The sequence below is a fragment of the Canis lupus genome, unplaced genomic scaffold (genome assembly GCF_011100685.1).
Source record: "Canis lupus familiaris isolate Mischka breed German Shepherd unplaced genomic scaffold, alternate assembly UU_Cfam_GSD_1.0 chrUn_S2035H2234, whole genome shotgun sequence".
NCBI lineage: Eukaryota > Metazoa > Chordata > Mammalia > Carnivora > Canidae > Canis > Canis lupus.
Genome location: NW_023330911.1, coordinates 1 through 56,594, shown reverse-complemented (window position 1 = coordinate 56,594; position 56,594 = coordinate 1). Strand labels below are relative to the sequence as shown.

The window sequence follows — 56,594 nt, the reverse complement described above, 5'->3', positions numbered from 1 at the left end:
TGATTGGAATCGACTCGAAAACAATCTAATTGAATTGAAAGGAATCGAATCAAATTTAATGAATCGACAAGAATCGTATCAAATCAAAAAGATCGATACTTACCTGGCAGGGGAGATACCATGATCACGAAGGTGGTTTTCCCAGGGCGAGGCTTATCCATTGCACTCCGGATGTGCTGACCCCTGCGATTTCCCCAAATGTGGAAACTCGACTGCATAATTTGTGGTAGTGGGGGACTGCGTTCGCGCTTTCCCCTGGTGATTCTGGTGGCTAAGATCAGACCTCGTTTCTGGCTGCGTGCGCCTCGGAGGCCTCGTGAGCTATTCTTTGACTTTTTGTGGTTACGCTTGGCCTTCGGGCTTTTCGCGTGTCATCCGTCCCCGTGTCGTCCTTATGACCGCTCACGTCGGTGCTCACTTTCGGTTGTATCTGTATGTGGCGAGGAGTTTCCTTACTTGGGACGCCTCGGTGCTTGAGCGGTGACCGGTCTCTCAGCAATAAGAAATAATATCCTTTAAAAAAAAAAAAAAAAAAAGATCGAATCGAAATGAATCAATTCGAAAAGAATCAAATCGAATCGAATCGAAAAGAATCGAATCGAAAAGAATTGAATTGAAAAGAATCGAATTGAATCGAATTGAAAAGACTCGAATCGAATTAAAAGAATCGAATCGAATCGAAAAGAATCGAATCGAATCGGAAAGAATTGAATTGGAATGAATCGATTTGAATCGAATTGAAAAGAATCGAATCGAAAAAATCGAATCGAAAAGAACTGAGTTGAGTTGAATCGAATCGAAAAGATTCGAATCGAATCGTGTCGAATCAAAAAGATGGAATCGAAACGAATCGAATCGAAAAGAATCGAATAGATAGCAAAGAATCAAATCGAATAGAAAAGAATTTGAATCGAATTGAAACGATTCGAAAACATCGAAACTCATCGAATCATCGAATGGAAAAGAATCGAATCGAATCAAAAAGAATCGAAACGAACTGAATCGAAAGAATCGAATCGAACAGAATCGAAAAGAATTGAATCGTGATGTAACAAATCGAATCCAAATGATCGAATCAAGCCAAGTCGAAAAGAATTGAATCGAAAAGAATCGAATCAAAATGAAAAGAATCGAATAGAATCGAATTGAAAATAATCGAATTGAACCGAATCAAATAGAATAGAATCGAACAGAATTGAATCGAATGAAAAGAATCTTATCGAATCGATTCGAAAAGAATTGAATCGAATCGAATGGAGAATCAAATCAAATGGAATCGAAAGAATCGAATCAAAGAGAATCTAATCGAAACGAAAGAATCAATCGAATCGAAAAGAATCGAATCGAAACGAAAAGTGTCGAATCGAATCGAATCGAAAAGAATCGAATCGAACCGAAAAGAATCAAATCGAATCGAAAAGAATCGAATTGAATTGAATCGTAATGAAAGAATCGAATCGAATCGAAAGAATCAAATCGAATCGAAACAATTGAATCGAATGCAATCAAATCGAAAAATCGAATCGAATTGAAAAGAATCAAATCGAATTGATTGAATCGAAAAGAATCGAATCGAATCGCATCGAATCGAAAATAATAGAATTGAATAAAAATCGAATCGAATTGAGAATAATTGGAATTGAATTGAATCGATAATCGAATCGAAACTAATCGAATCGAATCAAATCGATTCGAAAAAATCGAATCAGATTGCAACGAATCGAATCATATTGAATTGATTTGAATTGAAATGAATCGAATCTAATCAAATCAAAAAGAATCGAATCCAAAGAATCGAATTGTAGAAAATCAAATCAAAACAAAAAGATTCAAATCGAAACGAATCAAATTGAAAAGAATCGAATCGAATCGAATCGAAAAGAATCGAATCGAATCGAAAAGAATCGAATAGAAAAGAATCGTATCGAATCAAATCTAAAAGAATCGAATCGAATCGAAAAGAATCGAATCGAATTGATTCGCATCGAAAAGATCGAATCGTATCGAATCGAAAAAGAATCGAATCTATTCGAATCGAATGGAATTGAATCAAAAAGAATCGAATCGAATTGAAACGAAAAGAATCGAATAGATTCGAATTGAAACAAATCGAAAAAATCAAAACGAATCAAATCACATCGAGTGGAAAAGAATCGAATCAAATAGAAAAGAATCGAATTGAATCGAACTGAATCGAAAAGAATCGAATAGATCAAATCAAAAATCGAATCGATTCGAGATGAACCGAGTAGAATCGAGTCGAAGTGAAAAGAATTGAATCGAATCGAATCGAAAAGAATCTAATCGAAACGAAAAGAATCGAATCGAAGAGAATCTAATCGAAATGAAAAGAATCAAATCGAATCGAAAAGAATCGAATCGAAACGAAAACTGTCGAATCGAATCGAATCGAAAAGAATCGAGTTGAATAGAAAAGAATCGAATCGAATAAAATCGATAAGATTTGAATCAAATCCAATAGAATCGAAAAGATTCGAATCGAATTGAAAAGAAACGAACCGAAGTGAAAAGAATCGAATCGAATCGAAAGAATCAAATCGAAAAAAAAATCGAATCGAAAATTAAAAGAATCGAATCGAATCAAAGCATAGAGAATCGAATCTAATTGAATCGAAAGAATCGAATTGAATCAAATAGAGAAGAATCTAATGGTAAGGAATCGAATCGAAAAGAATCCAATTGTATTGAATCGAATCGAAAAGAAATGAATTGAATAGATTATAAAAGAATCGAATCGAAAGGAATCGACTCGAAACGTAAAGAATCGAATCGAAAAAAATTGAATAGAATCAAAAAGAATTGAATAGAAATGAATCGAATCGAAATGAAAAGAATTGAATCGAATCGAATCGAAAACAATCGAATAAAAAAGAATCGAATTGAAACAAAAGAATCGCATTGTATTTAATCGAATCAAAAAATCTAATTGAATCGAATCGAAAAGAATCGATTTGAAAAGAATCTAATCGAATGATAGAAAATTGAATCGAATCGAAAACAATCGAATCGAATCGAATGGAAAAGAATCGAATTGTATGGAAACGAATCGAAAAGAATCTAATTGAGTAGAAAAGAATCAAATCAAATTTAATGGAATCAAAAAGAACCGAATAGCATCGAATTGAATCGAATCGAAAAGAATCGAAACGAATTGAATCGAAAAGCATTGAGTCGAATCAAATCGAAAAGAATCGAATCGTATCAAATTGAAAAGAATCGAATCGATCTGAAAAGAATTGAATCGAATTGAATCGAATCGAAAAGAATCAAATTGAAACGAAAAGAATCAAATCGAATAGCAAAGAATCGAATCGAAACGAATCGATTTGAAAAGAGCCGAATCGAATCGAATTGAATGAAATATTCGAATCGAATCGAAAAGAATCTAATCTAATGAAATCCAAAAGAATCAAATCGAAACAAATAGAATCAAACCGAATGGAATTGGAATCGAAAAGAGTCGATTCGAATCAAATTGGAATGAAAAGAATTGAATCGAATCGAATAAAAAACAAGTGAATCGAATAGAATAGAAAAGAAGAGAATCGAAACGAAAAGAATCAAATTGAATCGAAAGGAATCGAATCGAAAAGAATCGAATCAAAGAGAAAAGACTCGAATCGAATGGAAAGAATAGAATCAAAAGAATCGAATTGAAACAAAAAGAATCGAATTGAATTGAATCGAAAAGAATCGAATGGAATCGAATCGAAAAGAATCGAATTGAATTAAATCGAAGAGAATCGAATTGAATTGAATCGAAGAGAATCGAATCGAATAGAAAAGAATCAAATCGAAATGAATCGATTTGAAAGGAAAAGAATCGAATCGAATCAAATTGAATGAAAAGAATTGAATCGAATCAAAAAGAATTGAATCAAAAAGAATCAAACCGAAACAAAAAGAATCAAACCGAATTGAAAAGAATCTAACTGAATAGAATCGAAAAGAATCGACGTACCGAATCGAATCCAATCGAAAAAAATCTAATCGTATCAAATCGAATCGAAAAGAATTGAAATGAATAGAATAGAAAAGATTCGAATCAAATCAAAAACAATCAAATCGAGTAATATCGAATCGAAAAGAATCGAATCGAAAAGAATCGAATCGAATGGAAAAGAATTGAATCAAAAAGAATTGATTCAAATCAAAAAGAATCGAATTGATTCGAATCGAAAAGACTCGAATCGAAAAGAATCGAAAAGAATCGAATCGAATCAAAAAGGATCGAATCGCAAAGAACCGAATCTAAAGAAAAGGAATCGAATCCAATCGAAACGAATAGAATCGAAAAGAATCGATTTGAATCGAAATGAAAAGAATCGTATCGAATCAAATCGAAAAAATCAAATGGAATCGAATCGAATCGTATCGAAAAGAATCAAATCAAATGAAAAGAATCGAATCGAATAGAAAAGAATCGAATTGATTGGAATCGACTCGAAAACAATCTAATTGAATTGAAAGGAATCGAATCAAATTTAATGGAATCGACAAGAATCGTATCAAATCAAAAAGATCGATACTTACCTGGCAGGGGAGATACCATGATCACGAAGGTGGTTTTCCCAGGGCGAGGCTTATCCATTGCACTCCGGATGTGCTGACCCCTGCGATTTCCCCAAATGTGGGAAACTCGACTGCATAATTTGTGGTAGTGGGGGACTGCGTTCGCGCTTTCCCCTGGTGATTCTGGTGGCTAAGATCAGACCTCGTTTCTGGCTGCGTGCGCCTCGGAGGCCTCGTGAGCTATTCTTTGACTTTCTTGTGGTTACGGCTTGGCCTTCGGGGCTTTTCGCGTGTCATCCGTCCCCGTGTCGTCCTTATGACCGCTCACGTCGGTGCTCACTTTCGGTTGTATCTGTATGTGGCGAGGAGTTTCCTTACTTGGGACGCCTCGGTGCTTGAGCGGTGACCGGCTCTCTCAGCAATAAAGAAATAATATCCTTTAAAAAAAAAAAAAAAAAAAGATCGAATCGAAATGAATCAATTCGAAAAGAATCAAATCGAATCGAATCGAAAAGAATCGAATCGAAAAGAATTGAATTGAAAAGAATCGAATTGAATCGAATTGAAAAGACTCGAATCGAATTAAAAGAATCGAATCGAATCGAAAAGAATCGAATCGAATCGGAAAGAATTGAATTGGAATGAATCGATTTGAATCGAATTGAAAAGAATCGAATCGAAAAAATCGAATCGAAAAGAACTGAGTTGAGTTGAATCGAATCGAAAAGATTCGAATCGAATCGTGTCGAATCAAAAAGATGGAATCGAAACGAATCGAATCGAATCGAATCGAAAAGAATCGAATAGATAGCAAAGAATCAAATCGAATAGAAAAGAATTTGAATCGAATTGAAACGATTCGAAAACATCGAAACTAATCGAATCATCGAATGGAAAAGAATCGAATCGAATCAAAAAGAATCGAAACGAACTGAATCGAAAGAATCGAATCGAACAGAATCGAAAAGAATTGAATCGTGATGTAACAAATCGAATCCAAATGATCGAATCAAGCCAAGTCGAAAAGAATTGAATCGAAAAGAATCGAATCAAAATGAAAAGAATCGAATAGAATCGAATTGAAAATAATCGAATTGAACCGAATCAAATAGAATAGAATCGAACAGAATTGAATCGAATGAAAAGAATCTTATCGAATCGATTCGAAAAGAATTGAATCGAATCGAATGGAGAAGAATCAAATCAAATGGAATCGAAAAGAATCGAATCAAAGAGAATCTAATCGAAACGAAAAGAATCAATCGAATCGAAAAGAATCGAATCGAAACGAAAAGTGTCGAATCGAATCGAATCGAAAAGAATCGAATCGAACCGAAAAGAATCAAATCGAATCGAAAAGAATCGAATTGAATTGAATCGTAATGAAAAGAATCGAATCGAATCGAAAGAATCAAATCAAATCGAAAACAATTGAATCGAATGCAATCAAATCGAAAAGAATCGAATCGAATTGAAAAGAATCAAATCGAATTGATTGAATCGAAAAGAATCGAATCGAATCGCATCGAATCGAAAATAATAGAATTGAATAAAAATAATCGAATCGAATTGAGAATAATTGGAATTGAATTGAATCGATAATCGAATCGAAACTAATCGAATCGAATCAAATCGATTCGAAAAAATCGAATCAGATTGCAACGAATCGAATCATATTGAATTGATTTGAATTGAAATGAATCGAATCTAATCAAATCAAAAAGAATCGAATCCAAAGAATCGAATTGTAGAAAATCAAATCAAAACAAAAAGATTCAAATCGAAACGAATCAAATTGAAAAGAATCGAATCGAATCGAATCGAAAAGAATCGAATCGAATCGAAAAGAATCGAATAGAAAAGAATCGTATCGAATCAAATCTAAAAGAATCGAATCGAATCGAATAAAAAAGAATCGAATCGAATTGATTCGCATCGAAAAGAATCGAATCGTATCGAATCGAAAAGAATCGAATCTATTCGAATCGAATGGAATTGAATCAAAAAGAATCGAATCGAATTGAAACGAAAAGAATCGAATAGATTCGAATTGAAACAAATCGAAAAAATCAAAACGAATCAAATCACATCGAGTGGAAAAGAATCGAATCAAATAGAAAAGAATCGAATTGAATCGAACTGAATCGAAAAGAATCGAATAGATCAAATCAAAAAGAATCGAATCGATTCGAGATGAACCGAGTAGAATCGAGTCGAAGTGAAAAGAATTGAATCGAATCGAATCGAAAAGAATCTAATCGAAACGAAAAGAATCGAATCGAAGAGAATCTAATCGAAATGAAAAGAATCAAATCGAATCGAAAAGAATCGAATCGAAACGAAAACTGTCGAATCGAATCGAATCGAAAAGAATCGAGTTGAATAGAAAAGAATTCGAATCGAATAAAATCGATAAGATTTGAATCAAATCCAATAGAATCGAAAAGATTCGAATCGAATTGAAAAGAAACGAACCGAAGTGAAAAGAATCGAATCGAATCGAAAGAATCAAATCGAAAAAAAATCGAATCGAAATTAAAAGAATCGAATCGAATCAAAGCATAAAGAATCGAATCTAATTGAATCGAAAGAATCGAATTGAATCAAATAGAGAAGAATCTAATGGTAAGGAATCGAATCGAAAAGAATCCAATTGTATTGAATCGAATCGAAAAGAAATGAATTGAATAGATTATAAAAGAATCGAATCGAAAGGAATCGACTCGAAACGTAAAGAATCGAATCGAAAAAATTGAATAGAATCAAAAAGAATTGAATAGAAATGAATCGAATCGAAATGAAAAGAATTGAATCGAATCGAATCGAAAACAATCGAATAAAAAAGAATCGAATTGAAACAAAAGAATCGCATTGTATTTAATCGAATCAAAAAATCTAATTGAATCGAATCGAAAAGAATCGATTTGAAAAGAATCTAATCGAATTGATAGAAAATTGAATCGAATCGAAAACAATCGAATCGAATCGAATGGAAAAGAATCGAATTGTATGGAAACGAATCGAAAAGAATCTAATTGAGTAGAAAAGAATCAAATCAAATTTAATGGAATCAAAAAGAACCGAATAGCATCGAATTGAATCGAATCGAAAAGAATCGAAACGAATTGAATCGAAAAGCATTGAGTCGAATCAAATCGAAAAGAATCGAATCGTATCAAATTGAAAAGAATCGAATCGATCTGAAAAGAATTGAATCGAATTGAATCGAATCGAAAAGAATCAAATTGAAACGAAAAGAATCAAATCGAATAGCAAAGAATCGAATCGAAACGAATCGATTTGAAAAGAGCCGAATCGAATCGAATTGAATGAAATATTCGAATCGAATCGAAAAGAATCTAATCTAATGAAATCCAAAAGAATCAAATCGAAACAAATAGAATCAAACCGAATGGAATTGAATCGAAAAGAGTCGATTCGAATCAAATTGGAATGAAAAGAATTGAATCGAATCGAATAAAAAACAAGTGAATCGAATAGAATAGAAAAGAAGAGAATCGAAACGAAAAGAATCAAATTGAATCGAAAGGAATCGAATCGAAAAGAATCGAATCAAAGAGAAAAGACTCGAATCGAATGGAAAAGAATAGAATCAAAAAGAATCGAATTGAAACAAAAAGAATCGAATTGAATTGAATCGAAAAGAATCGAATGGAATCGAATCGAAAAGAATCGAATTGAATTAAATCGAAGAGAATCGAATTGAATTGAATCGAAGAGAATCGAATCGAATAGAAAAGAATCAAATCGAAATGAATCGATTTGAAAGGAAAAGAATCGAATCGAATCAAATTGAATGAAAAGAATTGAATCGAATCAAAAAGAATTGAATCAAAAAGAATCAAACCGAAACAAAAAGAATCAAACCGAATTGAAAAGAATCTAACTGAATAGAATCGAAAAGAATCGACGTACCGAATCGAATCCAATCGAAAAAAATCTAATCGTATCAAATCGAATCGAAAAGAATTGAAATGAATAGAATAGAAAAGATTCGAATCAAATCAAAAACAATCAAATCGAGTAATATCGAATCGAAAAGAATCGAATCGAAAAGAATCGAATCGAATGGAAAAGAATTGAATCAAAAAGAATTGATTCAAATCAAAAAGAATCGAATTGATTCGAATCGAAAAGACTCGAATCGAAAAGAATCGAAAAGAATCGAATCGAATCAAAAAGGATCGAATCGCAAAGAACCGAATCTAAAGAAAAGGAATCGAATCCAATCGAAACGAATAGAATCGAAAAGAATCGATTTGAATCGAAATGAAAAGAATCGTATCGAATCAAATCGAAAAAAATCAAATGGAATCGAATCGAATCGTATCGAAAAGAATCAAATCAAATGAAAAGAATCGAATCGAATAGAAAAGAATCGAATTGATTGGAATCGACTCGAAAACAATCTAATTGAATTGAAAGGAATCGAATCAAATTTAATGGAATCGACAAGAATCGTATCAAATCAAAAAGATCGATACTTACCTGGCAGGGGAGATACCATGATCACGAAGGTGGTTTTCCCAGGGCGAGGCTTATCCATTGCACTCCGGATGTGCTGACCCCTGCGATTTCCCCAAATGTGGGAAACTCGACTGCATAATTTGTGGTAGTGGGGGACTGCGTTCGCGCTTTCCCCTGGTGATTCTGGTGGCTAAGATCAGACCTCGTTTCTGGCTGCGTGCGCCTCGGAGGCCTCGTGAGCTATTCTTTGACTTTCTTGTGGTTACGGCTTGGCCTTCGGGGCTTTTCGCGTGTCATCCGTCCCCGTGTCGTCCTTATGACCGCTCACGTCGGTGCTCACTTTCGGTTGTATCTGTATGTGGCGAGGAGTTTCCTTACTTGGGACGCCTCGGTGCTTGAGCGGTGACCGGCTCTCTCAGCAATAAAGAAATAATATCCTTTAAAAAAAAAAAAAAAAAAAGATCGAATCGAAATGAATCAATTCGAAAAGAATCAAATCGAATCGAATCGAAAAGAATCGAATCGAAAAGAATTGAATTGAAAAGAATCGAATTGAATCGAATTGAAAAGACTCGAATCGAATTAAAAGAATCGAATCGAATCGAAAAGAATCGAATCGAATCGGAAAGAATTGAATTGGAATGAATCGATTTGAATCGAATTGAAAAGAATCGAATCGAAAAAATCGAATCGAAAAGAACTGAGTTGAGTTGAATCGAATCGAAAAGATTCGAATCGAATCGTGTCGAATCAAAAAGATGGAATCGAAACGAATCGAATCGAATCGAATCGAAAAGAATCGAATAGATAGCAAAGAATCAAATCGAATAGAAAAGAATTTGAATCGAATTGAAACGATTCGAAAACATCGAAACTAATCGAATCATCGAATGGAAAAGAATCGAATCGAATCAAAAAGAATCGAAACGAACTGAATCGAAAGAATCGAATCGAACAGAATCGAAAAGAATTGAATCGTGATGTAACAAATCGAATCCAAATGATCGAATCAAGCCAAGTCGAAAAGAATTGAATCGAAAAGAATCGAATCAAAATGAAAAGAATCGAATAGAATCGAATTGAAAATAATCGAATTGAACCGAATCAAATAGAATAGAATCGAACAGAATTGAATCGAATGAAAAGAATCTTATCGAATCGATTCGAAAAGAATTGAATCGAATCGAATGGAGAAGAATCAAATCAAATGGAATCGAAAAGAATCGAATCAAAGAGAATCTAATCGAAACGAAAAGAATCAATCGAATCGAAAAGAATCGAATCGAAACGAAAAGTGTCGAATCGAATCGAATCGAAAAGAATCGAATCGAACCGAAAAGAATCAAATCGAATCGAAAAGAATCGAATTGAATTGAATCGTAATGAAAAGAATCGAATCGAATCGAAAGAATCAAATCAATCGAAAACAATTGAATCGAATGCAATCAAATCGAAAAGAATCGAATCGAATTGAAAAGAATCAAATCGAATTGATTGAATCGAAAAGAATCGAATCGAATCGCATCGAATCGAAAATAATAGAATTGAATAAAAATAATCGAATCGAATTGAGAATAATTGGAATTGAATTGAATCGATAATCGAATCGAAACTAATCGAATCGAATCAAATCGATTCGAAAAAATCGAATCAGATTGCAACGAATCGAATCATATTGAATTGATTTGAATTGAAATGAATCGAATCTAATCAAATCAAAAAGAATCGAATCCAAAGAATCGAATTGTAGAAAATCAAATCAAAACAAAAAGATTCAAATCGAAACGAATCAAATTGAAAAGAATCGAATCGAATCGAATCGAAAAGAATCGAATCGAATCGAAAAGAATCGAATAGAAAAGAATCGTATCGAATCAAATCTAAAAGAATCGAATCGAATCGAATAAAAAAGAATCGAATCGAATTGATTCGCATCGAAAAGAATCGAATCGTATCGAATCGAAAAGAATCGAATCTATTCGAATCGAATGGAATTGAATCAAAAAGAATCGAATCGAATTGAAACGAAAAGAATCGAATAGATTCGAATTGAAACAAATCGAAAAAAATCAAAACGAATCAAATCACATCGAGTGGAAAAGAATCGAATCAAATAGAAAAGAATCGAATTGAATCGAACTGAATCGAAAAGAATCGAATAGATCAAATCAAAAAGAATCGAATCGATTCGAGATGAACCGAGTAGAATCGAGTCGAAGTGAAAAGAATTGAATCGAATCGAATCGAAAAGAATCTAATCGAAACGAAAAGAATCGAATCGAAGAGAATCTAATCGAAATGAAAAGAATCAAATCGAATCGAAAAGAATCGAATCGAAACGAAAACTGTCGAATCGAATCGAATCGAAAAGAATCGAGTTGAATAGAAAAGAATCGAATCGAATAAAATCGATAAGATTTGAATCAAATCCAATAGAATCGAAAAGATTCGAATCGAATTGAAAAGAAACGAACCGAAGTGAAAAGAATCGAATCGAATCGAAAGAATCAAATCGAAAAAAAAATCGAATCGAAATTAAAAGAATCGAATCGAATCAAAGCATAAAGAATCGAATCTAATTGAATCGAAAGAATCGAATTGAATCAAATAGAGAAGAATCTAATGGTAAGGAATCGAATCGAAAAGAATCCAATTGTATTGAATCGAATCGAAAAGAAATGAATTGAATAGATTATAAAAGAATCGAATCGAAAGGAATCGACTCGAAACGTAAAGAATCGAATCGAAAAAATTGAATAGAATCAAAAAGAATTGAATAGAAATGAATCGAATCGAAATGAAAAGAATTGAATCGAATCGAATCGAAAACAATCGAATAAAAAAGAATCGAATTGAAACAAAAGAATCGCATTGTATTTAATCGAATCAAAAAATCTAATTGAATCGAATCGAAAAGAATCGATTTGAAAAGAATCTAATCGAATTGATAGAAAATTGAATCGAATCGAAAACAATCGAATCGAATCGAATGGAAAAGAATCGAATTGTATGGAAACGAATCGAAAAGAATCTAATTGAGTAGAAAAGAATCAAATCAAATTTAATGGAATCAAAAAGAACCGAATAGCATCGAATTGAATCGAATCGAAAAGAATCGAAACGAATTGAATCGAAAAGCATTGAGTCGAATCAAATCGAAAAGAATCGAATCGTATCAAATTGAAAAGAATCGAATCGATCTGAAAAGAATTGAATCGAATTGAATCGAATCGAAAAGAATCAAATTGAAACGAAAAGAATCAAATCGAATAGCAAAGAATCGAATCGAAACGAATCGATTTGAAAAGAGCCGAATCGAATCGAATTGAATGAAATATTCGAATCGAATCGAAAAGAATCTAATCTAATGAAATCCAAAAGAATCAAATCGAAACAAATAGAATCAAACCGAATGGAATTGAATCGAAAAGAGTCGATTCGAATCAAATTGGAATGAAAAGAATTGAATCGAATCGAATAAAAAACAAGTGAATCGAATAGAATAGAAAAGAAGAGAATCGAAACGAAAAGAATCAAATTGAATCGAAAGGAATCGAATCGAAAAGAATCGAATCAAAGAGAAAAGACTCGAATCGAATGGAAAAGAATAGAATCAAAAAGAATCGAATTGAAACAAAAAGAATCGAATTGAATTGAATCGAAAAGAATCGAATGGAATCGAATCGAAAAGAATCGAATTGAATTAAATCGAAGAGAATCGAATCGAATTGAATTGAATCGAAGAGAATCGAATCGAATAGAAAAGAATCAAATCGAAATGAATCGATTTGAAAGGAAAAGAATCGAATCGAATCAAATTGAATGAAAAGAATTGAATCGAATCAAAAAGAATTGAATCAAAAAGAATCAAACCGAAACAAAAAGAATCAAACCGAATTGAAAAGAATCTAACTGAATAGAATCGAAAAGAATCGACGTACCGAATCGAATCCAATCGAAAAAAATCTAATCGTATCAAATCGAATCGAAAAGAATTGAAATGAATAGAATAGAAAAGATTCGAATCAAATCAAAAACAATCAAATCGAGTAATATCGAATCGAAAAGAATCGAATCGAAAAGAATCGAATCGAATGGAAAAGAATTGAATCAAAAAGAATTGATTCAAATCAAAAAGAATCGAATTGATTCGAATCGAAAAGACTCGAATCGAAAAGAATCGAAAAGAATCGAATCGAATCAAAAAGGATCGAATCGCAAAGAACCGAATCTAAAGAAAAGGAATCGAATCCAATCGAAACGAATAGAATCGAAAAGAATCGATTTGAATCGAAATGAAAAGAATCGTATCGAATCAAATCGAAAAAAATCAAATGGAATCGAATCGAATCGTATCGAAAAGAATCAAATCAAATGAAAAGAATCGAATCGAATAGAAAAGAATCGAATTGATTGGAATCGACTCGAAAACAATCTAATTGAATTGAAAGGAATCGAATCAAATTTAATGGAATCGACAAGAATCGTATCAAATCAAAAAGATCGATACTTACCTGGCAGGGGAGATACCATGATCACGAAGGTGGTTTTCCCAGGGCGAGGCTTATCCATTGCACTCCGGATGTGCTGACCCCTGCGATTTCCCCAAATGTGGGAAACTCGACTGCATAATTTGTGGTAGTGGGGGACTGCGTTCGCGCTTTCCCCTGGTGATTCTGGTGGCTAAGATCAGACCTCGTTTCTGGCTGCGTGCGCCTCGGAGGCCTCGTGAGCTATTCTTTGACTTTCTTGTGGTTACGGCTTGGCCTTCGGGGCTTTTCGCGTGTCATCCGTCCCCGTGTCGTCCTTATGACCGCTCACGTCGGTGCTCACTTTCGGTTGTATCTGTATGTGGCGAGGAGTTTCCTTACTTGGGACGCCTCGGTGCTTGAGCGGTGACCGGCTCTCTCAGCAATAAAGAAATAATATCCTTTAAAAAAAAAAAAAAAAAAAAGATCGAATCGAAATGAATCAATTCGAAAAGAATCAAATCGAATCGAATCGAAAAGAATCGAATCGAAAAGAATTGAATTGAAAAGAATCGAATTGAATCGAATTGAAAAGACTCGAATCGAATTAAAAGAATCGAATCGAATCGAAAAGAATCGAATCGAATCGGAAAGAATTGAATTGGAATGAATCGATTTGAATCGAATTGAAAAGAATCGAATCGAAAAAATCGAATCGAAAAGAACTGAGTTGAGTTGAATCGAATCGAAAAGATTCGAATCGAATCGTGTCGAATCAAAAAGATGGAATCGAAACGAATCGAATCGAATCGAATCGAAAAGAATCGAATAGATAGCAAAGAATCAAATCGAATAGAAAAGAATTTGAATCGAATTGAAACGATTCGAAAACATCGAAACTAATCGAATCATCGAATGGAAAAGAATCGAATCGAATCAAAAAGAATCGAAACGAACTGAATCGAAAGAATCGAATCGAACAGAATCGAAAAGAATTGAATCGTGATGTAACAAATCGAATCCAAATGATCGAATCAAGCCAAGTCGAAAAGAATTGAATCGAAAAGAATCGAATCAAAATGAAAAGAATCGAATAGAATCGAATTGAAAATAATCGAATTGAACCGAATCAAATAGAATAGAATCGAACAGAATTGAATCGAATGAAAAGAATCTTATCGAATCGATTCGAAAAGAATTGAATCGAATCGAATGGAGAAGAATCAAATCAAATGGAATCGAAAAGAATCGAATCAAAGAGAATCTAATCGAAACGAAAAGAATCAATCGAATCGAAAAGAATCGAATCGAAACGAAAAGTGTCGAATCGAATCGAATCGAAAAGAATCGAATCGAACCGAAAAGAATCAAATCGAATCGAAAAGAATCGAATTGAATTGAATCGTAATGAAAAGAATCGAATCGAATCGAAAGAATCAAATCAAATCGAAAACAATTGAATCGAATGCAATCAAATCGAAAAGAATCGAATCGAATTGAAAAGAATCAAATCGAATTGATTGAATCGAAAAGAATCGAATCGAATCGCATCGAATCGAAAATAATAGAATTGAATAAAAATAATCGAATCGAATTGAGAATAATTGGAATTGAATTGAATCGATAATCGAATCGAAACTAATCGAATCGAATCAAATCGATTCGAAAAAATCGAATCAGATTGCAACGAATCGAATCATATTGAATTGATTTGAATTGAAATGAATCGAATCTAATCAAATCAAAAAGAATCGAATCCAAAGAATCGAATTGTAGAAAATCAAATCAAAACAAAAAGATTCAAATCGAAACGAATCAAATTGAAAAGAATCGAATCGAATCGAATCGAAAAGAATCGAATCGAATCGAAAAGAATCGAATAGAAAAGAATCGTATCGAATCAAATCTAAAAGAATCGAATCGAATCGAATAAAAAAGAATCGAATCGAATTGATTCGCATCGAAAAGAATCGAATCGTATCGAATCGAAAAGAATCGAATCTATTCGAATCGAATGGAATTGAATCAAAAAGAATCGAATCGAATTGAAACGAAAAGAATCGAATAGATTCGAATTGAAACAAATCGAAAAAATCAAAACGAATCAAATCACATCGAGTGGAAAAGAATCGAATCAAATAGAAAAGAATCGAATTGAATCGAACTGAATCGAAAAGAATCGAATAGATCAAATCAAAAAGAATCGAATCGATTCGAGATGAACCGAGTAGAATCGAGTCGAAGTGAAAAGAATTGAATCGAATCGAATCGAAAAGAATCTAATCGAAACGAAAAGAATCGAATCGAAGAGAATCTAATCGAAATGAAAAGAATCAAATCGAATCGAAAAGAATCGAATCGAAACGAAAACTGTCGAATCGAATCGAATCGAAAAGAATCGAGTTGAATAGAAAAGAATCGAATCGAATAAAATCGATAAGATTTGAATCAAATCCAATAGAATCGAAAAGATTCGAATCGAATTGAAAAGAAACGAACCGAAGTGAAAAGAATCGAATCGAATCGAAAGAATCAAATCGAAAAAAAATCGAATCGAAATTAAAAGAATCGAATCGAATCAAAGCATAAAGAATCGAATCTAATTGAATCGAAAGAATCGAATTGAATCAAATAGAGAAGAATCTAATGGTAAGGAATCGAATCGAAAAGAATCCAATTGTATTGAATCGAATCGAAAAGAAATGAATTGAATAGATTATAAAAGAATCGAATCGAAAGGAATCGACTCGAAACGTAAAGAATCGAATCGAAAAAATTGAATAGAATCAAAAAGAATTGAATAGAAATGAATCGAATCGAAATGAAAAGAATTGAATCGAATCGAATCGAAAACAATCGAATAAAAAAGAATCGAATTGAAACAAAAGAATCGCATTGTATTTAATCGAATCAAAAAATCTAATTGAATCGAATCGAAAAGAATCGATTTGAAAAGAATCTAATCGAATTGATAGAAAATTGAATCGAATCGAAAACAATCGAATCGAATCGAATGGAAAAGAATCGAATTGTATGGAAACGAATCGAAAAGAATCTAATTGAGTAGAAAAGAATCAAATCAAATTTAATGGAATCAAAAAGAACCGAATAGCATCGAATTGAATCGAATCGAAAAGAATCGAAACGAATTGAATCGAAAAGCATTGAGTCGAATCAAATCGAAAAGAATCGAATCGTATCAAATTGAAAAGAATCGAATCGATCTGAAAAGAATTGAATCGAATTGAATCGAATCGAAAAGAATCAAATTGAAACGAAAAGAATCAAATCGAATAGCAAAGAATCGAATCGAAACGAATCGATTTGAAAAGAGCCGAATCGAATCGAATTGAATGAAATATTCGAATCGAATCGAAAAGAATCTAATCTAATGAAATCCAAAAGAATCAAATCGAAACAAATAGAATCAAACCGAATGGAATTGAATCGAAAAGAGTCGATTCGAATCAAATTGGAATGAAAAGAATTGAATCGAATCGAATAAAAAACAAGTGAATCGAATAGAATAGAAAAGAAGAGAATCGAAACGAAAAGAATCAAATTGAATCGAAAGGAATCGAATCGAAAAGAATCGAATCAAAGAGAAAAGACTCGAATCGAATGGAAAAGAATAGAATCAAAAAGAATCGAATTGAAACAAAAAGAATCGAATTGAATTGAATCGAAAAGAATCGAATGGAATCGAATCGAAAAGAATCGAATTGAATTAAATCGAAGAGAATCGAATCGAATTGAATTGAATCGAAGAGAATCGAATCGAATAGAAAAGAATCAAATCGAAATGAATCGATTTGAAAGGAAAAGAATCGAATCGAATCAAATTGAATGAAAAGAATTGAATCGAATCAAAAAGAATTGAATCAAAAAGAATCAAACCGAAACAAAAAGAATCAAACCGAATTGAAAAGAATCTAACTGAATAGAATCGAAAAGAATCGACGTACCGAATCGAATCCAATCGAAAAAAATCTAATCGTATCAAATCGAATCGAAAAGAATTGAAATGAATAGAATAGAAAAGATTCGAATCAAATCAAAAACAATCAAATCGAGTAATATCGAATCGAAAAGAATCGAATCGAAAAGAATCGAATCGAATGGAAAAGAATTGAATCAAAAAGAATTGATTCAAATCAAAAAGAATCGAATTGATTCGAATCGAAAAGACTCGAATCGAAAAGAATCGAAAAGAATCGAATCGAATCAAAAAGGATCGAATCGCAAAGAACCGAATCTAAAGAAAAGGAATCGAATCCAATCGAAACGAATAGAATCGAAAAGAATCGATTTGAATCGAAATGAAAAGAATCGTATCGAATCAAATCGAAAAAAATCAAATGGAATCGAATCGAATCGTATCGAAAAGAATCAAATCAAATGAAAAGAATCGAATCGAATAGAAAAGAATCGAATTGATTGGAATCGACTCGAAAACAATCTAATTGAATTGAAAGGAATCGAATCAAATTTAATGGAATCGACAAGAATCGTATCAAATCAAAAAGATCGATACTTACCTGGCAGGGGAGATACCATGATCACGAAGGTGGTTTTCCCAGGGCGAGGCTTATCCATTGCACTCCGGATGTGCTGACCCCTGCGATTTCCCCAAATGTGGGAAACTCGACTGCATAATTTGTGGTAGTGGGGGACTGCGTTCGCGCTTTCCCCTGGTGATTCTGGTGGCTAAGATCAGACCTCGTTTCTGGCTGCGTGCGCCTCGGAGGCCTCGTGAGCTATTCTTTGACTTTCTTGTGGTTACGGCTTGGCCTTCGGGGCTTTTCGCGTGTCATCCGTCCCCGTGTCGTCCTTATGACCGCTCACGTCGGTGCTCACTTTCGGTTGTATCTGTATGTGGCGAGGAGTTTCCTTACTTGGGACGCCTCGGTGCTTGAGCGGTGACCGGCTCTCTCAGCAATAAAGAAATAATATCCTTTAAAAAAAAAAAAAAAAAAAAGATCGAATCGAAATGAATCAATTCGAAAAGAATCAAATCGAATCGAATCGAAAAGAATCGAATCGAAAAGAATTGAATTGAAAAGAATCGAATTGAATCGAATTGAAAAGACTCGAATCGAATTAAAAGAATCGAATCGAATCGAAAAGAATCGAATCGAATCGGAAAGAATTGAATTGGAATGAATCGATTTGAATCGAATTGAAAAGAATCGAATCGAAAAAATCGAATCGAAAAGAACTGAGTTGAGTTGAATCGAATCGAAAAGATTCGAATCGAATCGTGTCGAATCAAAAAGATGGAATCGAAACGAATCGAATCGAATCGAATCGAAAAGAATCGAATAGATAGCAAAGAATCAAATCGAATAGAAAAGAATTTGAATCGAATTGAAACGATTCGAAAACATCGAAACTAATCGAATCATCGAATGGAAAAGAATCGAATCGAATCAAAAAGAATCGAAACGAACTGAATCGAAAGAATCGAATCGAACAGAATCGAAAAGAATTGAATCGTGATGTAACAAATCGAATCCAAATGATCGAATCAAGCCAAGTCGAAAAGAATTGAATCGAAAAGAATCGAATCAAAATGAAAAGAATCGAATAGAATCGAATTGAAAATAATCGAATTGAACCGAATCAAATAGAATAGAATCGAACAGAATTGAATCGAATGAAAAGAATCTTATCGAATCGATTCGAAAAGAATTGAATCGAATCGAATGGAGAAGAATCAAATCAAATGGAATCGAAAAGAATCGAATCAAAGAGAATCTAATCGAAACGAAAAGAATCAATCGAATCGAAAAGAATCGAATCGAAACGAAAAGTGTCGAATCGAATCGAATCGAAAAGAATCGAATCGAACCGAAAAGAATCAAATCGAATCGAAAAGAATCGAATTGAATTGAATCGTAATGAAAAGAATCGAATCGAATCGAAAGAATCAAATCGAATCGAAAACAATTGAATCGAATGCAATCAAATCGAAAAGAATCGAATCGAATTGAAAAGAATCAAATCGAATTGATTGAATCGAAAAGAATCGAATCGAATCGAATCGCATCGAATCGAAAATAATAGAATTGAATAAAAATAATCGAATCGAATTGAGAATAATTGGAATTGAATTGAATCGATAATCGAATCGAAACTAATCGAATCGAATCAAATCGATTCGAAAAAATCGAATCAGATTGCAACGAATCGAATCATATTGAATTGATTTGAATTGAAATGAATCGAATCTAATCAAATCAAAAAGAATCGAATCCAAAGAATCGAATTGTAGAAAATCAAATCAAAACAAAAAGATTCAAATCGAAACGAATCAAATTGAAAAGAATCGAATCGAATCGAATCGAAAAGAATCGAATCGAATCGAAAAGAATCGAATAGAAAAGAATCGTATCGAATCAAATCTAAAAGAATCGAATCGAATCGAATAAAAAAGAATCGAATCGAATTGATTCGCATCGAAAAGAATCGAATCGTATCGAATCGAAAAGAATCGAATCTATTCGAATCGAATGGAATTGAATCAAAAAGAATCGAATCGAATTGAAACGAAAAGAATCGAATAGATTCGAATTGAAACAAATCGAAAAAATCAAAACGAATCAAATCACATCGAGTGGAAAAGAATCGAATCAAATAGAAAAGAATCGAATTGAATCGAACTGAATCGAAAAGAATCGAATAGATCAAATCAAAAAGAATCGAATCGATTCGAGATGAACCGAGTAGAATCGAGTCGAAGTGAAAAGAATTGAATCGAATCGAATCGAAAAGAATCTAATCGAAACGAAAAGAATCGAATCGAAGAGAATCTAATCGAAATGAAAAGAATCAAATCGAATCGAAAAGAATCGAATCGAAACGAAAACTGTCGAATCGAATCGAATCGAAAAGAATCGAGTTGAATAGAAAAGAATCGAATCGAATAAAATCGATAAGATTTGAATCAAATCCAATAGAATCGAAAAGATTCGAATCGAATTGAAAAGAAACGAACCGAAGTGAAAAGAATCGAATCGAATCGAAAGAATCAAATCGAAAAAAAATCGAATCGAAATTAAAAGAATCGAATCGAATCAAAGCATAAAGAATCGAATCTAATTGAATCGAAAGAATCGAATTGAATCAAATAGAGAAGAATCTAATGGTAAGGAATCGAATCGAAAAGAATCCAATTGTATTGAATCGAATCGAAAAGAAATGAATTGAATAGATTATAAAAGAATCGAATCGAAAGGAATCGACTCGAAACGTAAAGAATCGAATCGAAAAAATTGAATAGAATCAAAAAGAATTGAATAGAAATGAATCGAATCGAAATGAAAAGAATTGAATCGAATCGAATCGAAAACAATCGAATAAAAAAGAATCGAATTGAAACAAAAGAATCGCATTGTATTTAATCGAATCAAAAAATCTAATTGAATCGAATCGAAAAGAATCGATTTGAAAAGAATCTAATCGAATTGATAGAAAATTGAATCGAATCGAAAACAATCGAATCGAATCGAATGGAAAAGAATCGAATTGTATGGAAACGAATCGAAAAGAATCTAATTGAGTAGAAAAGAATCAAATCAAATTTAATGGAATCGAAAAGAACCGAATAGCATCGAATTGAATCGAATCGAAAAGAATCGAAACGAATTGAATCGAAAAGCATTGAGTCGAATCAAATCGAAAAGAATCGAATCGTATCAAATTGAAAAGAATCGAATCGATCTGAAAAGAATTGAATCGAATTGAATCGAATCGAAAAGAATCAAATTGAAACGAAAAGAATCAAATCGAATAGCAAAGAATCGAATCGAAACGAATCGATTTGAAAAGAGCCGAATCGAATCGAATTGAATGAAATATTCGAATCGAATCGAAAAGAATCTAATCTAATGAAATCCAAAAGAATCAAATCGAAACAAATAGAATCAAACCGAATGGAATTGAATCGAAAAGAGTCGATTCGAATCAAATTGGAATGAAAAGAATTGAATCGAATCGAATAAAAAACAAGTGAATCGAATAGAATAGAAAAGAATAGAATCGAAACGAAAAGAATCAAATTGAATCGAAAGGAATCGAATCGAAAAGAATCGAATCAAAGAGAAAAGACTCGAATCGAATGGAAAAGAATAGAATCAAAAAGAATCGAATTGAAACAAAAAGAATCGAATTGAATTGAATCGAAAAGAATCGAATGGAATCGAATCGAAAAGAATCGAATTGAATTAAATCGAAGAGAATCGAATCGAATTGAATTGAATCGAAGAGAATCGAATCGAATAGAAAAGAATCAAATCGAAATGAATCGATTTGAAAGGAAAAGAATCGAATCGAATCAAATTGAATGAAAAGAATTGAATCGAATCAAAAAGAATTGAATCAAAAAGAATCAAACCGAAACAAAAAGAATCAAACCGAATTGAAAAGAATCTAACTGAATAGAATCGAAAAGAATCGACGTACCGAATCGAATCCAATCGAAAAAAATCTAATCGTATCAAATCGAATCGAAAAGAATTGAAATGAATAGAATAGAAAAGATTCGAATCAAATCAAAAACAATCAAATCGAGTAATATCGAATCGAAAAGAATCGAATCGAAAAGAATCGAATCGAATGGAAAAGAATTGAATCAAAAAGAATTGATTCAAATCAAAAAGAATCGAATTGATTCGAATCGAAAAGACTCGAATCGAAAAGAATCGAAAAGAATCGAATCGAATCAAAAAGGATCGAATCGCAAAGAACCGAATCTAAAGAAAAGGAATCGAATCCAATCGAAACGAATAGAATCGAAAAGAATCGATTTGAATCGAAATGAAAAGAATCGTATCGAATCAAATCGAAAAAAATCAAATGGAATCGAATCGAATCGTATCGAAAAGAATCAAATCAAATGAAAAGAATCGAATCGAATAGAAAAGAATCGAATTGATTGGAATCGACTCGAAAACAATCTAATTGAATTGAAAGGAATCGAATCAAATTTAATGGAATCGACAAGAATCGTATCAAATCAAAAAGATCGATACTTACCTGGCAGGGGAGATACCATGATCACGAAGGTGGTTTTCCCAGGGCGAGGCTTATCCATTGCACTCCGGATGTGCTGACCCCTGCGATTTCCCCAAATGTGGGAAACTCGACTGCATAATTTGTGGTAGTGGGGGACTGCGTTCGCGCTTTCCCCTGGTGATTCTGGTGGCTAAGATCAGACCTCGTTTCTGGCTGCGTGCGCCTCGGAGGCCTCGTGAGCTATTCTTTGACTTTCTTGTGGTTACGGCTTGGCCTTCGGGGCTTTTCGCGTGTCATCCGTCCCCGTGTCGTCCTTATGACCGCTCACGTCGGTGCTCACTTTCGGTTGTATCTGTATGTGGCGAGGAGTTTCCTTACTTGGGACGCCTCGGTGCTTGAGCGGTGACCGGCTCTCTCAGCAATAAAGAAATAATATCCTTTAAAAAAAAAAAAAAAAAAAAAAGATCGAATCGAAATGAATCAATTCGAAAAGAATCAAATCGAATCGAATCGAAAAGAATCGAATCGAAAAGAATTGAATTGAAAAGAATCGAATTGAATCGAATTGAAAAGACTCGAATCGAATTAAAAGAATCGAATCGAATCGAAAAGAATCGAATCGAATCGGAAAGAATTGAATTGGAATGAATCGATTTGAATCGAATTGAAAAGAATCGAATCGAAAAAATCGAATCGAAAAGAACTGAGTTGAGTTGAATCGAATCGAAAAGATTCGAATCGAATCGTGTCGAATCAAAAAGATGGAATCGAAACGAATCGAATCGAATCGAATCGAAAAGAATCGAATAGATAGCAAAGAATCAAATCGAATAGAAAAGAATTTGAATCGAATTGAAACGATTCGAAAACATCGAAACTAATCGAATCATCGAATGGAAAAGAATCGAATCGAATCAAAAAGAATCGAAACGAACTGAATCGAAAGAATCGAATCGAACAGAATCGAAAAGAATTGAATCGTGATGTAACAAATCGAATCCAAATGATCGAATCAAGCCAAGTCGAAAAGAATTGAATCGAAAAGAATCGAATCAAAATGAAAAGAATCGAATAGAATCGAATTGAAAATAATCGAATTGAACCGAATCAAATAGAATAGAATCGAACAGAATTGAATCGAATGAAAAGAATCTTATCGAATCGATTCGAAAAGAATTGAATCGAATCGAATGGAGAAGAATCAAATCAAATGGAATCGAAAAGAATCGAATCAAAGAGAATCTAATCGAAACGAAAAGAATCAATCGAATCGAAAAGAATCGAATCGAAACGAAAAGTGTCGAATCGAATCGAATCGAAAAGAATCGAATCGAACCGAAAAGAATCAAATCGAATCGAAAAGAATCGAATTGAATTGAATCGTAATGAAAAGAATCGAATCGAATCGAAAGAATCAAATCGAATCGAAAACAATTGAATCGAATGCAATCAAATCGAAAAGAATCGAATCGAATTGAAAAGAATCAAATCGAATTGATTGAATCGAAAAGAATCGAATCGAATCGCATCGAATCGAAAATAATAGAATTGAATAAAAATAATCGAATCGAATTGAGAATAATTGGAATTGAATTGAATCGATAATCGAATCGAATCAAATCGAGTCGAATCGAAACTAATCGAATCGAATCAAATCGATTCGAAAAAATCGAATCAGATTGCAACGAATCGAATCATATTGAATTGATTTGAATTGAAATGAATCGAATCTAATCAAATCAAAAAGAATCGAATCCAAAGAATCGAATTGTAGAAAATCAAATCAAAACAAAAAGATTCAAATCGAAACGAATCAAATTGAAAAGAATCGAATCGAATCGAATCGAAAAGAATCGAATCGAATCGAAAAGAATCGAATAGAAAAGAATCGTATCGAATCAAATCTAAAAGAATCGAATCGAATCGAATAAAAAAGAATCGAATCGAATTGATTCGCATCGAAAAGAATCGAATCGTATCGAATCGAAAAGAATCGAATCTATTCGAATCGAATGGAATTGAATCAAAAAGAATCGAATCGAATTGAAACGAAAAGAATCGAATAGATTCGAATTGAAACAAATCGAAAAAAACCAAAACGAATCAAATCACATCGAGTGGAAAAGAATCGAATCAAATAGAAAAGAATCGAATTGAATCGAACTGAATCGAAAAGAATCGAATAGATCAAATCAAAAAGAATCGAATCGATTCGAGATGAACCGAGTAGAATCGAGTCGAAGTGAAAAGAATTGAATCGAATCGAATCGAAAAGAATCTAATCGAAACGAAAAGAATCGAATCGAAGAGAATCTAATCGAAATGAAAAGAATCAAATCGAATCGAAAAGAATCGAATCGAAACGAAAACTGTCGAATCGAATCGAATCGAAAAGAATCGAGTTGAATAGAAAAGAATTGAATCGAATAAAATCGATAAGATTTGAATCAAATCCAATAGAATCGAAAAGATTCGAATCGAATTGAAAAGAAACGAACCGAAGTGAAAAGAATCGAATCGAATCGAAAGAATCAAATCGAAAAAAAAATCGAATCGAAATTAAAAGAATCGAATCGAATCAAAGCATAAAGAATCGAATCTAATTGAATCGAAAGAATCGATTGAATCAAATAGAGAAGAATCTAATGGTAAGGAATCGAATCGAAAAGAATCCAATTGTATTGAATCGAATCGAAAAGAAATGAATTGAATAGATTATAAAAGAATCGAATCGAAAGGAATCGACTCGAAACGTAAAGAAAACGAATTGAATCGAAAAGCATTGAGTCGAATCAAATCGAAAAGAATCGAATCGTATCAAATTGAAAAGAATCGAATCGATCTGAAAAGAATTGAATCGAATTGAATCGAATCGAAAAGAATCAAATTGAAACGAAAAGAATCAAATCGAATAGCAAAGAATCGAATCGAAACGAATCGATTTGAAAAGAGCCGAATCGAATCGAATTGAATGAAATATTCGAATCGAATCGAAAAGAATCTAATCTAATGAAATCCAAAAGAATCAAATCGAAACAAATAGAATCAAACCGAATGGAATTGAATCGAAAAGAGTCGATTCGAATCAAATTGGAATGAAAAGAATTGAATCGAATCGAATAAAAAACAAGTGAATCGAATAGAATAGAAAAGAAGAGAATCGAAACGAAAAGAATCAAATTGAATCGAAAGGAATCGAATCGAAAAGAATCGAATCAAAGAGAAAAGACTCGAATCGAATGGAAAAGAATAGAATCAAAAAGAATCGAATTGAAACAAAAAGAATCGAATTGAATTGAATCGAAAAGAATCGAATGGAATCGAATCGAAAAGAATCGAATTGAATTAAATCGAAGAGAATCGAATTGAATTGAATCGAAGAGAATCGAATCGAATAGAAAAGAATCAAATCGAAATGAATCGATTTGAAAGGAAAAGAATCGAATCGAATCAAATTGAATGAAAAGAATTGAATCGAATCAAAAAGAATTGAATCAAAAAGAATCAAACCGAAACAAAAAGAATCAAACCGAATTGAAAAGAATCTAACTGAATAGAATCGAAAAGAATCGACGTACCGAATCGAATCCAATCGAAAAAAATCTAATCGTATCAAATCGAATCGAAAAGAATTGAAATGAATAGAATAGAAAAGATTCGAATCAAATCAAAAACAATCAAATCGAGTAATATCGAATCGAAAAGAATCGAATCGAAAAGAATCGAATCGAATGGAAAAGAATTGAATCAAAAAGAATTGATTCAAATCAAAAAGAATCGAATTGATTCGAATCGAAAAGACTCGAATCGAAAAGAATCGAAAAGAATCGAATCGAATCAAAAAGGATCGAATCGCAAAGAACCGAATCTAAAGAAAAGGAATCGAATCCAATCGAAACGAATAGAATCGAAAAGAATCGATTTGAATCGAAATGAAAAGAATCGTATCGAATCAAATCGAAAAAAATCAAATGGAATCGAATCGAATCGTATCGAAAAGAATCAAATCAAATGAAAAGAATCGAATCGAATAGAAAAGAATCGAATTGATTGGAATCGACTCGAAAACAATCTAATTGAATTGAAAGGAATCGAATCAAATTTAATGGAATCGACAAGAATCGTATCAAATCAAAAAGATCGATACTTACCTGGCAGGGGAGATACCATGATCACGAAGGTGGTTTTCCCAGGGCGAGGCTTATCCATTGCACTCCGGATGTGCTGACCCCTGCGATTTCCCCAAATGTGGGAAACTCGACTGCATAATTTGTGGTAGTGGGGGACTGCGTTCGCGCTTTCCCCTGGTGATTCTGGTGGCTAAGATCAGACCTCGTTTCTGGCTGCGTGCGCCTCGGAGGCCTCGTGAGCTATTCTTTGACTTTCTTGTGGTTACGGCTTGGCCTTCGGGGCTTTTCGCGTGTCATCCGTCCCCGTGTCGTCCTTATGACCGCTCACGTCGGTGCTCACTTTCGGTTGTATCTGTATGTGGCGAGGAGTTTCCTTACTTGGGACGCCTCGGTGCTTGAGCGGTGACCGGCTCTCTCAGCAATAAAGAAATAATATCCTTTAAAAAAAAAAAAAAAAAAAAAGATCGAATCGAAATGAATCAATTCGAAAAGAATCAAATCGAATCGAATCGAAAAGAATCGAATCGAAAAGAATTGAATTGAAAAGAATCGAATTGAATCGAATTGAAAAGACTCGAATCGAATTAAAAGAATCGAATCGAATCGAAAAGAATCGAATCGAATCGGAAAGAATTGAATTGGAATGAATCGATTTGAATCGAATTGAAAAGAATCGAATCGAAAAAATCGAATCGAAAAGAACTGAGTTGAGTTGAATCGAATCGAAAAGATTCGAATCGAATCGTGTCGAATCAAAAAGATGGAATCGAAACGAATCGAATCGAATCGAATCGAAAAGAATCGAATAGATAGAAAAGAATCAAATCGAATAGAAAAGAATTTGAATCGAATTGAAACGATTCGAAAACATCGAAACTAATCGAATCATCGAATGGAAAAGAATCGAATCGAATCAAAAAGAATCGAAACGAACTGAATCGAAAGAATCGAATCGAACAGAATCGAAAAGAATTGAATCGTGATGTAACAAATCGAATCCAAATGATCGAATCAAGCCAAGTCGAAAAGAATTGAATCGAAAAGAATCGAATCAAAATGAAAAGAATCGAATAGAATCGAATTGAAAATAATCGAATTGAACCGAATCAAATAGAATAGAATCGAACAGAATTGAATCGAATGAAAAGAATCTTATCGAATCGATTCGAAAAGAATTGAATCGAATCGAATGGAGAAGAATCAAATCAAATGGAATCGAAAAGAATCGAATCAAAGAGAATCTAATCGAAACGAAAAGAATCAATCGAATCGAAAAGAATCGAATCGAAACGAAAAGTGTCGAATCGAATCGAATCGAAAAGAATCGAATCGAACCGAAAAGAATCAAATCGAATCGAAAAGAATCGAATTGAATTGAATCGTAATGAAAAGAATCGAATCGAATCGAAAGAATCAAATCGAATCGAAAACAATTGAATCGAATGCAATCAAATCGAAAAGAATCGAATCGAATTGAAAAGAATCAAATCGAATTGATTGAATCGAAAAGAATCGAATCGAATCGAATCGCATCGAATCGAAAATAATAGAATTGAATAAAAATAATCGAATCGAATTGAGAATAATTGGAATTGAATTGAATCGATAATCGAATCGAAACTAATCGAATCGAATCAAATCGATTCGAAAAAATCGAATCAGATTGCAACGAATCGAATCATATTGAATTGATTTGAATTGAAATGAATCGAATCTAATCAAATCAAAAAGAATCGAATCCAAAGAATCGAATTGTAGAAAATCAAATCAAAACAAAAAGATTCAAATCGAAACGAATCAAATTGAAAAGAATCGAATCGAATCGAATCGAAAAGAATCGAATCGAATCGAAAAGAATCGAATAGAAAAGAATCGTATCGAATCAAATCTAAAAGAATCGAATCGAATCGAATAAAAAAGAATCGAATCGAATTGATTCGCATCGAAAAGAATCGAATCGTATCGAATCGAAAAGAATCGAATCTATTCGAATCGAATGGAATTGAATCAAAAAGAATCGAATCGAATTGAAACGAAAAGAATCGAATAGATTCGAATTGAAACAAATCGAAAAAATCAAAACGAATCAAATCACATCGAGTGGAAAAGAATCGAATCAAATAGAAAAGAATCGAATTGAATCGAACTGAATCGAAAAGAATCGAATAGATCAAATCAAAAAGAATCGAATCGATTCGAGATGAACCGAGTAGAATCGAGTCGAAGTGAAAAGAATTGAATCGAATCGAATCGAAAAGAATCTAATCGAAACGAAAAGAATCGAATCGAAGAGAATCTAATCGAAATGAAAAGAATCAAATCGAATCGAAAAGAATCGAATCGAAACGAAAACTGTCGAATCGAATCGAATCGAAAAGAATCGAGTTGAATAGAAAAGAATTGAATCGAATAAAATCGATAAGATTTGAATCAAATCCAATAGAATCGAAAAGATTCGAATCGAATTGAAAAGAAACGAACCGAAGTGAAAAGAATCGAATCGAATCGAAAGAATCAAATCGAAAAAAAATCGAATCGAAATTAAAAGAATCGAATCGAATCAAAGCATAAAGAATCGAATCTAATTGAATCGAAAGAATCGAATTGAATCAAATAGAGAAGAATCTAATGGTAAGGAATCGAATCGAAAAGAATCCAATTGTATTGAATCGAATCGAAAAGAAATGAATTGAATAGATTATAAAAGAATCGAATCGAAAGGAATCGACTCGAAACGTAAAGAATCGAATCGAAAAAATTGAATAGAATCAAAAAGAATTGAATAGAAATGAATCGAATCGAAATGAAAAGAATTGAATCGAATCGAATCGAAAACAATCGAATAAAAAAGAATCGAATTGAAACAAAAGAATCGCATTGTATTTAATCGAATCAAAAAATCTAATTGAATCGAATCGAAAAGAATCGATTTGAAAAGAATCTAATCGAATTGATAGAAAATTGAATCGAATCGAAAACAATCGAATCGAATCGAATGGAAAAGAATCGAATTGTATGGAAACGAATCGAAAAGAATCTAATTGAGTAGAAAAGAATCAAATCAAATTTAATGGAATCAAAAAGAACCGAATAGCATCGAATTGAATCGAATCGAAAAGAATCGAAACGAATTGAATCGAAAAGCATTGAGTCGAATCAAATCGAAAAGAATCGAATCGTATCAAATTGAAAAGAATCGAATCGATCTGAAAAGAATTGAATCGAATTGAATCGAATCGAAAAGAATCAAATTGAAACGAAAAGAATCAAATCGAATAGCAAAGAATCGAATCGAAACGAATCGATTTGAAAAGAGCCGAATCGAATCGAATTGAATGAAATATTCGAATCGAATCGAAAAGAATCTAATCTAATGAAATCCAAAAGAATCAAATCGAAACAAATAGAATCAAACCGAATGGAATTGAATCGAAAAGAGTCGATTCGAATCAAATTGGAATGAAAAGAATTGAATCGAATCGAATAAAAAACAAGTGAATCGAATAGAATAGAAAAGAAGAGAATCGAAACGAAAAGAATCAAATTGAATCGAAAGGAATCGAATCGAAAAGAATCGAATCAAAGAGAAAAGACTCGAATCGAATGGAAAAGAATAGAATCAAAAAGAATCGAATTGAAACAAAAAGAATCGAATTGAATTGAATCGAAAAGAATCGAATGGAATCGAATCGAAAAGAATCGAATTGAATTAAATCGAAGAGAATCGAATTGAATTGAATCGAAGAGAATCGAATCGAATAGAAAAGAATCAAATCGAAATGAATCGATTTGAAAGGAAAAGAATCGAATCGAATCAAATTGAATGAAAAGAATTGAATCGAATCAAAAAGAATTGAATCAAAAAGAATCAAACCGAAACAAAAAGAATCAAACCGAATTGAAAAGAATCTAACTGAATAGAATCGAAAAGAATCGACGTACCGAATCGAATCCAATCGAAAAAAATCTAATCGTATCAAATCGAATCGAAAAGAATTGAAATGAATAGAATAGAAAAGATTCGAATCAAATCAAAAACAATCAAATCGAGTAATATCGAATCGAAAAGAATCGAATCGAAAAGAATCGAATCGAATGGAAAAGAATTGAATCAAAAAGAATTGATTCAAATCAAAAAGAATCGAATTGATTCGAATCGAAAAGACTCGAATCGAAAAGAATCGAAAAGAATCGAATCGAATCAAAAAGGATCGAATCGCAAAGAACCGAATCTAAAGAAAAGGAATCGAATCCAATCGAAACGAATAGAATCGAAAAGAATCGATTTGAATCGAAATGAAAAGAATCGTATCGAATCAAATCGAAAAAAATCAAATGGAATCGAATCGAATCGTATCGAAAAGAATCAAATCAAATGAAAAGAATCGAATCGAATAGAAAAGAATCGAATTGATTGGAATCGACTCGAAAACAATCTAATTGAATTGAAAGGAATCGAATCAAATTTAATGGAATCGACAAGAATCGTATCAAATCAAAAAGATCGATACTTACCTGGCAGGGGAGATACCATGATCACGAAGGTGGTTTTCCCAGGGCGAGGCTTATCCATTGCACTCCGGATGTGCTGACCCCTGCGATTTCCCCAAATGTGGGAAACTCGACTGCATAATTTGTGGTAGTGGGGGACTGCGTTCGCGCTTTCCCCTGGTGATTCTGGTGGCTAAGATCAGACCTCGTTTCTGGCTGCGTGCGCCTCGGAGGCCTCGTGAGCTATTCTTTGACTTTCTTGTGGTTACGGCTTGGCCTTCGGGGCTTTTCGCGTGTCATCCGTCCCCGTGTCGTCCTTATGACCGCTCACGTCGGTGCTCACTTTCGGTTGTATCTGTATGTGGCGAGGAGTTTCCTTACTTGGGACGCCTCGGTGCTTGAGCGGTGACCGGCTCTCTCAGCAATAAAGAAATAATATCCTTTAAAAAAAAAAAAAAAAAAAAAGATCGAATCGAAATGAATCAATTCGAAAAGAATCAAATCGAATCGAATCGAAAAGAATCGAATCGAAAAGAATTGAATTGAAAAGAATCGAATTGAATCGAATTGAAAAGACTCGAATCGAATTAAAAGAATCGAATCGAATCGAAAAGAATCGAATCGAATCGGAAAGAATTGAATTGGAATGAATCGATTTGAATCGAATTGAAAAGAATCGAATCGAAAAAATCGAATCGAAAAGAACTGAGTTGAGTTGAATCGAATCGAAAAGATTCGAATCGAATCGTGTCGAATCAAAAAGATGGAATCGAAACGAATCGAATCGAATCGAATCGAAAAGAATCGAATAGATAGAAAAGAATCAAATCGAATAGAAAAGAATTTGAATCGAATTGAAACGATTCGAAAAAATCGAAACTAATCGAATCATCGAATGGAAAAGAATCGAATCGAATCAAAAAGAATCGAAACGAACTGAATCGAAAGAATCGAATCGAACAGAATCGAAAAGAATTGAATCGTGATGTAACAAATCGAATCCAAATGATCGAATCAAGCCAAGTCGAAAAGAATTGAATCGAAAAGAATCGAATCAAAATGAAAAGAATCGAATAGAATCGAATTGAAAATAATCGAATTGAACCGAATCAAATAGAATAGAATCGAACAGAATTGAATCGAATGAAAAGAATCTTATCGAATCGATTCGAAAAGAATTGAATCGAATCGAATGGAGAAGAATCAAATCAAATGGAATCGAAAAGAATCGAATCAAAGAGAATCTAATCGAAACGAAAAGAATCAATCGAATCGAAAAGAATCGAATCGAAACGAAAAGTGTCGAATCGAATCGAATCGAAAAGAATCGAATCGAACCGAAAAGAATCAAATCGAATCGAAAAGAATCGAATTGAATTGAATCGTAATGAAAAGAATCGAATCGAATCGAAAGAATCAAATCGAAATCGAAAACAATTGAATCGAATGCAATCAAATCGAAAAGAATCGAATCGAATTGAAAAGAATCAAATCGAATTGATTGAATCGAAAAGAATCGAATCGAATCGCATCGAATCGAAAATAATAGAATTGAATAAAAATAATCGAATCGAATTGAGAATAATTGGAATTGAATTGAATCGATAATCGAATCGAAACTAATCGAATCGAATCAAATCGATTCGAAAAAATCGAATCAGATTGCAACGAATCGAATCATATTGAATTGATTTGAATTGAAATGAATCGAATCTAATCAAATCAAAAAGAATCGAATCCAAAGAATCGAATTGTAGAAAATCAAATCAAAACAAAAAGATTCAAATCGAAACGAATCAAATTGAAAAGAATCGAATCGAATCGAATCGAAAAGAATCGAATCGAATCGAAAAGAATCGAATAGAAAAGAATCGTATCGAATCAAATCTAAAAGAATCGAATCGAATCGAATAAAAAAGAATCGAATTGATTCGCATCGAAAAGAATCGAATCGTATCGAATCGAAAAGAATCGAATCTATTCGAATCGAATGGAATTGAATCAAAAAGAATCGAATCGAATTGAAACGAAAAGAATCGAATAGATTCGAATTGAAACAAATCGAAAAAAATCAAAACGAATCAAATCACATCGAGTGGAAAAGAATCGAATCAAATAGAAAAGAATCGAATTGAATCGAACTGAATCGAAAAGAATCGAATAGATCAAATCAAAAAGAATCGAATCGATTCGAGATGAACCGAGTAGAATCGAGTCGAAGTGAAAAGAATTGAATCGAATCGAATCGAAAAGAATCTAATCGAAACGAAAAGAATCGAATCGAAGAGAATCTAATCGAAATGAAAAGAATCAAATCGAATCGAAAAGAATCGAATCGAAACGAAAACTGTCGAATCGAATCGAATCGAAAAGAATCGAGTTGAATAGAAAAGAATTGAATCGAATAAAATCGATAAGATTTGAATCAAATCCAATAGAATCGAAAAGATTCGAATCGAATTGAAAAGAAACGAACCGAAGTGAAAAGAATCGAATCGAATCGAAAGAATCAAATCGAAAAAAAATCGAATCGAAATTAAAAGAATCGAATCGAATCAAAGCATAAAGAATCGAATCTAATTGAATCGAAAGAATCGAATTGAATCAAATAGAGAAGAATCTAATGGTAAGGAATCGAATCGAAAAGAATCCAATTGTATTGAATCGAATCGAAAAGAAATGAATTGAATAGATTATAAAAGAATCGAATCGAAAGGAATCGACTCGAAACGTAAAGAATCGAATCGAAAAAATTGAATAGAATCAAAAAGAATTGAATAGAAATGAATCGAATCGAAATGAAAAGAATTGAATCGAATCGAATCGAAAACAATCGAATAAAAAAGAATCGAATTGAAACAAAAGAATCGCATTGTATTTAATCGAATCAAAAAATCTAATTGAATCGAATCGAAAAGAATCGATTTGAAAAGAATCTAATCGAATTGATAGAAAATTGAATCGAATCGAAAACAATCGAATCGAATCGAATGGAAAAGAATCGAATTGTATGGAAACGAATCGAAAAGAATCTAATTGAGTAGAAAAGAATCAAATCAAATTTAATGGAATCAAAAAGAACCGAATAGCATCGAATTGAATCGAATCGAAAAGAATCGAAACGAATTGAATCGAAAAGCATTGAGTCGAATCAAATCGAAAAGAATCGAATCGTATCAAATTGAAAAGAATCGAATCGATCTGAAAAGAATTGAATCGAATTGAATCGAATCGAAAAGAATCAAATTGAAACGAAAAGAATCAAATCGAATAGCAAAGAATCGAATCGAAACGAATCGATTTGAAAAGAGCCGAATCGAATCGAATTGAATGAAATATTCGAATCGAATCGAAAAGAATCTAATCTAATGAAATCCAAAAGAATCAAATCGAAACAAATAGAATCAAACCGAATGGAATTGGATCGAAAAGAGTCGATTCGAATCAAATTGGAATGAAAAGAATTGAATCGAATCGAATAAAAAACAAGTGAATCGAATAGAATAGAAAAGAAGAGAATCGAAACGAAAAGAATCAAATTGAATCGAAAGGAATCGAATCGAAAAGAATCGAATCAAAGAGAAAAGACTCGAATCGAATGGAAAAGAATAGAATCAAAAAGAATCGAATTGAAACAAAAAGAATCGAATTGAATTGAATCGAAAAGAATCGAATGGAATCGAATCGAAAAGAATCGAATTGAATTAAATCGAAGAGAATCGAATTGAATTGAATCGAAGAGAATCGAATCGAATAGAAAAGAATCAAATCGAAATGAATCGATTTGAAAGGAAAAGAATCGAATCGAATCAAATTGAATGAAAAGAATTGAATCGAATCAAAAAGAATTGAATCAAAAAGAATCAAACCGAAACAAAAAGAATCAAACCGAATTGAAAAGAATCTAACTGAATAGAATCGAAAAGAATCGACGTACCGAATCGAATCCAATCGAAAAAAATCTAATCGTATCAAATCGAATCGAAAAGAATTGAAATGAATAGAATAGAAAAGATTCGAATCAAATCAAAAACAATCAAATCGAGTAATATCGAATCGAAAAGAATCGAATCGAAAAGAATCGAATCGAATGGAAAAGAATTGAATCAAAAAGAATTGATTCAAATCAAAAAGAATCGAATTGATTCGAATCGAAAAGACTCGAATCGAAAAGAATCGAAAAGAATCGAATCGAATCAAAAAGGATCGAATCGCAAAGAACCGAATCTAAAGAAAAGGAATCGAATCCAATCGAAACGAATAGAATCGAAAAGAATCGATTTGAATCGAAATGAAAAGAATCGTATCGAATCAAATCGAAAAAAATCAAATGGAATCGAATCGAATCGTATCGAAAAGAATCAAATCAAATGAAAAGAATCGAATCGAATAGAAAAGAATCGAATTGATTGGAATCGACTCGAAAACAATCTAATTGAATTGAAAGGAATCGAATCAAATTTAATGGAATCGACAAGAATCGTATCAAATCAAAAAGATCGATACTTACCTGGCAGGGGAGATACCATGATCACGAAGGTGGTTTTCCCAGGGCGAGGCTTATCCATTGCACTCCGGATGTGCTGACCCCTGCGATTTCCCCAAATGTGGGAAACTCGACTGCATAATTTGTGGTAGTGGGGGACTGCGTTCGCGCTTTCCCCTGGTGATTCTGGTGGCTAAGATCAGACCTCGTTTCTGGCTGCGTGCGCCTCGGAGGCCTCGTGAGCTATTCTTTGACTTTCTTGTGGTTACGGCTTGGCCTTCGGGGCTTTTCGCGTGTCATCCGTCCCCGTGTCGTCCTTATGACCGCTCACGTCGGTGCTCACTTTCGGTTGTATCTGTATGTGGCGAGGAGTTTCCTTACTTGGGACGCCTCGGTGCTTGAGCGGTGACCGGCTCTCTCAGCAATAAAGAAATAATATCCTTAAAAAAAAAAAAAAAAAAGATCGAATCGAAATGAATCAATTCGAAAAGAATCAAATCGAATCGAATCGAAAAGAATCGAATCGAAAAGAATTGAATTGAAAAGAATCGAATTGAATCGAATTGAAAAGACTCGAATCGAATTAAAAGAATCGAATCGAATCGAAAAGAATCGAATCGAATCGGAAAGAATTGAATTGGAATGAATCGATTTGAATCGAATTGAAAAGAATCGAATCGAAAAAATCGAATCGAAAAGAACTGAGTTGAGTTGAATCGAATCGAAAAGATTCGAATCGAATCGTGTCGAATCAAAAAGATGGAATCGAAACGAATCGAATCGAATCGAATCGAAAAGAATCGAATAGATAGCAAAGAATCAAATCGAATAGAAAAGAATTTGAATCGAATTGAAACGATTCGAAAACATCGAAACTAATCGAATCATCGAATGGAAAAGAATCGAATCGAATCAAAAAGAATCGAAACGAACTGAATCGAAAGAATCGAATCGAACAGAATCGAAAAGAATTGAATCGTGATGTAACAAATCGAATCCAAATGATCGAATCAAGCCAAGTCGAAAAGAATTGAATCGAAAAGAATCGAATCAAAATGAAAAGAATCGAATAGAATCGAATTGAAAATAATCGAATTGAACCGAATCAAATAGAATAGAATCGAACAGAATTGAATCGAATGAAAAGAATCTTATCGAATCGATTCGAAAAGAATTGAATCGAATCGAATGGAGAAGAATCAAATCAAATGGAATCGAAAAGAATCGAATCAAAGAGAATCTAATCGAAACGAAAAGAATCAATCGAATCGAAAAGAATCGAATCGAAACGAAAAGTGTCGAATCGAATCGAATCGAAAAGAATCGAATCGAACCGAAAAGAATCAAATCGAATCGAAAAGAATCGAATTGAATTGAATCGTAATGAAAAGAATCGAATCGAATCGAAAGAATCAAATCGAATCGAAAACAATTGAATCGAATGCAATCAAATCGAAAAGAATCGAATCGAATTGAAAAGAATCAAATCGAATTGATTGAATCGAAAAGAATCGAATCGAATCGAATCGCATCGAATCGAAAATAATAGAATTGAATAAAAATAATCGAATCGAATTGAGAATAATTGGAATTGAATTGAATCGATAATCGAATCGAAACTAATCGAATCGAATCAAATCGATTCGAAAAAATCGAATCAGATTGCAACGAATCGAATCATATTGAATTGATTTGAATTGAAATGAATCGAATCTAATCAAATCAAAAAGAATCGAATCCAAAGAATCGAATTGTAGAAAATCAAATCAAAACAAAAAGATTCAAATCGAAACGAATCAAATTGAAAAGAATCGAATCGAATCGAATCGAAAAGAATCGAATCGAATCGAAAAGAATCGAATAGAAAAGAATCGTATCGAATCAAATCTAAAAGAATCGAATCGAATCGAATAAAAAAGAATCGAATCGAATTGATTCGCATCGAAAAGAATCGAATCGTATCGAATCGAAAAGAATCGAATCTATTCGAATCGAATGGAATTGAATCAAAAAGAATCGAATCGAATTGAAACGAAAAGAATCGAATAGATTCGAATTGAAACAAATCGAAAAAATCAAAACGAATCAAATCACATCGAGTGGAAAAGAATCGAATCAAATAGAAAAGAATCGAATTGAATCGAACTGAATCGAAAAGAATCGAATAGATCAAATCAAAAAGAATCGAATCGATTCGAGATGAACCGAGTAGAATCGAGTCGAAGTGAAAAGAATTGAATCGAATCGAATCGAAAAGAATCGAATAGATAGCAAAGAATCAAATCGAATAGAAAAGAATTTGAATCGAATTGAAACGATTCGAAAACATCGAAACTAATCGAATCATCGAATGGAAAAGAATCGAATCGAATCAAAAAGAATCGAAACGAACTGAATCGAAAGAATCGAATCGAACAGAATCGAAAAGAATTGAATCGTGATGTAACAAATCGAATCCAAATGATCGAATCAAGCCAAGTCGAAAAGAATTGAATCGAAAAGAATCGAATCAAAATGAAAAGAATCGAATAGAATCGAATTGAAAATAATCGAATTGAACCGAATCAAATAGAATAGAATCGAACAGAATTGAATCGAATGAAAAGAATCTTATCGAATCGATTCGAAAAGAATTGAATCGAATCGAATGGAGAAGAATCAAATCAAATGGAATCGAAAAGAATCGAATCAAAGAGAATCTAATCGAAACGAAAAGAATCAATCGAATCGAAAAGAATCGAATCGAAACGAAAAGTGTCGAATCGAATCGAATCGAAAAGAATCGAATCGAACCGAAAAGAATCAAATCGAATCGAAAAGAATCGAATTGAATTGAATCGTAATGAAAAGAATCGAATCGAATCGAAAGAATCAAATCGAATCGAAAACAATTGAATCGAATGCAATCAAATCGAAAAGAATCGAATCGAATTGAAAAGAATCAAATCGAATTGATTGAATCGAAAAGAATCGAATCGAATCGAATCGCATCGAAAAGAAAATAATAGAATTGAATAAAAATAATCGAATCGAATTGAGAATAATTGGAATTGAATTGAATCGATAATCGAATCGAATCAAATCGAGTCGAATCGAAACTAATCGAATCGAATCAAATCGATTCGAAAAAATCGAATCAGATTGCAACGAATCGAATCATATTGAATTGATTTGAATTGAAATGAATCGAATCTAATCAAATCAAAAAGAATCGAATCCAAAGAATCGAATTGTAGAAAATCAAATCAAAACAAAAAGATTCAAATCGAAACGAATCAAATTGAAAAGAATCGAATCGAATCGAATCGAAAAGAATCGAATCGAATCGAAAAGAATTGAATAGAAAAGAATCGTATCGAATCAAATCTAAAAGAATCGAATCGAATCGAATCAAAAAGAATCGAATCGAATTGATTCGCATCGAAAAGAATCGAATCGTATCGAATCGAAAAGAATCGAATCTATTCGAATCGAATGGAATTGAATCAAAAAGAATCGAATCGAATTGAAACAAAAAGAATCGAATAGATTCGAATTGAAACAAATCGAAAAAAATCAAAACGAATCAAATCACATCGAGTGGAAAAGAATCGAATCAAATAGAAAAGAATCGAATTGAATCGAACTGAATCGAAAAGAATCGAATAGATCAAATCAAAAAGAATCGAATCGATTCGAGATGAACCGAGTAGAATCGAGTCGAAGTGAAAAGAATTGAATCGAATCGAATCGAAAAGAATCTAATCGAAACGAAAAGAATCGAATCGAAGAGAATCTAATCGAAATGAAAAGAATCAAATCGAATCGAAAAGAATCGAATCGAAACGAAAACTGTCGAATCGAATCGAATCGAAAAGAATCGAGTTGAATAGAAAAGAATTGAATCGAATAAAATCGATAAGATTTGAATCAAATCCAATAGAATCGAAAAGATTCGAATCGAATTGAAAAGAAACGAACCGAAGTGAAAAGAATCGAATCGAATCGAAAGAATCAAATCGAAAAAAAAATCGAATCGAAATTAAAAGAATCGAATCGAATCAAAGCATAAAGAATCGAATCTAATTGAATCGAAAGAATCGAATTGAATCAAATAGAGAAGGATCTAATGGTAAGGAATCGAATCGAAAAGAATCCAATTGTATTGAATCGAATCGAAAATGAATTGAATAGATTATAAAAGAATCGAATCGAAAGGAATCGACTCGAAACGTAAAGAATCGAATCGAAAAAATTGAATAGAATCAAAAAGAATTGAATAGAAATGAATCGAATCGAAATGAAAAGAATTGAATCGAATCGAATCGAAAACAATCGAATAAAAAAGAATCGAATTGAAACAAAAGTATCGCATTGTATTTAATCGAATCAAAAAATCTAATTGAATCGAATCGAAAAGAATCGATTTGAAAAGAATCTAATCGAATTGATAGAAAATTGAATCGAATCGAAAACAATCGAATCGAATCGAATCGAAAAGAATCGAATTGTATGGAAACGAATCGAAAAGAATCTAATTGAGTAGAAAAGAATCAAATCAAATTTAATGGAATCAAAAAGAACCGAATAGCATCGAATTGAATCGAATCGAAAAGAATCGAAACGAATTGAATCGAAAAGCATTGAGTCGAATCAAATCGAAAAGAATCGAATCGTATCAAATTGAAAAGAATCGAATCGATCTGAAAAGAATTGAATCGAATTGAATCGAATCGAAAAGAATCAAATTGAAACGAAAAGAATCAAATCGAATAGCAAAGAATCGAATCGAAACGAATCGATTTGAAAAGAGCCGAATCGAATCGAATTGAATGAAATATTCGAATCGAATCGAAAAGAATCTAATCTAATGAAATCCAAAAGAATCAAATCGAAACAAATAGAATCAAACCGAATGGAATTGGATCGAAAAGAGTCGATTCGAATCAAATTGGAATGAAAAGAATTGAATCGAATCGAATAAAAAACAAGTGAATCGAATAGAATAGAAAAGAAGAGAATCGAAACGAAAAGAATCAAATTGAATCGAAAGGAATCGAATCGAAAAGAATCGAATCAAAGAGAAAAGACTCGAATCGAATGGAAAAGAATAGAATCAAAAAGAATCGAATTGAAACAAAAAGAATCGAATTGAATTGAATCGAAAAGAATCGAATGGAATCGAATCGAAAAGAATCGAATTGAATTAAATCGAAGAGAATCGAATCGAATTGAATTGAATCGAAGAGAATCGAATCGAATAGAAAAGAATCAAATCGAAATGAATCGATTTGAAACGAAAAGAATCGAATCGAATCAAATTGAATGAAAAGAATTGAATCGAATCAAAAAGAATTGAATCAAAAAGAATCAAACCGAAACAAAAAGAATCAAACCGAATTGAAAAGAATCTAACTGAATAGAATCGAAAAGAATCGACGTACCGAATCGAATCCAATCGAAAAAAATCTAATCGTATCAAATCGAATCGAAAAGAATTGAAATGAATAGAATAGAAAAGATTCGAATCAAATCAAAAACAATCAAATCGAGTAATATCGAATCGAAAAGAATCGAATCGAAAAGAATCGAATCGAATGGAAAAGAATTGAATCAAAAAGAATTGATTCAAATCAAAAAGAATCGAATCGATTCGAATCGAAAAGACTCGAATCGAAAAGAATCGAAAAGAATCGAATCGAATCAAAAAGGATCGAATCGCAAAGAACCGAATCTAAAGAAAAGGAATCGAATCGAATCGAAACGAATAGAATCGAAAAGAATCGATTTGAATCGAAATGAAAAGAATCGTATCGAATCAAATCGAAAAAAATCAAATGGAATCGAATCGAATCGTATCGAAAAGAATCAAATCAAATGAAAAGAATCGAATCGAATAGAAAAGAATCGAATTGATTGGAATCGACTCGAAAACAATCTAATTGAATTGAAAGGAATCGAATCAAATTTAATGGAATCGACAAGAATCGTATCAAATCAAAAAGATCGAATCGAAATGAATCAATTCGAAAAGAATCAAATCGAATCGAATCGAAAAGAATCGAATCGAAAAGAATTGAATTGAAAAGAATCGAATTGAATCGAATTGAAAAGACTCGAATCGAATTAAAAGAATCGAATCGAATCGAAAAGAATCGAATCGAATCGGAAAGAATTGAATTGGAATGAATCGATTTGAATCGAATTGAAAAGAATCGAATCGAAAAAATCGAATCGAAAAGAACTGAGTTGAGTTGAATCGAATCGAAAAGATTCGAATCGAATCGTGTCGAATCAAAAAGATGGAATCGAAACGAATCGAATCGAATCGAATCGAAAAGAATCGAATAGATAGCAAAGAATCAAATCGAATAGAAAAGAATTTGAATCGAATTGAAACGATTCGAAAACATCGAAACTAATCGAATCATCGAATGGAAAAGAATCGAATCGAATCAAAAAGAATCGAAACGAACTGAATCGAAAGAATCGAATCGAACAGAATCGAAAAGAATTGAATCGTGATGTAACAAATCGAATCCAAATGATCGAATCAAGCCAAGTCGAAAAGAATTGAATCGAAAAGAATCGAATCAAAATGAAAAGAATCGAATAGAATCGAATTGAAAATAATCGAATTGAACCGAATCAAATAGAATAGAATCGAACAGAATTGAATCGAATGAAAAGAATCTTATCGAATCGATTCGAAAAGAATTGAATCGAATCGAATGGAGAAGAATCAAATCAAATGGAATCGAAAAGAATCGAATCAAAGAGAATCTAATCGAAACGAAAAGAATCAATCGAATCGAAAAGAATCGAATCGAAACGAAAAGTGTCGAATCGAATCGAATCGAAAAGAATCGAATCGAACCGAAAAGAATCAAATCGAATCGAAAAGAATCGAATTGAATTGAATCGTAATGAAAAGAATCGAATCGAATCGAAAGAATCAAATCGAATCGAAAACAATTGAATCGAATGCAATCAAATCGAAAAGAATCGAATCGAATTGAAAAGAATCAAATCGAATTGATTGAATCGAAAAGAATCGAATCGAATCGAATCGCATCGAAAAGAAAATAATAGAATTGAATAAAAATAATCGAATCGAATTGAGAATAATTGGAATTGAATTGAATCGATAATCGAATCGAATCAAATCGAGTCGAATCGAAACTAATCGAATCGAATCAAATCGATTCGAAAAAATCGAATCAGATTGCAACGAATCGAATCATATTGAATTGATTTGAATTGAAATGAATCGAATCTAATCAAATCAAAAAGAATCGAATCCAAAGAATCGAATTGTAGAAAATCAAATCAAAACAAAAAGATTCAAATCGAAACGAATCAAATTGAAAAGAATCGAATCGAATCGAATCGAAAAGAATCGAATCGAATCGAAAAGAATTGAATAGAAAAGAATCGTATCGAATCAAATCTAAAAGAATCGAATCGAATCGAATAAAAAAGAATCGAATCGAATTGATTCGCATCGAAAAGAATCGAATCGTATCGAATCGAAAAGAATCGAATCTATTCGAATCGAATGGAATTGAATCAAAAAGAATCGAATCGAATTGAAACGAAAAGAATCGAATAGATTCGAATTGAAACAAATCGAAAAAATCAAAACGAATCAAATCACATCGAGTGGAAAAGAATCGAATCAAATAGAAAAGAATCGAATTGAATCGAACTGAATCGAAAAGAATCGAATAGATCAAATCAAAAAGAATCGAATCGATTCGAGATGAACCGAGTAGAATCGAGTCGAAGTGAAAAGAATTGAATCGAATCGAATCGAAAAGAATCTAATCGAAACGAAAAGAATCGAATCGAAGAGAATCTAATCGAAATGAAAAGAATCAAATCGAATCGAAAAGAATCGAATCGAAACGAAAACTGTCGAATCGAATCGAATCGAAAAGAATCGAGTTGAATAGAAAAGAATTGAATCGAATAAAATCGATAAGATTTGAATCAAATCCAATAGAATCGAAAAGATTCGAATCGAATTGAAAAGAAACGAACCGAAGTGAAAAGAATCGAATCGAATCGAAAGAATCAAATCGAAAAAAAATCGAATCGAAATTAAAAGAATCGAATCGAATCAAAGCATAAAGAATCGAATCTAATTGAATCGAAAGAATCGAATTGAATCAAATAGAGAAGGATCTAATGGTAAGGAATCGAATCGAAAAGAATCCAATTGTATTGAATCGAATCGAAAATGAATTGAATAGATTATAAAAGAATCGAATCGAAAGGAATCGACTCGAAACGTAAAGAATCGAATCGAAAAAATTGAATAGAATCAAAAAGAATTGAATAGAAATGAATCGAATCGAAATGAAAAGAATTGAATCGAATCGAATCGAAAACAATCGAATAAAAAAGAATCGAATTGAAACAAAAGTATCGCATTGTATTTAATCGAATCAAAAAATCTAATTGAATCGAATCGAAAAGAATCGATTTGAAAAGAATCTAATCGAATTGATAGAAAATTGAATCGAATCGAAAACAATCGAATCGAATCGAATCGAAAAGAATCGAATTGTATGGAAACGAATCGAAAAGAATCTAATTGAGTAGAAAAGAATCAAATCAAATTTAATGGAATCAAAAAGAACCGAATAGCATCGAATTGAATCGAATCGAAAAGAATCGAAACGAATTGAATCGAAAAGCATTGAGTCGAATCAAATCGAAAAGAATCGAATCGTATCAAATTGAAAAGAATCGAATCGATCTGAAAAGAATTGAATCGAATTGAATCGAATCGAAAAGAATCAAATTGAAACGAAAAGAATCAAATCGAATAGCAAAGAATCGAATCGAAACGAATCGATTTGAAAAGAGCCGAATCGAATCGAATTGAATGAAATATTCGAATCGAATCGAAAAGAATCTAATCTAATGAAATCCAAAAGAATCAAATCGAAACAAATAGAATCAAACCGAATGGAATTGGATCGAAAAGAGTCGATTCGAATCAAATTGGAATGAAAAGAATTGAATCGAATCGAATAAAAAACAAGTGAATCGAATAGAATAGAAAAGAAGAGAATCGAAACGAAAAGAATCAAATTGAATCGAAAGGAATCGAATCGAAAAGAATCGAATCAAAGAGAAAAGACTCGAATCGAATGGAAAAGAATAGAATCAAAAAGAATCGAATTGAAACAAAAAGAATCGAATTGAATTGAATCGAAAAGAATCGAATGGAATCGAATCGAAAAGAATCGAATTGAATTAAATCGAAGAGAATCGAATCGAATTGAATTGAATCGAAGAGAATCGAATCGAATAGAAAAGAATCAAATCGAAATGAATCGATTTGAAAGAAAAAGAATCGAATCGAATCAAATTGAATGAAAAGAATTGAATCGAATCAAAAAGAATTGAATCAAAAAGAATCAAACCGAAACAAAAAGAATCAAACCGAATTGAAAAGAATCTAACTGAATAGAATCGAAAAGAATCGACGTACCGAATCGAATCCAATCGAAAAAAATCTAATCGTATCAAATCGAATCGAAAAGAATTGAAATGAATAGAATAGAAAAGATTCGAATCAAATCAAAAACAATCAAATCGAGTAATATCGAATCGAAAAGAATCGAATCGAAAAGAATCGAATCGAATGGAAAAGAATTGAATCAAAAAGAATTGATTCAAATCAAAAAGAATCGAATTGATTCGAATCGAAAAGACTCGAATCGAAAAGAATCGAAAAGAATCGAATCGAATCAAAAAGGATCGAATCGCAAAGAACCGAATCTAAAGAAAAGGAATCGAATCGAATCGAAACGAATAGAATCGAAAAGAATCGATTTGAATCGAAATGAAAAGAATCGTATCGAATCAAATCGAAAAAAATCAAATGGAATCGAATCGAATCGTATCGAAAAGAATCAAATCAAATGAAAAGAATCGAATCGAATAGAAAAGAATCGAATTGATTGGAATCGACTCGAAAACAATCTAATTGAATTGAAAGGAATCGAATCAAATTTAATGGAATCGACAAGAATCGTATCAAATCAAAAAGATCGAATCGAAATGAATCAATTCGAAAAGAATCAAATCGAATCGAATCGAAAAGAATCGAATCGAAAAGAATTGAATTGAAAAGAATCGAATTGAATCGAATTGAAAAGACTCGAATCGAATTAAAAGAATCGAATCGAATCGAAAAGAATCGAATCGAATCGGAAAGAATTGAATTGGAATGAATCGATTTGAATCGAATTGAAAAGAATCGAATCGAAAAAATCGAATCGAAAAGAACTGAGTTGAGTTGAATCGAATCGAAAAGATTCGAATCGAATCGTGTCGAATCAAAAAGATGGAATCGAAACGAATCGAATCGAATCGAATCGAAAAGAATCGAATAGATAGCAAAGAATCAAATCGAATAGAAAAGAATTTGAATCGAATTGAAACGATTCGAAAACATCGAAACTAATCGAATCATCGAATGGAAAAGAATCGAATCGAATCAAAAAGAATCGAAACGAACTGAATCGAAAGAATCGAATCGAACAGAATCGAAAAGAATTGAATCGTGATGTAACAAATCGAATCCAAATGATCGAATCAAGCCAAGTCGAAAAGAATTGAATCGAAAAGAATCGAATCAAAATGAAAAGAATCGAATAGAATCGAATTGAAAATAATCGAATTGAACCGAATCAAATAGAATAGAATCGAACAGAATTGAATCGAATGAAAAGAATCTTATCGAATCGATTCGAAAAGAATTGAATCGAATCGAATGGAGAAGAATCAAATCAAATGGAATCGAAAAGAATCGAATCAAAGAGAATCTAATCGAAACGAAAAGAATCAATCGAATCGAAAAGAATCGAATCGAAACGAAAAGTGTCGAATCGAATCGAATCGAAAAGAATCGAATCGAACCGAAAAGAATCAAATCGAATCGAAAAGAATCGAATTGAATTGAATCGTAATGAAAAGAATCGAATCGAATCGAAAGAATCAAATCGAATCGAAAACAATTGAATCGAATGCAATCAAATCGAAAAGAATCGAATCGAATTGAAAAGAATCAAATCGAATTGATTGAATCGAAAAGAATCGAATCGAATCGAATCGCATCGAAAAGAAAATAATAGAATTGAATAAAAATAATCGAATCGAATTGAGAATAATTGGAATTGAATTGAATCGATAATCGAATCGAATCAATCGAGTCGAATCGAAACTAATCGAATCGAATCAAATCGATTCGAAAAAATCGAATCAGATTGCAACGAATCGAATCATATTGAATTGATTTGAATTGAAATGAATCGAATCTAATCAAATCAAAAAGAATCGAATCCAAAGAATCGAATTGTAGAAAATCAAATCAAAACAAAAAGATTCAAATCGAAACGAATCAAATTGAAAAGAATCGAATCGAATCGAATCGAAAAGAATCGAATCGAATCGAAAAGAATTGAATAGAAAAGAATCGTATCGAATCAAATCTAAAAGAATCGAATCGAATCGAATAAAAAAGAATCGAATCGAATTGATTCGCATCGAAAAGAATCGAATCGTATCGAATCGAAAAGAATCGAATCTATTCGAATCGAATGGAATTGAATCAAAAAGAATCGAATCGAATTGAAACGAAAAGAATCGAATAGATTCGAATTGAAACAAATCGAAAAAAATCAAAACGAATCAAATCACATCGAGTGGAAAAGAATCGAATCAAATAGAAAAGAATCGAATTGAATCGAACTGAATCGAAAAGAATCGAATAGATCAAATCAAAAAGAATCGAATCGATTCGAGATGAACCGAGTAGAATCGAGTCGAAGTGAAAAGAATTGAATCGAATCGAATCGAAAAGAATCTAATCGAAACGAAAAGAATCGAATCGAAGAGAATCTAATCGAAATGAAAAGAATCAAATCGAATCGAAAAGAATCGAATCGAAACGAAAACTGTCGAATCGAATCGAATCGAAAAGAATCGAGTTGAATAGAAAAGAATTGAATCGAATAAAATCGATAAGATTTGAATCAAATCCAATAGAATCGAAAAGATTCGAATCGAATTGAAAAGAAACGAACCGAAGTGAAAAGAATCGAATCGAATCGAAAGAATCAAATCGAAAAAAAATCGAATCGAAATTAAAAGAATCGAATCGAATCAAAGCATAAAGAATCGAATCTAATTGAATCGAAAGAATCGAATTGAATCAAATAGAGAAGGATCTAATGGTAAGGAATCGAATCGAAAAGAATCCAATTGTATTGAATCGAATCGAAAAGAAATGAATTGAATAGATTATAAAAGAATCGAATCGAAAGGAATCGACTCGAAACGTAAAGAATCGAATCGAAAAAATTGAATAGAATCAAAAAGAATTGAATAGAAATGAATCGAATCGAATGAAAAGAATTGAATCGAATCGAATCGAAAACAATCGAATAAAAAAGAATCGAATTGAAACAAAAGTAATCGCATTGTATTTAATCGAATCAAAAAATCTAATTGAATCGAATCGAAAAGAATCGATTTGAAAAGAATCTAATCGAATTGATAGAAAATTGAATCGAATCGAAAACAATCGAATCGAATCGAATCGAAAAGAATCGAATTGTATGGAAACGAATCGAAAAGAATCTAATTGAGTAGAAAAGAATCAAATCAAATTTAATGGAATCAAAAAGAACCGAATAGCATCGAATTGAATCGAATCGAAAAGAATCGAAACGAATTGAATCGAAAAGCATTGAGTCGAATCAAATCGAAAAGAATCGAATCGTATCAAATTGAAAAGAATCGAATCGATCTGAAAAGAATTGAATCGAATTGAATCGAATCGAAAAGAATCAAATTGAAACGAAAAGAATCAAATCGAATAGCAAAGAATCGAATCGAAACGAATCGATTTGAAAAGAGCCGAATCGAATCGAATTGAATGAAATATTCGAATCGAATCGAAAAGAATCTAATCTAATGAAATCCAAAAGAATCAAATCGAAACAAATAGAATCAAACCGAATGGAATTGGAATCGAAAAAGAGTCGATTCGAATCAAATTGGAATGAAAAGAATTGAATCGAATCGAATAAAAAACAAGTGAATCGAATAGAATAGAAAAGAAGAGAATCGAAACGAAAAGAATCAAATTGAATCGAAAGGAATCGAATCGAAAAGAATCGAATCAAAGAGAAAAGACTCGAATCGAATGGAAAAGAATAGAATCAAAAAGAATCGAATTGAAACAAAAAGAATCGAATTGAATTGAATCGAAAAGAATCGAATGGAATCGAATCGAAAAGAATCGAATTGAATTAAATCGAAGAGAATCGACGAATTGAATTGAATCGAAGAGAATCGAATCGAATAGAAAAGAATCAAATCGAAATGAATCGATATGAAAGAAAAAGAATCGAATCGAATCAAATTGAATGAAAAGAATTGAATCGAATCAAAAAGAATTGAATCAAAAAAGAATCAAACCGAAACAAAAAGAATCAAACCGAATTGAAAAGAATCTAACTGAATAGAATCGAAAAGAATCGACGTACCGAATCGAATCCAATCGAAAAAAATCTAATCGTATCAAATCGAATCGAAAAGAATTGAAATGAATAGAATAGAAAAGATTCGAATCAAATCAAAAAACAATCAAATCGAGTAATATCGAATCGAAAAGAATCGAATCGAAAAGAATCGAATCGAATGGAAAAGAATTGAATCAAAAAGAATTGATTCAAATCAAAAAGAATCGAATTGATTCGAATCGAAAAGACTCGAATCGAAAGAATCGAAAAGAATCGAATCGAATCAAAAAGGATCGAATCGCAAAGAACCGAATCTAAAGAAAAGGAATCGAATCAATCGAAACGAATAGAATCGAAAAGAATCGATTTGAATCGAAATGAAAAGAATCGTATCGAATCAAATCGAAAAAAATCAAATGGAATCGAATCGAATCGTATCGAAAAAGAATCAATCAAATGAAAAGAATCGAATCGAATAGAAAAGAATCGAATTGATTGGAATCGACTCGAAAACAATCTAATTGAATTGAAAGGAATCGAATCAAATTTAATGGAATCGACAAGAATCGTATCAAATCAAAAAGATCGATACTTCCCTGGCAGGGAGATACCATGATCACGAAGGTGGTTTTCCCAGGGCGAGGCTTATCATTGCACTACGGATGTGCTTGACCCCCTGCGATTCCCCAAATGTGGGAAAACTCGACTGCATAATTTGTGGTAGTGGGGGACTGCGTTCGCGCTTTCCCCGGTGATTCTGGTGGCTAAGATCAGACCTCGTTTCTGGCTGAGTGCGCCTCGGAGGCCTCGTGAGCTATTATTTGACTTCTTGTGGTTACGGCTGGCCTTCGGGGCTTTTCGCGTGTCATCCGTCCCCGTGTCGTCCTTATGACCGCTCACGTCGGTGCTCACTTTCGGTTGTATCTGTATGTGGCGAGGAGTTTCCTTACTTGGGACGCCTCGGTGCCCTTGCGCGGTGACCCGGCTCTCTCAGCAAATAAAGAACTAATATCCTTAAAAAAACCAAAAAAAAAACAGATCGAAATCGAAATGAATCAATTCGAAAGAATCAAATCGAATCGAATCGAAAAGAATCGAATCGAAAAGATTGAAATTGAAAAGAATCGAAATTGACATCGAATTTAAAAAGACTCGATCGAATTAAAAGAATCGAATCGAATCGGAAAAGAATTCGAAATCGAATCGGAAAAGAATTGAATTGGAATGAGCTCGATTGAATCGAATTGAAAAGAAATCGAATCGAAAAAATCGAATCGAAAAGAACTGAGTTGAGTTGAATCGAATCGAAAAGATTCGAATCGAATCGTGTCGAATCAAAAAGATGGAATCGAAACGAATCGAATCGAATCGAATCGAAAAGAATCGAATAGATAGAAAAGAATCAAATCGAATAGAAAAGAATTTGAATCGAATTGAAACGATTCGAAAAAATCGAAACTAATCGAATCATCGAATGGAAAAGAATCGAATCGAATCAAAAAGAATCGAAACGAACTGAATCGAAAGAATCGAATCGAACAGAATCGAAAAGAATTGAATCGTGATGTAACAAATCGAATCCAAATGATCGAATCAAGCCAAGTCGAAAAGAATTGAATCGAAAAGAATCGAATCAAAATGAAAAGAATCGAATAGAATCGAATTGAAAATAATCGAATTGAACCGAATCAATAGAATAGAATCGAACAGAATTGAATCGAATGAAAAGAATCTTATCGAATCGATTCGAAAAGAATTGAATCGAATCGAATGGAGAAGAATCAAATCAAATGGAATCGAAAAGAATCGAATCAAAGAGAATCTAATCGAAACGAAAAAGAATCAATCGAATCGAAAAGAATCGAATCGAAACGAAAAGTGTCGAATCGAATCGAATCGAAAGAATCGAATCGAACCGAAAAGAATCAAATCGAATCGAAAAGAATCGAATTGAATTGAATCGTAATGAAAAGAATCGAATCGAATCGAAAGAATCAAATCAAATCGAAAACAATTGAATCGAATGCAATCAAATCGAAAAGAATCGAATCGAATTGAAAAGAATCAAATCGAATTGATTGAATCGAAAAGAATCGAATCGAATCGCATCGAATCGAAAAATAATAGAATTGAATAAAAATAATCGAATCGAATTGAGAATAATTGGAATTGAATTGAATCGATAATCGAATCGAAACTAATCGAATCGAATCAAATCGATTCGAAAAAATCGAATCAGATTGCAATGAATCGAATCATATTGAATTGATTTGAATTGAAATGAATCGAATCTAATCAAATCAAAAAGAATCGAATCCAAAGAATCGAATTGTAGAAAATCAAATCAAAACAAAAAGATTCAAATCGAAACGAATCAATTGAAAGAATCGAATCGAATCGAATCGAAAAGAATCGAATCGAATCGAAAAGAATCGAATAGAAAAGAATCGTATCGAATCAAATCTAAAAGAATCGAATCGAATCGAATAAAAAAGAATCGAATCGAATGATTCGCATCGAAAAGAATCGAATCGTATCGAATCGAAAAGAATCGAATCTATTCGAATCGAATGGAATTGAATCAAAAAGAATCGAATCGAATTGAAACGAAAAGAATCGAATAGATTCGAATTGAAACAAATCGAAAAAAATCAAAACGAATCAAATCACATCGAGTGGAAAAGAATCGAAATCAAATAGAAAAGAATCGAATTGAATCGAACTGAATCGAAAAGAATCGAATAGATTCAAATCAAAAAAGAATCGAATCGATTCGAGATGAACCGAGTAGAATCGAGTCGAAGTGAAAAGAATTGAATCGAATCGAATCGAAAAGAATCTAATCGAAACGAAAAGAATCGAATCGAAGAGAATCTAATCGAAATGAAAAGAATCAAATCGATCGAAAAGAATCGAATCGAAAACGAAAACTGTCGAATCGAATCGAATCGAAAAGAATCGAGTTGAATAGAAAAGAATCTGAATCGAATAAATCGATAAGATTTGAATCAAATCCAATAGAATCGAAAAGATTCGAATCGAATTGAAAAGAACGAACCGAGTGAAAAGAATCGAATCGAATCGAAAGAATCAAATCGAAAAAAAAAATCGAATCGAAATTAAAAGAATCGAATCGAATCAAAGCATAAAGAATCGAATCTAATTGAATCGAAAGAATCGAATTGAATCAATAGAGAAGAATCTAATGGTAAGGAATCGAATCGAAAGGAATCCAATTGTATTGAATCGAATCGAAAAGAAATGAATTGAATAGATTATAAAAGAATCGAATCGAAAGGAATCGACTCGAAACGTAAAGAATCGAATCGAAAAAATTGAATAGAATCAAAAAGAATTGAATAGAAATGAATCGAATCGAATGAAAAGAATTGAATCGAATCGAATCGAAAACAATCGAATAAAAAGAATCGAATTGAAACAAAAGAATCGCATTGTATTTAATCGAATCAAAAAATCTAATTGAATCGAATCGAAAAGAATCGATTTGAAAAGAATCTAATCGAATTGATAGAAAATTGAATCGAATCGAAAACAATCGAATCGAATCGAATGGAAAGAATCGAATTGTATGGAAACGAATCGAAAAGAATCTAATTGAGTAGAAAAGAATCAAATCAAATTTAATGGAATCAAAAAGAACCGATAGCATCGAATTGAATCGAATCGAAAAGAATCGAAACGAATTGAATCGAAAAGCATTGAGTCGAATCAAATCGAAAAGAATCGAATCGTATCAAATTGAAAAGAATCGAATCGATCTGAAAAGAATTGAATCGAATTGAATCGAATCGAAAAGAATCAAATTGAAACGAAAAGAATCAAATCGAATAGCAAAGAATCGAATCGAAACGAATCGATTTGAAAAGAGCCGAATCGAATCGAATTGAATGAAATATTCGAATCGAATCGAAAAGAATAATCTAATGAAATCCAAAAGAATCAAATCGAAACAAATAGAATCAAACCGAATGGAATTGATCGAAAAGAGTCGATTCGAATCAAATTGGAATGAAAAGAATTGAATCGAATCGAATAAAAAACAAGTGAATCGAATAGAATAGAAAAGAAGAGAATCGAAACGAAAAGAATCAAATTGAATCGAAAGGAATCGAATCGAAAAGAATCGAATCAAAGAGAAAAGACTCGAATCGAATGGAAAAGAATAGAATCAAAAAGAATCGAATTGAAACAAAAAGAATCGAATTGAATTGAATCGAAAAGAATCGAATGGAATCGAATCGAAAAGAATCGAATTGAATTAAATCGAAGAGAATCGAATTGAATTGAATCGAAGAGAATCGAATCGAATAGAAAAGAATCAAATCGAAATGAATCGATTTGAAAGGAAAAGAATCGAATCGAATCAAATTGAATGAAAAGAATTGAATCGAATCAAAAAGAATTGAATCAAAAAGAATCAAACCGAAACAAAAAGAATCAAACCGAATTGAAAAGAATCTAACTGAATAGAATCGAAAAGAATCGACGTACCGAATCGAATCCAATCGAAAAAAATCTAAGTATCAAATCGAATCGAAAAGAATTGAAATGAATAGAATAGAAAAGATTCGAATCAAATCAAAAACAATCAAATCGAGTAATATCGAATCGAAAAGAATCGAATCGAAAAGAATCGAATCGAATGGAAAAGAATTGAATCAAAAAGAATTGATTCAAATCAAAAAGAATCGAATTGATTCGAATCGAAAAGACTCGAATCGAAAAGAATCGAAAAGAATCGAATCGAATCAAAAAGGATCGAATCGCAAAGAACCGAATCTAAAGAAAAGGAATCGAATCCAATCGAAACGAATAGAATCGAAAAGAATCGATTTGAATCGAAATGAAAAGAATCGTATCGAATCAAATCGAAAAAAATCAAATGGAATCGAATCGAATCGTATCGAAAAGAATCAAATCAAATGAAAAGAATCGAATCGAATAGAAAAGAATCGAATTGATTGGAATCGACTCGAAAACATCTAATTGAATTGAAAGGAATCGAATCAAATTTAATGGAATCGACAAGAATCGTATCAAATCAAAAAGATCGATACTTACCTGGCAGGGGAGATACCATGATCACGAAGGTGGTTTTCCCAGGGCGAGGCTTATCCATTGCACTCCGGATGTGCTGACCCCTGCGATTTCCCCAAATGTGGGAAACTCGACTGCATAATTTGTGGTAGTGGGGGACTGCGTTCGCGCTTTCCCCTGGTGATTCTGGTGGCTAAGATCAGACCTCGTTTCTGGCTGCGTGCGCCTCGGAGGCCTCGTGAGCTATTCTTTGACTTTCTTGTGGTTACGGCTTGGCCTTCGGGGCTTTTCGCGTGTCATCCGTCCCCGTGTCGTCCTTATGACCGCTCACGTCGGTGCTCACTTTCGGTTGTATCTGTATGTGGCGAGGAGTTTCCTACTTGGGACGCCTCGGTGCTTGAGCGGTGACCGGCTCTCTCAGCAATAAAGAAATAATATCCTTTAAAAAAAAAAAAAAAAAAAAAAGATCGAATCGAAATGAATCAATTCGAAAAGAATCAAATCGAATCGAATCGAAAAGAATCGAATCGAAAAGAATTGAATTGAAAAGAATCGAATTGAATCGAATTGAAAAGACTCGAATCGAATTAAAAGAATCGAATCGAATCGAAAAGAATCGAATCGAATCGGAAAGAATTGAATTGGAATGAATCGATTTGAATCGAATGAAAAGAATCGAATCGAAAAAATCGAATCGAAAAGAACTGAGTTGAGTTGAATCGAATCGAAAAGATTCGAATCGAATCGTGTCGAATCAAAAAGATGGAATCGAAACGAATCGAATCGAATCGAATCGAAAAGAATCGAATAGATGAAAAGAATCAAATCGAATAGAAAAGAATTTGAATCGAATTGAAACGATTCGAAAAATCGAAACTAATCGAATCATCGAATGGAAAAGAATCGAATCGAATCAAAAAGAATCGAAACGAACTGAATCGAAAGAATCGAATCGAACAGAATCGAAAAGAATTGAATCGTGATTGTAACAAATCGAATCCAAATGATCGAATCAAGCCAAGTCGAAAAGAATTGAATCGAAAAGAATCGAATCAAAATGAAAAGAATCGAATAGAATCGAATTGAAAAATAATCGAATTGAACCGAATCAAATAGAATAGAATCGAACAGAATTGAATCGAATGAAAAGAATCTTATCGAATCGATTCGAAAAGAATTGAATCGAATCGAATGGAGAAGAATCAAATCAAATGGAATCGAAAAGAATCGAATCAAAGAGAATCTAATCGAAACGAAAAGAATCAATCGAATCGAAAAGAATCGAATAGGAAACGAAAAGTGTCGAATCGAATCGAATCGAAAAAGAATCGAATCGAACCGAAAAGAATCAAATCGAATCGAAAAGAATCGAATTGAATTGAATCGTAATGAAAAGAATCGAATCGAATCGGAATCAAAAATCGAAAAATTGAATCGAATGCAATCAAATCGAAAAGAATCGAATCGAATTGAAAAGAATCAAATCGAATGATTGAATCGAAAAGAATCGAATCGAATCGCATCGAATCGAAAATAATAGAATTGAATAAATATAATCGAATCGAATTGAGAATAATTGGAATTGAATTGAATCGATAATCGAATCGAAACTAATCGAATCGAATCAAATCGATTCGAAAAAATCGAATCAGATTGCAACGAATCGAATCATATTGAATTGATTTGAATTGAAATGAATCGAATCTAATCAAATCAAAAAGAATCGAATCCAAAGAATCGAATTGTAGAAAATCAAATCAAAACAAAAAGATTCAAATCGAAACGAATCAAATTGAAAAGAATCGAATCGAATCGAATCGAAAAGAATCGAATCGAATCGAAAAGAATCGAATAGAAAAGAATCGTATCGAATCAAATCTAAAAGAATCGAATCGAATCGATAAAAAGAATCGAATTGATTCGCATCGAAAAGAATCGAATCGTATCGAATCGAAAAGAATCGAATCTATTCGAATCGAATGGAATTGAATCAAAAAGAATCGAATCGAATGAAACGAAAAGAATCGAATAGATTCGAATTGAAACAAATCGAAAAAAATCAAAACGAATCAAATCACATCGAGTGGAAAAGAATCGAATCAAATAGAAAAGAATCGAATTGAATCGAACTGAATCGAAAAGAATCGAATAGATCAAATCAAAAAAGAATCGAATCGATTCGAGATGAACCGAAGTAGAATCGAGTCGAAGTGAAAAGAATTGAAATCGAATCGAATCGAAAAGAATCTAATCGAAACGAAAAGAATCGAATCGAAGAGAATATAATCGAAATCGAAAAGAATCAAATCGAATCGAAAGAATCGAACGAAAATCGAAAATGTCGAATCAGAATCGAATCGAAAAGGAATCGAATTGAAAGAAAAGGAAAGAATCGAAT

General features: G+C 32.5%; 11 non-coding genes across 11 annotated transcripts; all 11 read left to right on the top strand.

Moving 5' to 3' along the window:
- Positions 1-95: 95 nt before the first annotated feature.
- LOC119878885 lies at positions 96-258 on the top strand. Its single transcript, XR_005387213.1, has one exon. It is a non-coding gene; the product is annotated as a U1 spliceosomal RNA (small nuclear RNA).
- A 4,288-nt stretch (positions 259-4,546) lies between these two features.
- LOC119878884 lies at positions 4,547-4,710 on the top strand. Its single transcript, XR_005387212.1, has one exon. It is a non-coding gene; the product is annotated as a U1 spliceosomal RNA (small nuclear RNA).
- Positions 4,711-9,034: 4,324 nt separating this feature from the next.
- On the top strand, positions 9,035-9,198 carry LOC119878883. Its single transcript, XR_005387211.1, has one exon. It is a non-coding gene; the product is annotated as a U1 spliceosomal RNA (small nuclear RNA).
- A 4,329-nt stretch (positions 9,199-13,527) lies between these two features.
- LOC119878882 lies at positions 13,528-13,691 on the top strand. Its single transcript, XR_005387210.1, has one exon. It is a non-coding gene; the product is annotated as a U1 spliceosomal RNA (small nuclear RNA).
- Positions 13,692-18,020: 4,329 nt separating this feature from the next.
- On the top strand, positions 18,021-18,184 carry LOC119878881. Its single transcript, XR_005387209.1, has one exon. It is a non-coding gene; the product is annotated as a U1 spliceosomal RNA (small nuclear RNA).
- A 4,334-nt stretch (positions 18,185-22,518) lies between these two features.
- Positions 22,519-22,682, top strand: LOC119878890. The gene has a single exon (XR_005387218.1). It is a non-coding gene; the product is annotated as a U1 spliceosomal RNA (small nuclear RNA).
- Positions 22,683-26,648: 3,966 nt separating this feature from the next.
- LOC119878889 lies at positions 26,649-26,812 on the top strand. Its single transcript, XR_005387217.1, has one exon. It is a non-coding gene; the product is annotated as a U1 spliceosomal RNA (small nuclear RNA).
- Positions 26,813-31,142: 4,330 nt separating this feature from the next.
- LOC119878888 lies at positions 31,143-31,306 on the top strand. The gene has a single exon (XR_005387216.1). It is a non-coding gene; the product is annotated as a U1 spliceosomal RNA (small nuclear RNA).
- A 4,322-nt stretch (positions 31,307-35,628) lies between these two features.
- Positions 35,629-35,792, top strand: LOC119878887. Its single transcript, XR_005387215.1, has one exon. It is a non-coding gene; the product is annotated as a U1 spliceosomal RNA (small nuclear RNA).
- Positions 35,793-49,726: 13,934 nt separating this feature from the next.
- LOC119878886 lies at positions 49,727-49,890 on the top strand. Its single transcript, XR_005387214.1, has one exon. It is a non-coding gene; the product is annotated as a U1 spliceosomal RNA (small nuclear RNA).
- Positions 49,891-54,212: 4,322 nt separating this feature from the next.
- On the top strand, positions 54,213-54,376 carry LOC119878880. The gene has a single exon (XR_005387208.1). It is a non-coding gene; the product is annotated as a U1 spliceosomal RNA (small nuclear RNA).
- Positions 54,377-56,594: the final 2,218 nt, after the last annotated feature.